We start from the raw sequence: 72,089 nt of genomic DNA, 5'->3' as shown, positions 1-72,089 counted from the left end.
TCTTCTATTCAGGCCTTCACCTGATTGGATGAGGCCCACCCACACACCCACATAAGGAGGGCAATCTGCTTTACTTCATCCACAAATGTAAATGTTAATCTCATCCAAAAAAAAAAAAAAAAAAAAAACCCTCCCAGAAAACACCCCAAATAACACTGGACCAAATATCTGAGCACTCCGTGGCCCAGTGAAGTTGACACATAGAATTAACCGTCACAGGGTTAATTCCAACTGAGCTGCCAATTAAATATTCTAGGTCCAATGCAAAGTGTTCTCTAATGCAAATTGGTTGACCTTTGATGAAACTTTGATTTTTGCATTGTAGCCAATCCGTGTTTATGAAGCCACTCACACCATTAAACAATCTTTCTGGATATTTAGAAAATGTCAATGCTTGAAAATGAGCTAGCCCACTTACATTCCATTAGGCAGCACAGAACACTATAAATAGAATAGATAGACATTTTCAGATTTTTTTTTCATCTTCTTTGTCAGTTTTCTTCTTAATCTTAGATAAAACAAAATTTGAATAATTCAGGGTTCCCCATACACTTTCTGGGCTCTCCTACCTGTATATTTTCATTCACTCTCTCCTCGAGGCTTTGAACACATTATCCTACCAGCTCTGGATAGATTATTCATTTATTCACTCATTCAGGTTCCCTTCAAATACTCACTTCTCCATTAATATCTATTTGAACTCTCTCACTCAAAAAATCTTTGACTCATTTGAGAGGTCATATATTGTATTCCCAACTTTTGAATTCCACTTGCTTCTTTCTTTCTTCCTTCCTTCCTTTCTTTCTTTCTTCCTTCCTTTCTTTTTCTTTCTTTCTTTTTCTTGTTTTCGGATGTAGTTTCAATGTTCAGATGAGTCTGTAAAGCTCCTTGAAAACACAGGTAGTACATGATTACCTTTTTCAAGGGCTAACATGAACCTAAGTACTCAGCGAATATTGAATGGATATGAATGAATGCACGTGTGAGTGAGAATACGTAGTGAAACAATGTTTCTTGCTGAGCAGCTATTTTAGTAACACACCACAGTCCCCCCTGACTTTCCTGCCGTCATCTGACTTGCATATGGTCTTGAATCCTGGCAAGTTCTGGAAGGCATGCAGCCTGCTACAGCCGGCAACTGCCTAATCTCACCTCCCCACCCCAGCCCCCCTTGCTTTCTCCAGCCTTGAAGTCACCATCAGAGAGGCCCGTTTTAGCATTTCCATATTTCTACATAAGAGATAGCAGATTTCACATTTGGTAAAATGAGCTCATATAAAATTCATCCGTGTCTCTTGGATTAGGTTATTTTGACCTTCAAGATGTTCAGGCAGGCCCATCTTCGGGAACTAGCTGGGTTCAGCGTAGAGGAATGTAAATTATGAAATTATAAGGGCGCACCTATTTTTCTTTTGAGGTTTCTGGATGCATGTTAAACTTTTAATTATCTGACATTTTATTTTAAGTCTTCCCTTACTGTTTTGAAAGCAAAGAGAAGATGCAAAAGACCTTAATTCTTACAGAAAACCAAGCCACCCCTTCCACTAAATTTTGTTGGGTATTCAAATTCTAACTTCACCAGGTAACTGAGTGAGATTCTTCTTGGAGTGAAATGATGAAAATCAGCTCACTCAGATCTCTGTAACCTTTGAGCCAAATGAGAGAACATGAGAGAACACATCTTCCAATCAGACACATATATTGGCTATAACTGCAATTTGGGAGAAATTTTTCCAAGAACATCACAGGTTCTAAGTAGAGAGTGATGTTCATTGCAGGGACTTTCACGCCATGCACCAAGGTAGCTCAAAACAGTGGGAAAAAAACATTAGCTTGACTCAGCAATCTCACATACATCTTTGTTTTAAAACACTCTGGAGCTTAACACAAAATGAATCAGTAGACCTAAATGTAAAACACAGAACTATACAACTTCCGGAAGAAAACAGGAGGAAAAAGAAATCTTTGAGACCTTAGGTTATGCAAAGATTTCTTAGATACAACACCAAAAGCATGATGTATAATTGAACAAATTGGTAAAGGGACGTCATTAAAAAATTTTTTAAGTCAGCTGTTTGAAAGACATTGCTAAGAAAACGAAAAGACAAGGCACAGACTGGGAGAAAATCTGTGCAACACATATAGGGTAATACTGATAAAATGAGGACATTGCTTCTCATCAGATACAAAGCTGGGCAGAAGATTCATGATACAGCAATTTTAAAGTGCTGGAGAATAAAAGAGTAGAAAACAAAACAAACAAAAAAAACCTCTGTCATCCTCACATAAACAAAACCTGTGAAAACTTCTCACCAGTCAACCTAACTACAAAAACACTTAGAGGAGTTTCTCCAGGCTCTAGGAGGAAGATACCTGTGGAAAATCGGGGGCTGGAAACAGTAAATATGTGGACAAATATTAAAAAGATATTTTATTTTTTTCTTCATTTCCTTCAAAGAAAATTGACTGTTATCAAGCAAAAATAGTAGCATACTACTGTGGGATTTATACCATAGTAAATAAAGTAAAATCATTAAGTAAATAAGTAAGTAAATTAAGAAAGTAAATAAGAGGTAAATTAATGATGACAGACAGTAGTTCAATGCACAGAAGTGAGGTAAATGGCAATATACAGGGAAGTGGTAATAATTCATAAGAGATCAGGATTAATTAATTTTGCACATTGAGGTTCTGACACCAAACATGAAAAATAAAGAAAGAAAGAAAGAGAGAGAGAGGGAGGGAGGGAGGAAGGAAGGGAGGAAGAGAGAGAAAAAAAGACAAAGAGAAAGAAAACAAGAAAGAAAAGGGAAAAGGAAAAGAAAAAAAAAAAGGAACTACAAAATTTTAAAGCAAATAAAGTACAGCTAACAATCCAACAGAGGAGATAAAATGGAAGAGCAGAAATAACGTGTTTAATCCAAACACAGACCACCAGCCCTTTCATTTATAACTATTCTTAGAATTAGAAATATTTCATGCAACTGAAATTTATACTCAGCTCATCAAAAAATATTGATTGATTGGCAATCTGTTAGCCATGACATCTTTAAAATCCTTTGAATATTCTGAGGTCCAAAAGACAATGTTTTACTATCTCTTTACGAAATCCAAGTTCTGAAAGATGCAAGCAGAACTCCAACTTTATCCTTCATGTCTTAGGAAATGAAAGTGACTAGATAAACAAGCAAACCTTCAAAAGACCTATTATTGATACATCTCAGTGAAATATATCTCATCAAGGTTTTACCCTCCTCCCATCTAGTTTTAGGGGGAAAAAGTAAGGTTTTGATTATTTCTCCTTAAGTTGCTCTTTGGGAAGTCACCAGCATCTTATTCCCAGAAAATGGATAAAATATATCCAGCTCTTGGTATTTTTTTCTAAATAAATTGAATTGTGGCTTATTTGATTTACAAAATTTTTAAAGGAAAAAAAAAAAAAAAAGACAAATATACTGTAGCTACAAAACTAGTTTTTAAAAGATTGGAGGCAAATAGCCTCAGAATAACCCTGAACACTCCTTTGATGATACACTCCCCAAGAAAATTTTTTTAAAGTAAATAATTGTATACGTATTTGGTTAGTGCAAAAGCTGATTGTCTTTTCAGACAACCTTCTTGATGTGGTTGGAAATTGTAACAAGTTTGGAAAGCAACTGGACATTTTATAGCTTAGATATTCCCTCCTTTGCTTTCTGCTTTCAGAAATGGAATACTTCGTGATAGACAGAACGGCCAGAGGCATGAAACTCAACCGGGAAGAAATATTATAAACTATAGATAGCCTGCCTGTACCCTTCTGAATGATATCCCTTCATATGTGTTGGGCATTTCTTTCCCTGGCTCTTCCTTCCACCCAATTTCCTTTGCAAGCCACAATAGAGTACAACCAAGAAAATGTTTCACAACATTTCTGAAGATGCCAGTGAGAAATATTGTATCTATTCACTACTGTACTTTGATATTTGACTGAACCTGGAAAATTACATTGGGTTGTTGGTGGTTTTTCTGTTTTGTTTTGGTACAAAATTACTTCTTTCCAAACGAGGTAGGAGGAGATGAAAGAAAAGGATATCCTATTAATGCAGTGGTATTACTGCCTTAAACGATCATCAGGGAGGAAGGTCTCAAGTGCTTGTGGGGAAGTGAAAACTGCACCCAGTGCTGCTGAGGGCTTTGCAGAAAGCTGCACTTACTTACCGTCCCCGTTAAGCACCAAACAAGAACCCATGGAAAATGTTCCACTTTGGCAAGAGGAGAATCAGTCTTGGTGACTGAATGGCCCAGGGCCTTGTCCAGTTTTTGGTACTACAGCCAAAATGTACTGTGGATGTGTCTTTTTCCGTCAGCAAGGCCTTTCTTTCCAGCATTAGAGCAGATGTAACTGAGCCATGAAGCTTCTCAGGATTTCTCTTTGTCTCAGTCACGTCAATTCCATCGCCGTTACCAAGAGTAACGGCGATGGAATTGGCATTCCCTCATCGCCTCAGCGTGCGGTCTGCCCTTCCATGGACCAACCAAATCCATCTCTTCCCATCTTCTCACACCTGCCCCTACCTGGGTATTTTAGGAAGAAAATAACAGAATTTGGTTATATCCCTCCCAAAGTACCCGGGGAATGAGAACATATCATTATTTTAAATTGTTCCATGGAGCTAAGTCTTCATCACATTGCATTTTTTAATTACTCGGATAACAGGGGGGAGGGTGGGAAACGCGGGGTTGCTCATCAACAGACGTAACGTTTCAATTATGCAAGATGAGTAAGTTCTAGAGGTCACCGGTGCAATGCTGCACCTAGAGCTAATAATGCTGTATTCTACACTTAAAGTTTTGACAAGTGGGTAGATCACATGTGTTCTTAACCACAATGAAACAAAATGAAAAAAAAAAAAAAAGCCTACTTGGAAAACACTAAAATAATAATATAGTAACAATAACTACCTTTTTGTGTACTGCTTTAATACCAGAAAGTGAACCAACTCTACATGTATTTGCTCTATTTCTCCAATACTCCTCCTAATTTAAAAAAGGGTTAAACAGAGTCTTAAAGAGCTTATTAAAGCAACTGACCCAACTCCGTACATAATTTGCAAAGCCTGGACTGGCCCCTCAGTCGGGGTGATTCCAAAGCCTGCGCTGAAGCTGAAATTTAATGCAGACACTCAAATCACCTTGATGTATCCTTACTCTTTTTAGAGACTAGCAGCCTGTTTAGATTAGGACAAAGTATCAAATGTCACAAGACAGAATTTCCATTTTATCCGTGAAAAATCAAAGGAGTTTTTAACTTAGGGTATTTCCCATCTTAATTGCATCTGATTCTGATTGCTCCTTCATTCTGTCTCCACTTTGTGTAAATATACCCATCCTGCACTGCAATGAAATCTTATTAATTCAGACCCGGCTTGTTTGGAATTTGTGATACTTTTGACCGAGACAGGCTGGGCTTACATTAACTTTTCTGTTATCTAAGAAGAAAGAATTTTTGAAGAAAGTGAATTCTATTAGAATGATTTCCTGGAGTTTAATCTGCCTAAGAAAATATAGCAATTCTCCAGAACCCAGCAGCGACAATTTGCATGTAAATGATTCGTTTTCAAATATCTCTTATGAAGTGATCGAAGACAGCCCACAAAACATGGCAGCACTCAAACATTATTTCAAGTTACCCTACATGGTTCAAAGAACTTACAGAAGTAAGGGACTTCCCTGGTGGCTCAGTGGGTAAGACCCTGTGCTCCCAATACAGGGGGCCTGAGACTAAGACCCAGCACAGCCAAAATAAATAATTTTTAAAAAAAGAACTTACAAAAGTAAAAATTTAAGAGACCACCTATCATAATACAAGCTGTCCATTCCCCCAGTTATTTTCAAATAACTTCACAAATGCACTTGTTTTATGTGCTGTTTTTTAAGTCACGTTTTGTGAATACCTTTGGGGTTGGTATGCCCGTAGCCTTTGAAGAAGCTGTACATTGCTCTACGAATTTTATTTGTTTTCATTTGTTCTAACCTGAGCTTTCGACTGAGAGACAAAGATACTAATCAGGGCTCTGCCTTTGATACAGTTGGAGTTTGGGCAAATCATTTTGTCTCTGAACCTACTTCCAGTAAAAAGAGATAAAGTATCCAACTTACATGTGATAGTGAAAAAGTAGATGATGTAAAGCAAAGGGAAACATCTAACATTGTGCCTGGCACCAGAGCAACAGTATAATAAGTGAGCATTTACTTCTCTCCATCCTTTCCTTACACGCCTGCCACCCACTCTGGGCATCTATGTGCAGTAAAGGTGGTTTTAAAAGTGACCAAGGAGGGACTTCCCTGGCGGTCCAGTGGTAAAGACTTCCCCTTCTAGTGTAGGGGGTGCGGGTTCGATCCCTGGTCGGGGAGCTAAGATCCCACATGCCTCCGGGCCACAAAACCAAAACATAAAACAGAAGCAATACTGTGACAAATTCAATAAAGACTTTAAAAAACGGTCTACATCCAAAAATCTTTAAAAAAAAAAAAAAAAAAAAGTGACCACAGAGATGAGTGCAAACGACGCTGCCCATCTGATTCCATGCCCACCTGCTTCCCCCTTCCTCTCTGAACACCCAGCCCTCACCCCTCTCCCCATCCCAAGCCAATTCTCTAGAAAAGACTTCAGAAGACTCAGAAGGGTCTTACAGAGTTTTAGACATATAGCATATAAGACCGACATATAACAACGGAAAAATAATAATAAAAGCATTGGCGCGTGCCCGGTAAAGCTGCCCCACTGCTCTAAACCTCAGGCTCCACGTACCACCGAGAAATGAAGAAGAGGAAGAGGGAAACGAAGCCGCTTCAGGAAGAGGACGACTTCCTCTGCTGCCTGGGACTTTGCGCTGCGACCAAACCGTGTCTTTCCTCTTGATCCTGGTCTGGTTATGATGTGGATTGCCGGCCAGGGGCTCTCTGAACCGACAGATCCAAGGGCCACTTGGGCGGCAGCTGTGTTAATAAGCAAATACTTTCAGAATCTGGCAAGGGTTCTCAGTGCCACTGTCATCAGGATGTGTTTCACAGTCACCAGAGTCATGATGAAGTTTGTGGATAAAGACGTAAACTTACAGTTGTATCTGTGCTTGGCCCTGGGGGATGCACAGATCGTTAACATCCATTGGGATGGAACGAGAAGCGCATTTTCTCATGTCAGTTTGCACAGAAATATGCAGCTGACGCGGACACTCTGCTCCTCCCCGGGGCAACTGCGGCCAGGAGGAAGGAGGGAAGGGGTAGCGCACTAGCAATCCAATGCCTGCAGGTTCCACTCACAGTAAACCTTGCGGTCACCATGGTAACACTGTGGTGAGAAGCATCATCCCCATCACAATTCCCCCTCCTCCTCATCATCATGTCATCCTTGATCTACAGACAGGATGCTGAGAAGTCGGAGGTGGTGAATGATTCACCTAGATCCCGGAAGCCACAGGCTCATTTCTACACACGGCGCTGTGCAAACACCCCCAGTTCAAAGAAGGCAGCTGTGGCATTTGAACCCACTTCTGCCGCTTATCGGCGTGTCTCTAACGACATCATTTTTTTTTTTTTTTTCTGAAAAATAAGAGGGTTGAGTGAGATAATACATGTACGAGGTATAGAGCTGCGTCTGCTCCAAAGTCGATACCCAGAGGAAGATCCTTTCCGCTTACACTCCCTCCCGCCAGCCGTCTTTTCTCTTCCAACTGACAGAAGAATCGGGAAACAGATAAGAATTGACAGCACGCCACAGTACTACTGCCAACTCTCGAAGTTTGGGGGAACCAGTCTTCCTCTTTAAAACACTTCAGGAAAAGAAAGAAAAGAGACTGTATAAGCAGCTCTGATTTTCCTGTCTATTGCTGCACTTCTGAACTTCACCACTAAAATAACGCCCGCCAGCCTGCGCAGTCTGAAACGGCTTTCTGATCTCTGATCCAGTACAAACACAGGAACTAAATTATACTTCCAACCAATCAATCCAGGTCCTCTGAAAAGGAAAAGCATTTTCCTGGACTGACAGATGAACTTGAATCAGAAGAGAATGCTTTACATTCACAGGTGGGCCAAGGGATTCACAAACCGCAAGACAGGGCGAAAGTCCCTACCCCCAGATTAACCCTGACTCTGTTCTCAAGGCAGGAAAGAGACGTAGAGTGCAAGGATTTTAGAGTAATCTGAAGGCACCTTTCATAAAGGCCTGAGCACCTACAGAAACCTCTAAATAGAATCATCAGGATCTCAAGAAACGTAATTCATCATAGCCATTTTTATTTGTAAAAAGCCCTTTCTGGAGGTCTGCCATAAAATCAGCATATTCACGTCACTTGGGAACTATTAATCTAACAAAATATCAGCAACACAGAATGACTTGGGAAAGGTACTGGGCAGAAAATATAAATATCTCCAGACTAACGTGTGGGGTTGGGGGGTTAAGGGGGAAGGAGGATTCTCGCAGAATCCTTATTAGCTCAAATATCTGGCACATATAGAATTTTCCAACTCGGCCATCTACAGAGGAACCAAATCAGTAGGACCATTAGAACAAAAAGGACATGCTGCTTAGCTCTTTTTTCATTTTGCAAACACCAAAATGTTACATAATGATCGCAGTAAAATCTGGAGGTATAAATATTAAAAATGAAAACAAAATAAAATAAACTGTAATTCCATTAATGCAGAGATGCCAACTCCTCACATCTTGGTGCATGTCTTTCCAGATAGTTTTATATGCACAAATATCTAGGTTTTGTTGTTTATTGCTAGAGGCCACTGTATTTGTTTTACAAAAATGGAATCATAAAACAGGAACTTTGTTTCTTACACCAGCGGCCCAAGACTATTGTAGAGAAGTTAGAAAATTTAAGTAAACAAAAAGGAAAATGTTTTAAATCATCTAGTTCTCCAATACTTGATATCTCTTTCCCCTGATATTTTCGATGCACTTTTATACACTGAATACAAATTTCTTTTATAAATGTTGCGGTTGTATCAAAGATATTCTGTTACCTGATTTCCTCACGAACCCTGAACATTTTTCATGTCAAAAAGATGCATCGTTACTGTTACTAGTCTCCTTGTCCACCCTTATTTCTGGAAAAGAAATTTCGGGTTCAGAAGGTATATAATTTATCCACTCCAAAGCACGGAAGGAGAGTAGCCATCTCCTCACAGCCTAGCCAATGCTGAACCTCATTGTTCGTTTCTTATCATCGTCGGTTTCATGGAAGAAAAATGCTATGCTTAGTGTTTATTAAATCGAATTCACCTTGAAAAATGCCTGTGTTCATATGTTTAACTTTCAGGACTTGACTGTGCACCAGGCACTATTATAAGTACTTAATAACTATTAATTTAATTCTCTCAACAACCTTATTAAATAGATGCTATTACTATCACTCCCATTTCATAGATGGGAAAACTGAGGCACGAAGAGACAAATTAACTTAGCTAGCAGCAAGAGAGCTGGCAGTGGATGCCAGAATTCAGACCAGGCAGCTGGGCTCTGGAATCCACTTCCATATCGTGGCACTTGGGTCCTCTCCACATCCTTTCGTACGAGCAAGGTCCCCACACAAATCTGCTTCTCTTACTGCCAGCGAAGCACTTTCTAAATACTCCCAGCAGATTTTCCCTTATATGATAACAATACCCCATGGCTGTAAGGCTGGCTGCAAGGGAGGCTTAGAAAATACACAGGGAGCAAAAAGGATTCAGATGACTCTGATTGGCTGACAAAACGATTTGACTCACCCCCTGGGGCTTGGCTCACCACCTGGGTGGCGGTAAAATACAGGGTGCTGTTTGCAAACAAGAAGCAGGGGTGGTAGCGACAGCTGCCGAGTGAGCAGCTCAAGGGGTCTGCCTCCCAGGACCACGTGCCCAGTGTCAGCAGCTGCGAGTGGAGGTCTGTGACCCAGACCACAGTGGCAGCAACTGTGGACCAAGATGCCACACGTAAATGGGAGTCTCTAATCGAAGTAACGGCTCAAGAGGAACAGACCAGAGCTCTGGTTCCAGTTTCAAGACTGATGAAAGTGAGATTTGCCTTTCAGTATAAGCCAGTTCCCTTCTGCGTGTGTAAATGTCTCCGAGTGAAGGAACGGGATTCTCACAGGGTGTGGAGAGCCTGGGAGAGGGCAGACCAAGAGGCGCATCACACAGGGCTACAGCAGCCCACAGGACAGGTATCACAGATGGGGCACTAAACCCACCGCTCAGGCAACCGGCCTTAAATGGTATGCAAGGCTCAAGAGGCAACCAAGAACCAGAACTTAGGGAGACAGCTCATGGATGACAGTCAAAAGCCTTAAGCTGAGAAATCTAAAAACTGGCCAGAGCGCATGAGACGCAGGCCAAAGTTCTGGATCCTTATTGGATAGGAGGAAAGTGAGGAAGACGATGCAGAGCCGGGACAGCATCTCAAGTTCAAATCCAGGTACAGCGACACAGTAATGTACACCTGCAGCCCTGTCCTCCTGCCCCAGCCGGCCGAGGCTGCCTGCGTGGGCTCCTTTGGAGAGCCAACAGGGGCTGTGAGAACAGCCTTCTCTCTGGTGACTCTTCACAGAGAGTGGCCATTGCACATATTTACTTGCTGAGGCTTCTGTGAGTTAAAAAGCTGGGTGATTTATCCAGATGACTCAGCTTTTCAAAGCTGTGAGCTGGAAATCACTCCCGCGCTCCTTCCATCTGCACGCTCGCCAGCTCCGTCCTATATAAAACCTAATCACACAGACTTACTTGGTTATGCGAGTTGCAATTCCACGTTCAAAGGCCCCCAGCATTTTCTGCGTTTTTAACTGGTATGAAATTGGAGCCAAATAGATAAATGAAGTGAGGCGCTCTTGCCCCAGGCGTAAGTTACTAAAGCTGTGAAGACACTAAAGAAATAAGGCACGTGGCAGGATCTCTGTCCCTGAGCCGGGACTCAGTGAAGACCTCAAAAAGGCCCTCACGTGCACACGTGCCCGCCCACCCAGACGCATATACACTTGCTAATTTAAGCCAGCAGAGAAGCTCCTCTTCTGAGTATCACCCGCCCTTTCATACTTTACCCCCAACCTTTAAAGGATCAGAATATGTTTCTTATTGGAAAATGTAAAATCAATCAATCAATCCATCAATCCATAGAAATGGCCCCCATGATTGAAAACAGAAGCTGGCCATTAAGACGTTCTCGTTGGGGGAAAAAAAAAAAAAAAAAAAAAACTAATGGAAAGTCAAATGAAATGGAACACCACCAGTGCATTTTATCAACTGCATGTCGAGAAACCACACCCAACACATTTTATCAAAGGAATGACAGACACGCTAGACTGTTAATTACCTACAGGTTTCTTTTCTAAATTTATATCCCTCGTGGGATGAAGGCTGAACAAGGAATACGCTGGCAATAGCATGCTGGGGAGGAAGGTGGGTTCGCAGGGACTCAGAAATCCATGGACCTCCGTTTCTCCATTTCTAAGTCACGGTTCAGCTGAGCCAGAAAACCACATGCCTGTGGGGCTGGTATCTTACTGGCAAGGTGACATTCCACCAATCAAAACACCTGATAGCATCTGCCCTGCACTTGGTTTTTTTTTTCTCCTTGCTTTGTCACCAGCTTTTTAAAAGGGTGGGGAGGAAAAGAAGTCATGAAATTCCAGGTTAATCTCATGGTATAGACACACAGCTTAATTGTTACTTTATTCTGTCTCTACTGCTGGAATACTAACCTTGATTTCAGAGAATCCGACAGGAAATATTCATAAAGTCATTGATTCATTTATCCTCCCTCTCTCCCTCTTTCTCTCTCCTAAATGCCCAGAGCTAAGCAGAATTTAAAACTCAAGACAGAACAGCAATGGAATTTTGAGGAAATTTCTTTTTCGTTGACAGTGATATGGGACTATTTCTCACTGTACTTTTGCCAGCAGGAGCTGGCTGTGAATTTGGGAAAGAGTATGGCTGAAAGCTGACAAAAGGGAAGAGTATTTGTGACTGTAGGTGAGCGTGTGTGTGTGTGTGTGTGTGTGTGTGTGTGTGTGTGTGGGGTGCAGGGCAGGGACAGGCAGGAAGTGATAGTAAATTGTTCTTGCTCCCTGGGGATCCATCCTTACCCGGTCACTGAAATAACAGAGTCCAACAGAAGGTATTTAGCCTAAGGGAGAGGGGGGTTCCGTTCTGCAAAGGTCCCTTTATTCAGGATGCTTCCTGGGATTCCTGATTCATGGTCTGGAGCTGGTTTGGAGGGAAGAAAATGTGAGCAAGTCTTTGAGACTATCTGGTAACGGCAGTCCCAAGAAAGTGTGAAACGTACGTTTTCATACAGAAGCGCAGCGCACTTCATGTTTTCTCCCTTCAGGGGGAGAGGAAAGATCCATCTAACTTTCCAGGTGCTTCAGTTCTGAGGCTGGGAGACCGTGTCCGATCTTTTCTCCTTTCGAGCAGACCCGTGGAAGCATCCCTCCGCTTCTCCTGTGCCTGCCCTTCCCCTTGGAGGGGGCGGCCCTGTGTGCCGTGCTCTGTAGGAGCCACTTTATCAGGCCTGGAGCCGGGCTTGGAGGGATGGGGCAGCGAGGGAGCAGCCAACAGCACAACGGAGCTTTGTGTCAACAGTGTCCCGCGCTGATGTGAATGAATTATAAATATCGCACAACGAGCCATTTAAACAAAAATTCTTCCAAATATTACGCTCCCACATGACGGGTGGCCGAGTGGAAGGAAAAACCTTCCATCTCATCCCAGCAGAAGTTCACAGCAGCCCAGGAGCTGCAACACCAACTGTAGAAACACTTCATGTTTAGATCCACTTAGCGGTTGGAAAAAACAACTTTTTTTTTTTTTTTTTTTTTTTTTTTTTTTTTTAATGTTTAAGAGCTGCTCTAGCAAGTGGAAACAGCAACTCCTTGTAAACAAACCTAACATGAAGATACGTCTTGGTGGTGGAAAACCTAACTTCATAAAGTCAGATTTCCGAGATTTTTTTTTTCAGCCCCTCGGAGACTTCAAAAGCAACCACATTCTGTCAGTTGACGCAGCAAATAAACAGACGCGGATGAGAGCGTTTCCATATCGTATGTCAACTGCATGTGTGTCTGATAAAGTGCATGCAAGCTCGGGGACCCGCTCACGGTGGAGAAAATCAGTTATGATGAAGAGCAAGCATGCTTTCAGCTCGGCAGCTGCTCCGTAAGGGACATCGGTGACAGTGTTCAATGTGATGTGAACACTTTGAGGCTGTTTCCAGACGCATCTCTCTCTTTCCAGCTACCATCGTGGTACTAATTACCTGTGTCCGTTCTGAAGCACGGGGTCTGACTCTCCACTGAAAATCCATCCCGTCAACCAGCTAGGTGGGGCAGTGCCACGGAGGCAGGCCAGAGCCCACATAGAAAACCATACCCCCAGGGCTTCCCTGGTGGCGCAGTGGTTGAGAATCTGCCTGCCAGTGCAGGGGACACGGGTTCGAGCCCTGGTCCGGGAAGATCCCACGTGCCGCGGAGCAACTAGGCCCGTGAGCCACAACTACTGAGCCTGCGCGTCTGCAGGCTGTGCTCCGCAACAAGAGAGGCCGCGACAGTGAGAGGCCCGCACACCGCGATGAAGAGTGGCCCCCGCTCGCGGCAACTAGAGAAAGCCCTCGCACAGAAACGAAGACCCAACACAGCCAAAAATAAATAAAAATAAATAAATAAATAAATAAATTTTAAAAAATTATTAAAAAAAGAAAACCATACCCCCTTCCTCAATGTCAGCCCTATTTCTCTGTAGAATAGAAACAATTCAGGTTTATTCATTGGATGGCGCTGTCAGCGCCTCACCAAAAATCTCATTGGAAATCTACAACTAGAAAGTAATACACTTCCACTGTGCTAAAGAACTACTCTTTAAGGGCAAATATCCATCTGCATCTTGTAGCAGGAACTTCTTCTTGTGTCCTAGCTCCACTTCTTTCCCTCAGAGTCAACGTGAGCAGGTCACTTCACCAGGCTGTGTTTCAGTTTCCCCACCTGTCAAATGCAACAATTATCCCCACTTCATGTAAATAATAAATGAGACGTACGAATCTGAAAAGCATCTGGCACTGTGGCTGACGGGTAGTAAGTGCTCAATAAAAGGAGGACGTTGGTTTCCTATGAGTTTACCTGAGCAGTGGTTTTTAGTAACTAAGCTCAACTCTCAAAGAATATGAGTACTTTGCTGGAAAAAGGTCACTGTTTAGGACAGAGCTGGGGAGAAGTCAGCCTTGAGTTCTCCAGACAAGTGGTTTCTGTACAGTGAATCCACCCGTGTGTTGGGGAAGTTGATCTTTAAGGGGTGTGGGAAAAAAAATGTTAGAACCGCTATTTTGTTATTGATCTCAGCTTGCGTTTCCATTCTGTGTGTGATTTATAATGTATTAAAAAATGTTCACATAGTATCACATGTATATAATATATAAATAAATAAAACAGATATTGGGTACTTTTTTTTTTTTTTGCTGGGAATGAAATGTGTGGAGACAAGGGGCATCCAAATCAGAGCCACATGTCTTTGGGATCTAGGAACATAAAGTAAAGGAGGTGGCATTGACATGTAAGTTGCTGGGAGATGGTCCTAGGGTCCGAAGAAAGAAGCAAGGTCAAAACAGACTCACTGGATATCCAAAGACACCGCCATGTCCTGACCCAGAAGCCAGGGAACCCAAGCTCCGGGTCTGAGAAGTGATGCCTCCAGGATCCCCCAATGGCAGAAGTGTCCCGAATCTCATCCCACGGGGGTTTTCCATGACCTCATTCTGCCTTTTTGTCCTGTAACTGTTTTATAAACCAATCCTAGCACGGCAGTGGCTCAAATTTGCTCTCACATCACAGTCATCTCATAGGCTTGTCTAATCATTGTTGGGTCCTTCCCCAGGATTTCTGACTCAGCCCACTTGGGCTGGGGACCAAGAATTCGACTTTCTAAGGAGCCCCAGGGATGCCGTGATGCTGAGGCTGTGACCCGGAGGACCCACCGCCATAATCACTGGCTTCCAGTCGGGAGCTAACTTCCCATCGATGGCCACAGATCGTCGAAATCTAAATAACCCTGCTTTAATCGTACCAGACTAAATACAATTGTGGGAATAAGGGAAGTTTATTTCTGACGAGAAAGGGGGAAGAAAGAAGAAAAGGAACTCACAAGTACTGCATTTGTACTGTGGGTAGAGGACTTCATGCTAGAGAGGCAACTGTGACCAATAAACGACGCAAGTAAGTCCATTATATAAGATGCGGTGACGATAAATCCGAGGCAGAAAGACAAGGAAGGAAGAAGAGCAGTGGAGGGCGGGCTGTCGTTTGGGTTCCGTGCTCAGGGACGGCCTCCCCTGAGAAGATGCAGCAGGACATGAAGGAAGGAGGGAGTCACCTGCGTTCCAGGCAGAAGAAACACGTGCCAAGGTCCTGGGGCAGGAGCTCACCCCATGTGCTTGAGGAAGGGGTGGGGGGCGGCTGTGGCCAAAGGAAGGTCAACAGGCCAGGGTACAGGGTGGAGTCACAGGGCTACGGGAGAAGGTGGCAGGGAGACCACGGGCAGCTCGAGCGTCGCTGTGAGAACTCTGGCTTCTACTCTAAGACGAGAAACCACGGAGAATGTCATGATCTGACTTATGTATTAACAGCCTCTCTCGAGTCTCTGGGTTGAGACGGGACTCTAAGGCCCCAAGAGAGCGGTCAGGAGGCTACTGGCATAGCACGGGGAAGCAAGGGCGGCGGCTTGGACGAGGTGTCCTGATACAGGTGGCAGGTCAGCAGCTCCTGAATGGCTACTGACTTACAGAGCCAGCAGGGTGCGTCTGCACGGGGGTAAGACAGACGGGACTGAGCCCAGGCAAGCACGCAGCTGCCGTGCCCTGGGGTAGGCCGAGACTCACACAGGGCCTGGCACGTGCCACGCAGCAATAACACGTGAAATAAATAAATCCCAGGGTTGGCTGGTTGGTTGGGTTTTGGCTGCACCGCGTGGCATGCGGGACCTCAGCTCCCCGACCAGGGATCGAACCCGCGCCCGCCCCCTGCGTTGGAAGCGCGGAGTCTTAACCGTTGGACCACCAGGGAAGTCCCTCCCCATTTTAAAGAAAAAAGATCTGAAGCTCACAGACGTCAATGTGCTGACAGAGTCAGGATGGAAAAGCAGGCCCACCTGGCCTACAGGCCCATAATTCTCCGTAGAGCCGTCTGGGATGTTCCCAAGGAAGTGAACCAGAGCAGAGGGAGAGACAAACAGCCTCTCTGGTTTCCGTTCTGAGCGTATCATGATTCTTCTTGCCCAACCTGACGGAGGCTCTGTCCAAAGGTCACAAACCAGGGACCCGCTGGCCTAATAAGGCTCGCTGCCATGTTTTGCTTGGCCCTCGAAGCTTTAGAAAAACAAGTCATGTCTGAGTGCCTTGAGGCCGGGTTGGTCCTCTCCAGCTCGGCCACACACACACCACTCCCTCTTCCTGAAATCTGCGCCCTTCAGATCCTACCTGCTCGGCCCCGGAAGATGCTTGACTTTTCTACCAGCGATTCAAACCGACACGCCGATGGGAAGTTAGCCACGGGGCAGCGCAGGGCGCTAGAAAGGAGTCCACGGAACCAGACAGATGTGGGTTCACACCCGGCCCTGTTGTTTATGATCCGTGTGGGCCCAGCCACTTCACCTCTCTCCCCCCATCCGTCAAGCGGGGAGAACGGTGACCACTCTGAACTACTGCCGCCGAGACCTCCACGTGACCTACACAAGCACGGCGGGCGCTGCACACGCGGTCGCGACCACAGGGCGGGTGTTGGCGTGCTCTCCCTGTAAAGAGCCAGGCAGGTTAGTATTTCAGGCTTTGCAGGCCACACAGTCTCTGTCTCAAATACTCAGCTCCGGCACGGTAGCATGAGAGCAGCCTTAGAGAATGCGTAAATGAACACACGGCATAAATAAAGTCTCAATACAACTGTATTTATAAACACAGGTGGAGGCCAGATCGGCCATCGGGCTGTCTTACTTCAGCACCTCCCCTCCCCATTCTGCTCTATCTCGTCCCCTCTCTGCCATCCAAATAAAAAGTCTCTAGTTCTGGGGCAAAGACTACTTCATATTCTTTTAATCCAACCTGTAAGGTGACATCCGCAGTGATAACTAGTGGCTGCTCTATTGCCCCATCAGAAACGCAGAAGCAGCTTCTTCCGTGGCCTGATTTCAATGAGCGTCGGGCAGGGCCGGTGGGAGTGACTTTCCCCGGGAGCGAGGCGTCCCCAGCACAGGCCGGGCTCTCCTTGGTTGGACGTCTCGCATGTGTTGGTTGGACCGTGCTCGTTGCTGGACTTATGGAATCCCGGCCTTACGGAGGCCGGCCGCCGCTGCTCCCCGGCAAGTTCAAGGACACGGAGAGAGGGCTGAGGTGCCTGGAGTGAAGTTGGCCTCGTGTTCCATCCCAACCCCAGGGGGAGCAGGAAGGCTTCCACGCCCTTGGCATTGGAGTGCCCCGAGCAGCTCTGCAGCCATGTTTCCCAGCCTTGGACCTAATCGGGGCTTTGATTTGCAGGCCTTGAGGGAGGAGCGGCTGGCCTGTTCCCACTGGGTTATTTTGGGAGCCGGCATGAGAGGGGAAGGCATTGAGTTCACCATCCGCACCACTGGGCCGTGTGGACCGGGCTTCTGCGTCAGCCCTGGAGCACCCTGGGGTCATTTCCTCTCCCAAATCCCCAGCTCAGGCAGCCCAGAAGCTCGGGGGCGGGGGGCCAGAGGCAGATACGGAGGAAGCTGATGTCTTCATTTTCCTCCAGAAATTATCTTTTTCCCTCACTTTACCCACATTCATCTCAAAGGATCGGAAATGAAATTTCAAAAAAAAAAAAAACTTGCACGTTTTAGGGAAGGATAACAATGAAGCCAAATTCATAGACGGAATGGAGGAATCAAAACTACCGACACGCTCATTGAGTTTCTCTACCTCTTTCATTTTCTTTTTTTTGTTTTTAGCCAGCCGTTAGCAGAGCTTGCTTCTAGTTATGAAGCACAGGCTCCACTCAGCAAACCTCCCCCAGTCTATGGATTACTGTCACCCTGATTATGTGGCATTGGGCGCAGGGGATGAAAACGCATGAGATCTCCTGTGACAGCTCTCAGAACAGTCACAGGAGCTGCCACCAGACGCTCCCGTCCAGGGCTGGCTTCCGCAGCACGTGAGCTGGCTCACTGTACCAGGTCCCCTGCTGGGCAGGGCCCCGTCCCTGGTTTAGTGCTCCATGGCCACTATCTCGAAACTCTTCATACTCTTTGAACAGGGGCCCCACGTTTCGGTCTCGCGCTGGGCCCAGCAAATCACGAAGCCAGCCTGTTCTTCTCCTCCTAAAACGGTGTTTCTTAGCCTTTTTTACCTTCTTCGTTTTTGCCCTCCCAAAGAGCCTTTTCAGACATTTTTTTACCCCTTTTCTGTAAAAGAAGTTAAGTAATCTCCAATATCTCTTTCATCTGGAATACTATTATGACTTCCCAAAAACACAGGCAGAAGCAACACAAATATAAATAAAAGAGTTATGCTGAAATAACTTTAGCGAAAGTTTACTGTGGGACCGCTAACCATCAGTGGTCACAGGGTGAAGCAGGTAGCACGGGTGAGTAAAGAAAACAGACAGGGGGCTTCCCTGGTGGCGCAGTGGTTGAGAATCTGCCTGCCAATGCAGGAGACACGGGTTCGAGCCCTGGTCTGGGAAGATCCCATGTGCCGCGGAGCAACTAGGCCCGTGAGCCACAACTACTGAGCCTGCGTGTCTGGAGCCTGTGCTCCGCAACAAGAGAGGCCACGACAGTGAGAGGCCCGCACACCGCGATGAAGAGTGGCCCCCGCTCGCCACAACTAGAGAAAGCCCTCGCACAGAAACAAAGACCCAACACAGCCAAAAATAAATAAATAAATTAATTAATTAAAAAAAAAAAAAAAAGAAAACAGACAGGGGTAGAAAACGGAACAAGAGAAGCTCAGGCAAGCATGTCTGAGTGAAAGCGGCTGTGAACTGTCCACTCCTGCTGGCTGTTGCCAGGTGGGAGTGTGGCTCCAGTGTTACTAGATAATTTGATTTTTTTTTTTTTCAAAAGAAACCAAAAATCTAGATTCTTATGTCCACTTCTGCCAACGTGTAGATGTGGGCAGCTGACCCCGCTGGTAAACCTCCACAATTCCCGCTGCCTTGTGTTCACGGCTTTGTGTGATTCCCCTCCGTGCCTGTGGATGGGACCCGTGACTCCCTTCTACCCAGTAGGGTAGAACAAAGGTGATGCTATTTTTCAGATGTAATCCAAGTCCCAAACCAGTTGATTTTGAGTTAACTGAAAAGTGGATGATGAGGGTGGGCCTGGTCTAATCGGGTGAAGAGCCCTGGAACGTGGACTGCTCTCTCTCTGAGATGAGACGCTCCTTGTGGGCTTAACGAGGGAGCCCACTGGAGCCATGCTGGAGACGCCCAAGGAGCCAGGAGCTCAGGAACCTGGGCTCTAGGTCGTACAGAAAGGAACTCTGCCAGCAGCCTGAATGAGCTTGGAAATGGTTTCTTCCCCACTGAAGCCTCTGGATGACTGGCCGACTCCGTGACTGCAGCCTGACGAGACTGTAGGCAGAGGACACCGCTAAGCCACACCTGGACCCCTGACCCCTGGAAACTGTGAGATGACACATCTGCATTGCCTTAAGCTTCTACGTGTACAGTAATTTGTCAGACGGTGATAGAAAATGAACACAATGGCTTACTCAAAGTTTCTGAAACACTTTGCAGGCCACACCAACCTGAGGGGTACAGGTGGCTTACAGGCAGTCACTGTGTGACATGTGACTATGGAGGGCCCATAACATGCATCAAATCCCCTCAGGTGTTAGGCATTAACAGATAAAAGGCGCATACCTAGAGCAAGGTAAATATCACAATTCAGCACATTGTGGTAACTGCCGAACCTTACACAACGAAAGGATGGACCTCCTGGTGTAGCAGATTTCAGAACCTAGCTGCAACCCGTGTAAACTCAGGAGCTGCCATTTGCCTGTCTGATCTGCATGCCTTTTGGAAGAAAAACTGTTTCATCCCCATTCTTTGTTTCCTCTGGGTGGCTCCATCCACACTTTGTTTTAAAATCTTCTCATCCATGACTCACAGTTTTCTTAAAAATAGATGACAGCGTTACTTTGGAGCCTGAATGATATGAGACCTGGGTTTATTCTCTTAAGCACCATGGTATTTACATGCCCTTTCAATTTTGTGACCAATCAGCCAATGTTAAAATTTTCCCAGTTCAAAGGGACAACTGTGAGAGGACAGAAGAAGTAAGGCTTGGGGAAGTAGCAGGTCTTCTGCGAGAATGCACCACAATTCACTAAACTTACACGCAGCCAACACTGACCAAGGCGTCGAGACCCGTGGAAACCGGGACCGAGCTTGTACAGTATGAATTGGAACCCGCCATGCAAGCTTTCTGGGCCCCAATAACCTCACCGAATCACCTCTTACCTGATCTCAAAAAATATATAATAAAACAAAAAAACCCAACTGGCCTCCATGTCTCTACTTATGCCTCCCACATGTCAGCCAGAGTGATATTCTTCAAACATAATTCAGATCCTAATTATCCAGTGGCTTCCTATCATGCACAAATTCAAATCCCAACTCTTAACCATGACTTACATGAGCTGACCTCCTACCTACTTTCCTTCTTCTCCCAAGGAGCTGTTAGTTATCAGAGTTTGTAATTTAAAACATAATGTTTCTGTAACGGTGTTCCCCCAAATAAGTATCAATCCCTTTGCCGAAGTCTGAGGTCTCCTGCCAGCATTCAGTAGATGTTCTGTGAGAATTACGCCACATGTAGATGTAGTTTTGATGTATTTGTGGGAGGAGGTGAGCTTCGTGTCCTACTGTTCCGCCATCTTGATCACTCAGTATCAACCCCAATAACCCAACAGTATGCGCTGGTAGGAGCACATGAATAACTGAAACGTGTAAACGCTTCCATACCAGTTGGCAAATTAGCTGCTGCCCTGAACCCCACCTGCTACTTTCTGTTCTTTGGGGCCTTGACCTTACCATGACCCCACAGTGGGCCCTTAGTTTTCTGCTCAAGGAACATGGCCAATGTCCATTCCAATGGGTGAGTACCTAAGCCACACCAGGTGTTAAATATCTAGACTGGGAGACGACCCGATGGCAGGTGTGCTATTGGAACAAGATGGTCCATCGGGAGTTACCTAGTCAGTCACCAAAGGACCAGAAAAAAGATCAGACAGGAACAAAAGGAAAGGCATAAAGAAGGTTCCTGAAGCCAAGTGCAGCTATCTTTCAATGCAGTGGAACAAACCTCGCCCCGTCATGTGGCTTGGGGAACAATAAATGGGCAAATCTGGAAAATAAATACAAAGCACACACTTGCTCTCTGCACTACCAACACCACATGAAGAGCAGAGTAATTATGTATTCGAGTATCACTGCTGGGAAAAACTCAGTGTGACCCAAAGTTCAATACTCAAACACACTGGTTCCAGGCAAGACTGCCTCTCATGGTGGTATACGCTTTCTCTTCGAAAGCCTTGCTTCCAAAGGAAATTAGATACTGCTCTATTTACCAGAATGGGATCTAATAAGGGCGTCCTCTTGATTACAGAGCTACAAGGATCAGCCCTTTCTCTCATGCTCATAAGAAACCACATAAAATGAAACAATAGAAACCCGTAAGTACGTCTCCAGCTGACTGCCCTGGCCTGGCAACACACGCACTACTGGAGGCAAGTTACGAAAGGAAGGAGAGTGACCGGAGTGAAGGGATGTGATGTCAGTGTCATCTTCATCTTCCTTCATGTCACCAGCCCAAGCCTGGAGGGATCCGGATGGGCTCACACGCCACCTTACCAACTCGGCCAGAGGCACCCACTCTTCTCCAGGGAGGTGAGCGAGGGGATCAAAGTAAATCCAGTTCTCAGGCCCCGAATCGGATGGCCAGCTAGACTCCTATGTTTTCCAAGTCCCCAGTCCCTACCCTGAGTTTCCTTTATCAATCACATATCTACCCCGTGTGCCAAAGGGATAATAAGCTGGGTCTCTCTGAAAGTTCTTCCAACTCACAAAATTCCCTGCCCCTTTCCTAGTTCATGCCATGGTGCTGAGCTTCTGCCTTGGGCCTGTACTAATTGAATCAAACACTCCCATTTGCCTTTTGTGACTGAGGGTCCCAGCCCAAACCTTGAATCTTACAGCGGGGCCTCCTGCATGACCTGGATTTGTCAGTTCCCTGACATGAGATAAAAGTCTCCACATACGGTCCCGTTTCCCACAGCAACACCTGCCACCTACCCAGACAGCCCCCTGCTGTGCTCCACCATCCAGAGTGGACTTTCTGGTGTCACTTGCTGGGTTATAACCCAGGCGCTCTGTCCATCCTTTGAAGCTCAGACCTTGGGCTGCCGTGGCCGGGATCAGCCTATCCAGCAATTCCTTCTCACTGGCTCATCTGCCCTTTCTCAGTTAATAGGTCCTAACCTGGTCCTTACAGCTCAGCCTCCACCCAGCCCCCTGCCTCTAAAATCCCAGTGTATACAGCCCCCCAGCCCCTTTCTACTGGACCCTTAGGTATTCAGTCTAGTTGGGCTGACAAAATACACCTTGAGGACTTTTACCAATTGGGAGAGCCCAAAATTGCTCGTGATTTTATGACTCACAACCTCATACCTGAAAACCTAAATGGAAGATATGCCCTTCCTACGGAGTGTAATTGCGCAGACCAAGCAGAACTGTTTACCTCTTGGTGGCTCAGATTTAAGTCTTTATTTGCTTCATCTTGTTACAATAAAATGTGACTTTTGAACGCTGTGCTTTCAGATATATTTATCTAAGAGGATTTTTCTCCATTATGTAAAATAAAACAAAAAGGATCATTTGGGGGGAAAACGTAACGTAAGTCCATCATTTAGTAAGCTTTTCCAATTATATCTATTTGATTCTGACTTTCTGCCCAGATGCGAATGGAAAGTTTTTTTTTTCCACTTAAAAAGTAAATATCTTTCATTGAAAATAGCGCAAACCAAGAAGCGTGCTTCTTTTCTTTTTGTCTAGCCATATTTGCTGTCTTTATGTTGTAATGACCTTTCCCCAACATATTTTTCTGTTCCTCTTTAGTGCCAAGTTTCTAAAAATAAAGTGGCTAGTGAATCTTTGGATGTAGGGATAATATTTTGATTTCACTGGTACATACAATCAGGAAACATATTTCTGTTTATACTCTTAAAATCAGTTGAGAGTTGTAGATGAAGCCACGTTCTGTCAGCACATTTTTTTTTTCAAACCTGGAAAATGTAACAAAATCCAAAGCAGCTGTAGGAAGTAGAATGTACACTCCATTTGTACTCAGCAGGAGGAGAGCTAACAGGAGGTAATGGGATAGTTTCCACATGAAAAAGTTACAAAGAATTTAACCTGTAATGAAAACTCTGATAATCCCCAGGAATGAAAGATGCTTGGATGATGGGTTTGGGGTTTTTCTTGAGTTCAAAGGATCTGGTTTTCCCTATAAATGCCACGCAGGAATCAGAGACGTCCATGTGGTCATTGTTATGTCTGATAGCCAACAAAAGTTCAGCCCTCATCTTTAAGCCATTAAACAGTGACTGTGTGTGCATTTTGAGACCATGGATTAGGCCGCTCAGGCCTTTCTCTGAAGAACGTAGAAAGCAGAATCTCATTACCTTGTCACTGTCTGCTCCGACGTAAGCATGCTCACGTGTGATGATCAGTTTAAAGTTGGTTTCTGTTTAGATTCGATGTGTGAAGATCCTGCAGGCGAGAACTCTTCCAACTCTGAGATGCACACAAGGAAACTCTGGACCCTGTGAAATGCAGACTCGAATTCAGTAGGTCTGGGTGGGATGGGACCTGAGAGTCTACATTTCTATCAAGCCCTCAAGAGGTCAGATGGTGCTAGTCGATGGACCGCTGGTGAGACAGCGGGAGTGCAGAGGGTTCCTTCCTCGGCCGTCTCATCCTGTCTGTGGTCGAAGGCCCCCCATGAGCTCTCCTCCTAGGATTTGGGTCCTTGAGTAATTCCCTTCCCCTGAGGCTGGGCTGGACCTACTGACTCATATCTAACAACTGAATATGGCAAAAAATTGGTGGCACATCTTTTCTGAGGCCAGGTAACAAAACGAATGTAGCCTCGGTCTAGCTGTCTCTCTCCCTCTCATCCTCTTTCTGGTGGAAACCTCACGACTCTGGGAGAAGCTAGCAGCCAGGCGGACAGCCGCCCCCGTGGCAAGGGATGGACATCTCTGGCTGAGAGCTGGAGAGGACCTGAGCATCCCAACAGCCACGGAAGCGAGTCTGAAAGTAGATCAGCCCCAAGTCAAGCCAGAAGAAGACCGCAGCCCCTGCCGACACCATTTTCATGAGAAACTCTGAGCCAGACGCACCAAACAAGGCCACGCCCGGATTTCTGATAGACAGAAATGTGAAAGAATAAATATTCGTTGTTTGAAGCAGCTAAATATTGGGATAATTTGTGACACAACAGATAGATAATTAACACAGTGTCTTTCACAAAATATAAGTTTGTAAAAGTTGTCTAAAAAATCTAACCCTGGTGAAAATCTTATTGGCTATTTACTATGGTCCGAACATTGTGGATGCTCAAAACTCACTCTCCTATTGTCACCCTATTATCGGGGAGGTAGTCAGGTACCACTGGGGCTGGACTCATCCTTCCTGGTCACTTTGCAATTGGGATTGGGATTTTACGATCTTCTTAGTTTGGGATTCAAGCCAATCTGGGTAGCACTGACTTAGAGGGCAGTTAGTTCCCTATTATAACGTGAAATTCCGGTCTTTTGAGGATGGCTTAAAGGTGGAATCCACTGAGGCTGGCTTCCTGAGATCCGGCCCTCTAGTCTAACAGCTTCAGTTTCTGCTTATATTCTAGAACTTTCTAAAGCAGGAGCGAAGCAATTCTCCTTTAACAAAGACAATGCATATTTACAAAAGAGGCAGGGCAGAAGAGTTAAAAATGAAACTGAGGTGGCTGGTCATTGCCTCCTAGGTTTGTTTTTCATTTCTGCTCTTGGACACATAGGTTCCCACCTATTTGTCTTCACCTGCCCTTGAGCTGACCTGGTTCCTAGTGAGGACGAAGCGTCTGTGAACTGAAATCCTCTTGATCCTGATTTCAACCTGTGGCATCTGCACTCACTTTTTTCCACATTCACCTTATTCTAATGCACTTACATTTTTTAAAGGAGGAAAGATCAAGGAAGAAAAAAAAAGAAGAGGTATTTGGAAACTTAAGGCAAAAGTGTGTTAGGTTCTGATGGCCTGATAGGACATAACATATGTGTATTTGAATTTCAAAATATATTCACATCCCTCTCTGCCTGCTCATCTGCCACTAGTTCCCGTTAACTATCACCTCCTCCAGCTTCTGCTACAGTCACTGGCCTCCGGTCCCTTCATTTCCTGGAGTGCAGCACCACTCTCTGCACCCCAGATGTGGACAGTGCCACGCCGCCCACAGGACTAAGCCCACCACGCACAGCTCTCTAGAGCCCAGCGCCAGCCTAGCCTGCCTTTCCAACATTATCCTCCGTTCCTCACTTCCTTGAAACATTCGATTCTGCAAATGCATTGTTCATGCCATTCACCCTTCATGGATTCCCTCTCTCCTCTCTTCCCACATAAAAAATATACCCCCATCGAATCTAAAAGAGCCTACAAATGAACTTACCTACAAAACCAAAACGGAGCTATACATGTAGAAAATAAACTTACGGTTACTGGGGGATAAGGGGGGGAGGGATAAATTGGGAGATTGCGATTGACATATACACACTACTATATATAAAACAGATAACTAATAGGGACCTACAGTACAGCACAGGGAACTCTACTCAATACTCTGTAATGGCCTGTATGGGAAAAGAAGCTAAAAAAGAGTGGATACATGTATTTGTAAACATAACAGATTCACTTTGCTGTACACCTGAAACTAACACAACATTGTAAATCAATTATACCCCAGTAAAAATTTTTAAAAAATAACCCCCAAGCTGTCTAGATCTAGATCAGACGCTACCCCTCCCAGGTCATTCTGGTTCACGATGAAATCTCCCTTCTCTGAAGACGGTGTTTTTGGTTTGTATGGCACCTGCTTATAACCCTCCTTTGTCCCTTTCCTCTGCTCTTATAGCCAACTGTCACTTCCCTCTTGCATTATTTTGTACTTCAAGTATTCATGTATTATTAGCACGTATTATTATTCAAATATTCATATATTCCTACCTCAAAGAAATTGTTACTAGATGAAAGGGACCCTGTATTTATATTATTCACTTATTTCTTAAGCATTTAATTTCTCACACTTTAGATATTAATTTAATTGGTGCTAAGTAAATATTTGTGAGTCTAATAATTTGAAATGATACATGCACCCCTGTGTTCACAGCAGCACTATTTACAACAGCCAAGACATGGAAACAACCTCAATGTCCATGGACAGATGAATGGATAAAGAAGATGTGGTATATATATACAATGGCATACTACTCAGCCATAAAAAAAGAATGAAATCATGCCATTTGCAGCAACATGGATGCAACTAGAGATTATCATACTAAGTGAAGTCAGAGAAAGACAAATATCATATGATATCACTTACATGTGGAATCTAAAATATGACACAAATGAACTTATCCATGAAACAGAAACAGACTCACAGACATAGAGAACAGACTTGCGGTTGCCAAGGGGGAGGGGAGATGGGGGAGGGACGGAGTGGGAGTTTGGGATTAGCAGATGCAAACTAGTATATACAGGATGGATAAACAGCAAGGTCCTACTGTAGACCACAGGGAACCATATTCAATATCCTGAGATAAACCATAATGGAAAAGAATAAGAAAAAGAATGTATGTATGCATAACCGAATTAGTTTGCTGTACAGCACAAACTAACACTATATTGTAAATTAATTATCAATAAAATAAATTTTAAGAAAATATTTGTGAGTCTAACCCGTAGGACGTACGTTTCCCAGCGTCCTGAGCCTCGTGACACACTTCTGGGAGCGTGAGAAACAAAATTAAAATTATGAAATTAATGGCTAAACAAGACTGAGAAGTGGCTGAATTATGTATATTTACAAAAAGCTAACCACACTCAACGTGCCTGTTTCTAGCTGCGTGCTTGATTAGCTCATCTCAGCGGACTCTGCATTTGCTCGTGTGTGGGCATATACCTCCGCCTCATAGATGTCAACCTGCCTCACACACAGATGTACACAGCAAAGCTGATGGCGAACCAAACACCCCACACTCTGGACATGTTGCGTGAGAACTTCGACTCGCAAGTTGGTAAAACTAGAATTGATCGTCAGGGCATAGTTTCCCATCCTCTGATTTTGCTGAGGATTATAATCACTGTAAGACTTGCAAATATGAACACAGATGTGCAAAGCAGGGCAGAACCCTTGATTCGAAGCCCAGAGCTCACTCTCTCTTTGCTACTCCACGTTCCTCCCAACTCCAAGAAACACCATTTGCATTTTTATTAAGCTTGCATGTGGTCAGAATATACTGGGGGCAGCTGAGAACCTGATGTTAAAGGTAAATTCTGGGAGGACCTGTTCGTTGGCATCAAAGGTAAAGTAAGTCTTTGGAAAGCAGAAGCAAAAGCCTTGAAGGTCAACCAGGACGAAAGGACACCCACCATGGAAGTGAATTACTAATTGTCTCCTTTACCTTAATCTCCAGATTCCTATTCACAACACATGACTTCTTACACAGACACACACACACACAGACATGCACAAACACACACACACAAGCTTGGATTTTGGAAAGGTGCGGCCTTGATTAGAAATCAATTTTATTTGGTAAAGGAAAATCTGTCATCCTAAACTTTGATCTTCTCAGTACTAAAGAAAGAAGACGTGATCATTTGACAGTGAAGATTCTGTCCAACTCACTGACACACACACACACACAACTGATTCAGGACATGCTGTATGAGACAGCCGGTCCAGAGAAGAAAAAAGCCAGATATTCCAGGAAAAGCCGATGGACAGGCAGTCAGGAGACATGATGGAGGTCACAGAAATCTGAAAGCCTCTGGCCCCCATGGAGAAGAAAGTCCTGTGTTCTTGCTTGCTAATTTCAGGGGGAAAGAAGTCAGGCACGATACCTGTACCGTGGAGAGTGTGCTTTAAAAATCCATGTCGCAGAGGAATTGCTGGGATCAGTCTGTCCCTAGCTGCATGCTTAATGTCTGATGTGAAGCTAATTTAATACTTTTGGTAAATTATGTGACTTAACCTATCTGTATGACAGACTCACCCACAATTTAAGGGGTTCAAGGAGGGTTAGAACACACACACACACACACACATACACATCTCCAAACTGGTACCACATCATCTAAATAATTCACGAGTAAAATGTGCGTAAAAGTTCATCAGTCCAAGTGTGGCAAGAACATCAGTACTGCCCTTAAACGCTATCACCTCGATTATGCTCAAATGTAGCTGATTTCAGGGTGTGTCCCTGTTGATTGTTGAAACTGTACTAGTTAATATTCTTCTTTTTCTCTTTTGCTAAGCGTTGGGGGAGGGGAGAAAGAAGAAAGTCTTCCTCCTCTACCCGAAGCTCTCAGAAGATAAAACTGGGGGATTTTCCTTAGCCACCTGGGACCCTTGGGCCTGCCTTCAGAGGCAGCAAGTTCTACCACCGTCTGCCACCAACAAGCAGGCAGGCACACGTCACAGTGTCAAGGAACCTGCGGGTGTAGGTGCCTGTGAGTGTGGGTGTGTGCATGTGAATGCACATGGGTGTACACAGGAGTGTGCCCATGTGTGTGAGAATGAGTGTGTGTGCCCATTAAAAAAAAATCTTTCTAAGAAGGAAATGGAAAATCACTGGCCTAGATGGAGCCTAAAAATAAAAACTGAGCTGGAAGGATATTTTCTACAAACAGAAACATCTCACTATATGTTACTTTGTTCCAAGAGTTGATGCCGCAACGGTGGCCTCAGTTGCTTTGAAGATTATTGTTTGTCCCCAGCGCTCCGGGAGTTTGAACTGTGGTAAAAAGAGATCTCAATCCTGTCTGTCTTGACCCCTGAGTCCTTGGGCATCTGATGAGAACAGTAAACTATCTCATGTACCTTCACAACGGAAAATACACCCAAAACGTGCCCATCTGAGGGTTCCCATCTCCACTGCTCCTCTGAGGTAAGAATCATTATGCTTATCTTATAACAATGGCAACAAAGGTACCAAGAGACTTGCCTAGCAAAACGCAACTATTTTAGTTGCAAGACATAATATTTAAGAGAAAAGGCTCTGGGTTCAAATCTTGTCTTCATTACTTACTAGCTATGTGATCTAGGGCAAGATGGTTAACTTGTGCATGCCTCAGTTTCCTCTTTTCAAAACAGGAATTGGCAGTTAAAGAGTACCTACTCTACAACGATATTATGAGTACAAAATGAGTTAATATATGTAAAATGATTGGAACAGAGCCTGGTACAGAGTATCTCCCCAGTAAATGTTTATTATTATTGTTGTTGTTGTTACTGCTGCTGTTGTTATTAGAGTTAAATATCACTAATTTAGGATCAGCACTAGACTTTTTATTCCTACTCCTGTATCTTTCCCATTGGCAAACACGATACACATTGGCTCAATTAACACTAAAACCTGCAAATGTAGTTGTTTTCAGAAAACTTAGGTCTTGCCATGGCTTGCTGAGTGTTGGAGATGCGAAAAGTGAACAAGGTAGGCATGGACCCTGCCCTCTTTGAGCTATAGCTCCAATAGCCTATTAGAAGTTTATTTATTGATTCTCTTCGGAGAGCAATGGGTACCTTGGGATTTTTATAACATCTTTATTCAATGTTAACATCAAGGAGGTGGTTTAGGGATATTCAGGTATAGTCAACGTCCTCTTTGTAAATCTCTGAAGTACTTACAGAAAGTGCAAGGTGATAACAAGACTTTTAAGGCAGCAAATATTTACTGGAATTATCAGTCTTCCAAAGCCCTTTTTTCTACCTTCAAAGAAAGGCACCCAGCCAACCAAAACTTTTCAGTGGGAAAATGTGGTGCCCACAAGACACATACGATGGTTTTTCTGGAGGCTTGCTGCCGATGGCTCTAAAGATAGGGGAAGAAAGAGGGCAGGAAAATAACCCCAAATTCCCTTTGGATCACGGTGAAATAATCTAGCAATATGAACCAGAGGGAGGCATCTAAGGGGAACAGGAATAAGCAACTCTTCATTGTTTTGGAACAAGTGCGCCTTCTTTGCTTGCTAACAATCTATCGTGGAGTGCCACGGTGCTGTTTCATATCAAGATTTCAAAAACTATTACAGCCTGCATAGGTATTGGAGGCTCAACCAGATGTGATGGAGTTTCCATTGTTTTACTTAGTGCATGGAAAATATTACTAATGGATGGCGTCAGGGGAGGCTTAACTGATCCCAATTGGATAAACTCATCTGGGCACTATTCTTTAAGTCAGACCCTTTAACTGAGTGCTCTTGTTATTTCACAATCCCCTCCCCCACTTTATGAGATATTTGACTATATATAGCTCATTTTAGGCAAAGGAGAAATTCCATGACTGCATGAACAGGTGGGCTGGGGTCTTGGGGGAGGGGTGGGGTATCTTTCCTTGAGACTGAATTTTATTTACAGCCAATTCTTGATTGTCTTTGACATGCAGGACAAAACCGAGAACAACAAAGAAACTGAAGTCCTCAAAATCCCATTCAGCCTCTCTCCCTGCCACTATTCTCCAAGGACGACTCAAAAGTTACAACATTTAGACATCTAATTGAGCAAAATTTTATCTCCTTTTATTATTCCTATCGCTCTCTCCAATGCACGAGCTGAGATACAAAAAAAAAAAAAAAAAATGGCCCACTAGAAGAGAGAAAGGGTCTTAGAATCACTCCTACACATATTAAGCTAGAGCTGACATCCATTTTTTGTTTTTAATATATGATTTGTGCTTTAAATGTTCTGGGAGATACTGGCAATTACAAATATCAGAGAAACACGTGACCTCCACTTTCTTAGTATACCATGGTTACCAAAAACATGAAGTTCTTGCTATAGTCACAGACCTGATCATTTCTTTTCTTTTTACTTTAGAAAGCCTCAGAATGCATCGTGGTTTTCTCCGTGTTCATTCATTAGAAGTGTCCTTCATTCCCTCTTGTGAACTTGACAGTGACTCCAGAAACAAGCTCATTAAGATCCAGAGTTCAGTATCAATTCAGAGGAATATGAAAACATGTAAATGCTTTTCTAAACCTCATGGTGACTTTATCTGAACCTTGTGTCTTTCTTTGAACCTCTTTTGTCAGCAACTCTGGAGTGGACATCCCCTAAGAATAAGCCTCCTTGTAAGAAGGTTTCTGGGACTTAAAATTTAACCTTGAAATTGTAAGTTAGAAAAATGTCAAGACGATAAAATGTGACCATGATTTCAGAAATGAACAATGGTTTAGTGAGCTCCATATATTAAATTTTGTTTTCAATGTGCTGCTCATTAAACAGGATTTTAATGAAGTGGCACTGAATTTTGCAAACTTACAGCTATGATATAAATGCATGATGGTCATTCCTTTACTTAAAACATCAAAACTCAGACATACCTGCTTCCTGGTTTAAAAATATGATAAGGGTATCATTAATGAGAAACAAAATCCTCATAGGTTTTATAGCCCTGTGTCAAATTAAAATTCAAAAGAGCCTATTACTGTGTACGAAAAGTACCCACGTTTGCTGTGCAGCTGATATATTTTCATTGGCATCTTAGTTGTTTCTGTTTAATAGTGTGGGTCCCTACAAATGATCTCTTGCTGTCAGTTGGAGGTTTGCCTCACTGTTATAGAAACTGATAGAACCGAACAAGGAGAAGAAAACAGAGTGTCCGCCCAAAGAGAACCAGCATCAAGGCCGAAACCATGTAACGTCATCATGAGCGGTTGGCCTGAATTCCGCTGCATCCTCCAGTCTTGTTTTGAAACGATCCTGAAAAACCGAGGTCTCAGAGCCGGCATAAACACTTAGTGCCTGGAATGAATTTAAAACTTAAAGGAACAAATGAAAGTTGAATGAAGGAAAGCCTTATTCTAGAAGGACCATGAGCAATTCCCAGGGCATGCTGCTGTCGGAATGCACTGCAGAAATGTAACGGAATTTCTAATTTGCTTTAATTAGAAAAAAGTAAACACTGCCCTCAACATGTCATCATGTTTATATAGGAGCCCAACCAGGTTTCTGCTGGCATGGCCCTGGAACCACTCAATTAAATCTCAGGGCACAACTTCTTTTTATGAATGAAGTACCATTACTATGAAGCCAGATACTTTTTTTTTTCATCTGCTTCATTGGCTGTGACCCTACAAGGACAAGTGACCAAACACAGTACCTTCCAATTTTCAATTAACCAATGATAATTTCCAAGACTAGATCACTTTATAGAGTTCCTCTTTTTGAGGTGTCAACATCACTATTTTAAAACTTTCCACTTTGCAAGACTAAAAGAATAAAAATACTTTATTCCTAGCCTGCAATACTAGCAATAGAATAATTAATCTGAAAAAAGAGAGAAAGGGGAGTTTACTTCTTAACAGGCTTCAGGTAATCTTATAAGGTGAAACCCTAGTGAAGGGTCAGCGTAAGACTTAGAATTTTGATAGAATTTTTCCAGAGCTGGAAGGAATGTGGAAAGTATCTTTGTGTTAGAGATTATACAACAGATACTCATCTTCCATAAATTGTTAAAGATATGGACATTTTAGTACAGCACTGAGTCAATTATCCTGTACTCTTTTAGATCAGTGAAATTTGAATCACAGTGTAACAAATTAGGAAAATTTTCTTTGAGAAGCTTAGAAGTAAGGAATCGTATGTGATTTTTTTTTTCTTTTTCATAAAAAGGGGACGGCAAAGATTCCTAGTACTCTAAAGGAGACTGACATTGTTATTAAATACAGTGGAAAGTTAGTTTTCCTGCTATTAATGTGAAAGGAGGCAACACTAATTCTCCCGAACAGCTGCATACTTTAAGCAAAGCAGCAGAAGACAGATCTGATTCTGGAAAGCAGGGGAATTCTTCTCCAACTCATCAGCTCTGTATTGGTTTCACATACAAGGTAAGCGCAGTTGTATTTTGTACATTCCAGTGCAGGGGAATAAACCCTCACAATTCCCAAGTTTAGCCATTCAGGTTTGTTAAATACATGTTAACAAGATCCACACTTGGGCTTCAGAAAGGCTCTCAGTCATCACCTCTGGCATCAAGACCGTGTCTCAAATGTAAGACCCAGGATAGCTACCCCTTCTGAGTGTCCTTTGCCCAGTTAATATTGAGACTTCAAGTTGCAATCTTCCATATCCCACTTTTTTCATTTTTTAAAACATGAGCAATGGTAACATTTGATCTACATATAAAATTGTTGCAACTCCAAGGAACACAAATGGGTATGCACTTTCATATTTGTGTAGATCCTTTCAAGTTCCTAATGATCCATCAATGCAGAGATCAGGGCTAAAGGAAGCTGAGTCAACCAACATCAAAAAGAGGAATGAAAAACAAAACAAAACAGAATATCTCTCACAGGAAGGCACATTTGCTCTTCTTGGTGTATTTCACATAATCCTCCAAGTATATCACCTGTATGTGTGTAACTGAGTTGGGTCCACCTTTCATTTAAAAAATGCAAGATGGACTTTAATTAAAAGATTTAGGAGCCAAGTTTACCTAGACTAAGTGAGAAAAATAGATAGTGATGTAGCTTTGGGGGCCAACCTGTATATAAGTTGTGAACTTCCACTCCTATCCAATACTCCCTCTCTCTCTCTTTCACACACACACACACGCACACGCACACGCACACACACACACACACAGAGGCATCTATTTTTTAGCCCACATTATTCAAATTTTATTTTGCCTCCTATATTGAACCTTTAATCGCTTCTCTAAAAACCAGAAATCTTTATAGGTTTTATTGCAGAGTTGAGTTTAATCAAGGCAAAATACACCTTCCACTGGCATCAGATCCTATCATTTTGGGTCATCAAGCACCCTGTCCCTTAATTTATCAAGACTGTCAGATCCCCAAAGGGCAGCTTTTAAAACTTTTTTTCAACCCCCCATCACACCAGGCATCTTCAAACAGCTCACCTGGAATAGCAGGTTCTTAAGGCATTTCTCCCGATGAATCAGCATGAAAATACAGAATTCGACTACATTTCTAACCTCTGAGCCAAACGATCAAATTGCTGACCATGTGAGAATATAATAAGTATCTGACATTTCCGGAGTCATTAATATGCTAGAAAGACTTGGGCCACGGCTAGTGCTCTGTAGTCCACAGTGTTCCTTCACGCCAGCTGAGCACCTCGGATGATGCGGAAAATGTGAAGAAGTGGCTGGCATAAATCTTTTTTTTTTTTTTAATGTAAATGTTCTATATGTTAATTTTTTTAATTAGTTTTTTCTTCTTTGGCCACACCGCTTGGCTTGCAGGATCTTAGTTCCCCGACCAAGGATTAAACCTGGGCCCTTGGCAGTGAAAGCCCCGAGTCCTAACCACTGGACCACCAGGGAATTCCCTGGCATAAATCTTGATGCCTTCTGAGTGCCTAACGGCTACCTTCCACTCACGTCCTTATCTAAAACTATCACCTTCCTTCTAAGGCTCCTCCAACATTCCTCATCTCAATAAATGTCTCCAATATCCATTCGGTTTTTCAAGCCGGATGCCTGCTAGACCTCAACTTCTCTCTCTCTCCCCTTTCACATTCAGTCACCACCTTTTCATGTTCTTTGTTCAAAATAACTCTTATGTTTATCTAACTCCCTCTCTCTCTCTCTATGGACTGCCTCATCTGGGTCCAAACCATCATTTTTTCTCCTAACTCAGCTTCACGTACCACTCTCATTCCATTGTAGTCTTCTGTCAATGGGGTAATAACCATACATCCTAGTTTGTCCAGAAGAGCCAAAGTTTACACCTGTAGTCCCAGCATAAAGTTTCCTGATTTGGATAATAAATTATCTGACCACTACACATATAAGTAGAATTTCCTTTCAAAACTACAAATCCAATTATACCACGTCCTGCCTAAAACCCTTTAATGGTTTCCACCAGCCCTTGGAATAGTCTCACTAACTTGACCTGGTTTAAAAAAATCCAGCATAAGCTGGGTTCTGCCTTACTTGCTAGCCTTGTCTTGGCTAAGCCTCCCATTTGCCTTACTTTCTAGGGTATTCCCCCTATGATCCATCTCATCTCTTACCAATTTACTGTAACAGTAAACTGGTTAATTGTTTACCCCATAGAGTTTAAAATCTGAATGCAAAGATGATGTCTAATTATTCAAGACATAGTACACTGGACATATTAGTTCCTCAAATATTGTAGTCATAGTAGAAATAAATACTTATTTGCAAACATGCACTGACAGTTAAGTGAGAGACAGAAGTGCATGCAATATGATCCTATTTTGTCAAAATGGGGTTATAGGGATAGACACATAGATAGATAGATAGGTACAAACCAGATGAAATAACAGAATAACCACATGAAATGTAAACAAGTTCCACCTTGACGTGAAAATGGAAGTCATCATTATTTAATTTTCCCTTTAATTATCGTGTACCTTCAGCGTTAAGTCACCAGCAGATAGAAATTAAGTGCAGTCATCTTTCCGTTATCTCCATGTAACATCCACTCAGCAGAATAATATCGCAAATATCCTACCAGTCTTCCAACATTGGAAGGTGTGGCCTCATGCTATGTAACTGTGAGAAAACACAATTCACAAGGAATATTTGCTGCTTAAATTGTTACACATGCAAATGCATTTTAAGGCCAAATATAAATTTTCCTTTTTTCTTCTCTTTTTCATTAAAAGCACAACAGCATTTTTTAAAAAATAGCCCAGTAGCATTTAAAATGCTATTTCAGATTACATGTGCCATGGGCAATTCTCCTCCCACCCATCTTTTACTATCATGGATAATTTTTACATAGTTGTACTTGGAAAACACCAATCCAAAAAGGTCGTTGTCTCTGATGAGGTCATACTTACACCATTCTTTTCTCAGAATTGTAAACCTTCACCTTTGCTGCCTGAGAGCTTCCTACTCTGCCAGTAAGTTGATAGGAAAACGGTCTATTCTCAGTAACTCATCATTCATCATGATCCTGAACTAAGAGAGCGCTACACATCGATCTATAGATTTCCGGTTCCAAAAGTAAATATTGCTGGTGAGGTAACAAAAGCAAGGCAAAAGGCTCTCTGTATGTTTTCCTTCCTAAACATCAGCCAGCCCTTTCATGGCACAACAAGGGTGAACCTGGAAAGAACCCCATGCACAGACCATGGCAGCACATTTCTCTAACACCTCTTCTCTATAAGGAAGCACCGCTCCTACTCAATTCTCCACCTTCATGCTTAAGCACTGAGAAAGCCCAGAAGAAAGACAATGAACAATGAGTAGGACTAATTCTCAAATCAAACACATCATTTTTCCTTTCCCATTTCTCCCATGGGAATTGAGACACTCACAAAAGAATTCGGTAATTGTGAAACCAGTTATAATTTTAGACATCATTCACATCCATAAAATTCACCTTTTTAAGTATACGGTTTAGTGGTTTTTAGTATATTCACTAAATTGTGCAACCATCACCAATATCTAATTCCAGAACATTTTCATTGCTCGCAAAAGAAACACTGTACCCACAAGCAGTAAATTATCATTCCCTGCCGTCCCTAGCGCTTTGCAAACACTAATCTACTTTCTGTCTCAATATAATCCAATATTCTGGACATTTTATATTAGTGGAAGCATACAATGTGTAGCTTTTTGTGTCTAGTCTCTTTCACTTTGCATATTATTTTCAAGGACCATTATGCCGTAGCAGGTAGCTGTAGCGCTTTGTTTATTCATTCATCCATTGATGGACATTTGGGTTGTTTCCATTTTTTTGGTTATTACGGATAAGGCTGCTATAACCATTCACGTACCAGTTTTTGTGTAGACATGTGTTGTCCATCTCTTGGGTATATACCTAGGAGTGACACTGCTGGGTCATAGGGTAACTCCATGTTTAAGTTTTTGAGGAACTACCAACGTGTTTTCCACATCAGCTGTATCATTTTACATTCCAACCAGCAATATACATGTGTTCCAATTTCTCCACATACTTATTGTTATTCTCTAGTTTTTTAAAATTATTGTTATTATAGTCATCCTAGTGGGTTTGAAGTGGTATCTCATTTTCGTTTTGATTTGCATTTCCTTAGTGACTAATAATGTTGAGCATTTTTTCCATATACTTACTATTCATATAGCTTTTTTGTAGAAATGTCTATCCAAATCCTTTGTCCATTTGTCCATTTTTTTAATTCAGTTTTTTGTTCTTTTACTGTTAAATTGTTAGGATTCATTTTGTATTCTGGATACATACCCCTTATCAGATATATGATTTGCAAGTATTTTTCTCCTGTCCTGTGGGTTGCCTTTTTAAAACTTTTTTTGATGGTATATTTTAAAATATAACAATTTTAATTTAATGAAGTTCAATTTATTTATTTATTTTTGCCTGTTTTTTTGTATCATATCTAAGGAATGATTGCTTGATCCAAAGTCAAAATGATTTATGGTTTTATTTTTTGTAAGAGTTTTATAGTTTTAGTCCTTATAATTAGTCCTTTAATTCACTTTGAGTTAATTTTTGTAGATGGCATGAGGTCGGAATCCAACTTCATGCTTTCTCATGGGGTATTCTATTGCTCTAGCACCATTTTAAAATACTATTCTTCTCCCATTGAATTGCCTTGGCACTCTTGTCAAAAATCAACTGATCATGAATGCAAGATATTATTTATGATTCCTAAGTTCTATTTCACTGATCTATATGTCCATCCAATGTTAGTATTATACTGTCTTGAGTGTAGTTTTTAATAAGTTTTTAAATTGGAAAGTTTGAGTCCTAAAACACTATACTTCTTTTTCAAGATTCTTTGGCTATTCTGGGTCCCTCCCTTCCATTTCATGTGGAAATTACAAAACACTGTTGAAAGAAATTAAATCACACCTAAATAAATGGAAAGGCAGACTTAATATTTTTAAGAGGACAATACTCCCCAAATTAATCTACAGATGAAGCACAATCCCTATGAAAGTCTCAGCCACCATGTTCTGTAGAAATTTAACCTTAAAATTCATGTGTGTGGCAAGACTAAGTTTGCTTAAGAACACATTCATCAAAGCCACTAGATATAAACTGACCTCTTCTGAGATAAAATACATGTCAACAGCTGTCGTTTGTCAAGTGTTGGTTCAACGAATGACTGCAATTAAATTCAGTAAGCATTGGTTGAGTACTTGCTTTTTGCCACCAAGATCTTAGGTATTGGGGGTTTCCCTGGTGGCGCGGTGGTTGAGAGTCTGCCTGCCAACGCAGAGGACATGGGTTCGAGCCCTGGTCTGGGAGGATCCCACATGCCACGGAGCAACTAGGCCCGTGAGCCACAATTACGGAGCCTGCGCGTCTGGAGCCTGTGCTCCGCAACAAGAGAGGTCGCGACGGTGAGAGGCCCGCGCACCGCGATGAAGAGTGGCCCCCGCTTGCCACAACTGGAGAAGGCCCTCGCCCAGAGGCGAAGACCCAACTCAGCCATAAATAATTAATTAATTAATTAATTAATTAATTAAAAAAAAAAAGAAAATATGCCTCAGATTAATGGAACTGTAGATAACTCTAAATTGAGTTTAAAAAAAAAAAAAATCCTAGGTATTGGGATAGAGGGATACATCTAGATTTCCAGTGGTGAAAGGAAACATTAAGTGCACAAAAGGCATAAATGAGTAATCTGCAGAAAGTGTTAATTCCTGCAAAAGAGTATAAAAAAGAGAAATGGAGCAGAGAGTTACTGAAGGGGAAAGGGAGAGCTACCTTAGCCGGGAGAGTCCGAGCCAACCTCCGGGAGGAGAGGACGGATGAGCCAGACTCATGATCGTCTTGGGCAAGATTATTCCAGGCAGAAGGAGAAACAATTGCAAAGGCTCAGAACTGAACCTGTTTTATTCCGTCACACTCAACATGGAATTTCTTCCCAGAAATAGAGGAGAGGATATACCCTTAGATTATGTATCTCTTTATTTCGATTTAAATTTTCTGCTGCTGGAAAAGACGGTCTAAGAGAACAGGATATTTTTCTAAGAAATGAAAATAGCTTTGTTTCTAGAGAATTATCTTGATTGTCCCAGTGACATGTACTGGGGAAAAAATATATTCAGTTGAGGTTCACTTTGGGGCCATAAAATAAAAGCCGCCATTTACCTATGAGATCAAATTTAATGACTGTCAGAGATTCATTTGGTTGTTCTATTTTATTTCATTTTAAGGTTAGTTTAGCTGAGGTAGTTCTTATTTAATCAGAACTATTTATCCATTTTCATTAATTATATATGTTCTTGCTATAAGGTATTTTTTGCCTTTTTTTTCTCCCAAGTATATTCTGACTAAGGTTTAGCCAACTTTATGAAATTTTAATGAAAAATATGGGAGCTATTCCTTGAGCTGGCATTCTTCTGAAAGAGTGGAATAGCGCATGCTTATAACTAATTCCAATTATTCAGAATTCTGACCCAGATCAGACCTTTGGGGGTTCAAGCTCATTTACATTTCATAAAATGCAACTTCCTATTTCTAGAGAATAAAAGGCTTTGAAAGTCACAAGGAAATGGCTCAAAAGGCATCCAGGACATCAAATAGCTTTAACAAGTCCTGCTTGATGAGTTAAGTGTAAAGGAATCGGAAACATATGGCTCACATTTCCCTTAAAATACACATAGGTTTGACAGTGAAGAAGAAAAAAAGTGGCTGGCCCAGTGTGGTTTGGGTTTTTTCGAACCTAAAACATTTGGAAAATAGTTCAAGATGGTTAATGAACCCCAAAGCGAGCCTGGGAATTGTTCTGGATTTCACAAGCAGTGCCTCCTAGGGAGAAAGAAAGAAGAGAAAGGAAGGAAAGAAAGGGAGGGAGGGAAGAAGGAAGGAAGGAAGGAAGGAAGGAAGGAAGGAAGGAAGGAAGGAAGGAAGAAAAGGCCTAAAGAACGGGCAGGCTTGGACTTGTCTGCGAAACACAGAACCCTTTGCGTCCCACTCTCAAGGAAATTCCTGTTTCTTGGTCCGAATTCCTGATTCAGTCATTTTAAGTCACAGCTATGGAAAGGTTCCTCCTCCACTTCCTTCCCATGACCACCGCCATCATACGTGCCTCACAATTAAAACAAAAAACAAAAAACAAAAAAAAACGAAAGAAGCAACATTTCTAAAACTCTGTCCTTTAAGGGATTGTTGTAATTTGATCTCATTTAGGAAATTGAGGAGGTTGGATACATTGCATTCCCAGGCTTAAATTACTGTGTCATTCTTGTTGATACAATGAACCATTTCACCGCGCATTGTGTCCTAGGAAATTACGAGTCCTGCATCCAAGGACCTGCTGGAGAACCAGCAGGAGCCCAGGCTCTGAGCATCAGTCAGAAGAGCTCGGCGCGCTCGACTCAGGCCGCCTCTTGCTGCTGCAGGAAGCAACGCTGACCCCCTCCCCGGCCTCCTCAGGCCCACGGGGTGGGGGTGGGGGGGCTGCCACGCGCTGCCACGAGACGTCCACACGTGACTGCGACGGGGGCTCCGGGCACCCGCTGGGCCACGGGGCTCCTGAAACTCTAGGTGAGCTGCTCTAAGCCTCAGGCAGAGCGCCAGCGCTCCTCTGCTGCTCACCTGGAAAGAAGTGTGCCCCAGGCCGTGCTTCCAAAGCGCCTCCTTTCAATGTCATTATCTACTTTCCGCTTCCACGGCCACAACCATAATTCAGGGATCCTCATTCCTACCCGGCATGTATGCTGGCAAAGGCAACTTCGGGCATGCAGTCTTTGGACCACCACTCAGCTGCATAAGAAGGAGCTCTGGGCCTGGACCACTTCCTTAACCAAGAGATAAAGACCCACAAAGCTGGTGCTGAGCTTCTCACCTTGGGTGGAACATCTTCCCCTGATTCAGGCGCAGTGTGTGTCCTTTGTTAAGTATGTACGTTACATGGCACCTGGCCAACCCCCCTACTGTAACTACCCGCTATGGGGCAGGCATGGGGTCCTTCTGCTGCAGGACTGGAGGGGGCCATGCCAGCCAACTGCCCGGCATCCGGAGTTCTCCTAAATCCGTTTGCTTGTCAGCCTCAGGTAAGACCTCTTTTCCCTGTGAAGTTTCTCCTCGACCCGACGCAGAGGGTCTCCCCAGTCAACCTCGCAGTCTCCCCTCCATCCATCAAGGACAGTGACACAGGGCTTTTGCAGCCTTCCTCTGCAAGCAGCCCTGCCATCACTTCGGGAGACCTCAGTAGGCACACGGATGCCGCCTCCAGTACCTCGTCCTCTGAATTCCTCAGAGCCCTCAACTTGGGTCTCCTTTCCCTGCTGCTCGCTCCATGGTCACATGTATCCCTCGTGACACTACATGAAAACATCTTACCTTCTCTCACTCCAGCTTCCTAAACTCTCAGCGCTCTCACCTCTATACCTGAACTTCTCTCCAGAAGATCCAACCTTTACTGTCTCCATCACTAAGCCCCTCCCTCTTCAGTTTCTGCCTTATGCACTTGGGAGGAAATCACACTGTCCTGCAGGTGGACGCCTCAAACACACACGGCCCCTGACCTCAGGCGGCCTGGAGAGCCGTCCTCCCAGGCAGTTTTCTCCAAGATACAGTTGAGGGTCTCTAAAGGCAGGCCTTATTCCTCCCCATACACACTTCCACGCACTCCAGAGTATATCAAAGGTTAGTGACTAATGCCTTTTACCTAAAAAGTTTTAAGCTTTATGAATTCCCTATTAAACATGGTAAGCAAATGTAAAATAGATAGCTAGTGGGAAACAGCCGCACAGCACAGGGAGATCAGCTCGGTGCTTTGTGACCACCTAGAGGGGTGGGATAGGGAGGGAGGGAGGGAGGGAGATGCAAGAGGGAAGAGATATGGGAACACATGTATATGTATAACTGATTCACTTTGTTATAAAGCGGAAACCAACACACCACTGTAAAGCAATTATACTCCAATAAAGATGTTTAAAAAAAAAAACAACAAAAAAACAAAAAACAATACATTGGCTTCTCAGAACTGTAAACACGGTCTTGTGGATCTTAATGTAATTGTTTAGGATGAGTGTATTGGCAAAAAAAAAAAAAAAAAAAACATGGTAAGCAATACCAGTGTAATATTTACTTAAGAGTAGATCCAAACAATAATGCTCACAAACATTAAAGAACACTTATGATATGCTAGGTGCTCTTTTCATATACAGATATAGATACATATAGAAAGAGTTATAATATAGAGAGATATAATACATATTGATATATCAATATATGTGGATATACGTAAGTATATATGTGTGTGTGTGTATGTATATACACACACACACACACACACACACACACACACACATCTCCATTTTATAGGAAAAGATACTAACTACTAAGGCATAAAAAGACTAACAAACTTGCCCAGAGTCATATGGCTAGTACATTGTGATGCTGGGATTTAAACCTAGGCATTATAGTCACTCTAATGTGATGCCTTTCTTTTTTTAGAACTGTCCATTTTTCTTGAATATTTAACCAACTATAGTATCTTTTACGTTTTATCCTCCTAGGAGGTTCTATCAAATATAGAGACAAGTCAAACTAGCAGAAACCCACTTGTGGGTACCAGCTAGCCTTGTTTCCGTCCTCGGTTTTCATTTATTGTGCTTATTTGTTTATTTATTGTGGTGGTAATTGTATGTACACATGTTATGGATGGAGGTGGACTTTCTGTGAAGCTAAAAGAGCTTATATTTCAGGGCCCCTCACGTACACGGGCCTTTTCTGTGGTCCTGGGAAAATTTTTAGCAATACGGTCACTTGGTCATATACTTTCCTAAAATTTGTGAGATTCAGATGTCTTAACTGTAAACAGGTTTGCCTTTCCACTCTGACCTCTCACGTCAGTTGCCATTGGAATGTCTGTAGGCATTTTGGTAATCCAAGTGAGGAGAAGTTGAAATCAAAATATAATTAACGTGGGCTACTGGGTATATGTAGGAGACTCACAGGGTTGTCATGGATGGTTAAATTACTGCACGGCATCCTGGTATAGGAATGGCTTCCACAGCAATTCCTACAGTCCAACTTGCTGACCGCACAATGTTATCACACGAAGATAAATGGCAGAGGTCTAAGAGGAATAGAGCCAGAAGATAGTCTGTAGAAATTCCTTCCAAATCATAGAGCTCATATAGGAAAGAAATTTGATAGAGTTTGTCTCAGTATAACAAGTCTGAAAAGGTGTGGGCTTTACCAGTAATTAGAAAACTGGAGGAAGCTTTTCTAAATAATCCATCATAATAATATCAATAATAATAATGAAATTTTGACTTCCAGATAAGATGTTGTATATAGTGGCAGGTCTTTGTTCCTGGTGTGACAACTAGGGAAGAAAAGGATACATTACAAAATTATACTTTCAGACTCCTCGAAAAACTGTGAATGCAAAGAGGACTGGATCAACTAAAATGCCAAAGGGAGAAGAGCACTTCCTGAGAGAGCTGCCAACCAAGCAATGGTCGTTTCCTCCCTGAGGGCACCAGCCACCCGGGAAACTCTGAGGGTCAGACTTGGCAGTCCTGGGATGCCACTGCAGAAAACCGGCACTAACGGTGCTCCCGAGAGCCACACAGGCTGGCACGACAGACGGGGATCTGAAGGAGCCCAAAAACATGACCCCACAGGAGGGCTGCTGAGTGCCCAGGCCGTGCAGGTGGCGGGGTTCACCTGTTGGTAGCGCCAATAAGACAAAATCCTTCAGTAAACACAAAATACCCGCTATATTTTGAACCTGTTGGGGTGGAAGGTTAGAGTGTAACTTAAAGCCTCTGGGAGGTATAAATTTCATTCCTGAGGAGGTAGGGACTCATTAGACTTTTCATGAAACCCGTGGAGGACCACAGCCAAAAGGGAGGGATAGGGGCTGGATGGTACTTCAATTTCATGGTTCTTAGGGTAAAAGGTCCTGCATCAAAAAGCATGGCCCATGTCCTCCTCAATACATGTGCCAGATGTTGAAGCTGTCTGGGGCTGGAGCTTACACCTCAGATGGAGTGAGTTGGTATAAGGACTAAAGAGACAGAAATCCACCAAGATCTCAGTGAGAAGATTAAGTGATGCAGCAGTGATAAGGGCTGAATCTAACTAAGAGCACAGCCAAGCCCTTACTACATAAGTGCAATTACTGTTAGACTTAGATGATCTTTCCCTCACCTACCTAGCAGAGAAAGGGCAACACTTCTTCGGGGGAAAATAACATTATATTCAATATCTATAATTCTTTTCTGACAAAAAGACTGGCATAAAGTTAAAATTTAAAAAGCAAAGAAACAGATGATTTATCTGACAATCAAGAAAAAAATTAAGCAACAGAAGTAGACTCTCAGATTATCCAGATACTGGACTTTGTACATAAGAACATTAAGATAACTATTGTAAGTATATTATATAAAATAGAGGAAAAAGATCGAGAAAATAAATGAATGGATAAAAAGATGGAGAATGTAATAAATAACTTGCATCTGCTAAAAGAATTAAATATACCTTCTAGAAATGAAAAATACTATAACTGGAATTACTCATTAGAGCAATCTAGACAATGCAAAAAAAAAAAAAAAAATAGTAAACTCAAAGACTAACCAATAGAAAAATATCCAAACTGAAGAAGAGGGAAAAAAAAAGGAAGCAACAAAAAGGAAAAGAAAATACATATAGAAACATTCAAACTGTAACATACTGTATTTAAACTTCCACGATGTGAGTAGAGACAGAATGGGGACCAATTGGAAAAAATAATGCCAAAAAACCCTGAAACTGATGAAAGGGATTAAACGATACATTTGAAAGATCTGAAAACCCCAAGCAAGGTAAGCAATCTCCCTCTTTCTCTCTCTCCACTCCCCGCAACACACACACACACACCAGTAAGGAAAACTTTGGTTAAAGATCAAAAACAAAAAGAAGTTAAAAAAAAATCCAGAGAAATAAGAAACATTAACTAAAAAGGAGCAAAAACTATTTTCAACAAAATATTGATATAAAAGCCAGAGGATAATGTAAGACATTTATAAATTGTTGAAAGAAAAGATAAGCAAAACCAAAAATGCCAGCCTAGAATTTTATACAAAGTGAAAATACAAAATACAATTTCAGAAAAACAACAGCTGAACTAATGCATTAAAAACAACTCACAGGGGCTTCCCTGGTGGCGCAGTGGTTGAGAATCTGCCTGCCAATGCAGGGGACGCGGGTTCGAGCCCTGGTCTGGGAAGATCCCACGTGCCGTGGAGCAGCTGGGCCCGTGAGCCACAATTACTGAGCCTGCGCGTCTGGAGTCTGTGCTCCGCAACAAGAGAGGCCGCGATGGTGAGAGGCCCGCGCACCGCGATGAAGAGTGGTCCCCGCTTGCCACAACTAGAGAAAGCCCTCGCACAGAAACGAAGACCCAACACAGCCATAAATAAATAAATAAACAAATACTTAAAAAAAACAAAAAAAAAAACCTCACAGTATGAGACATTCTAAAAGAAGTTCTTCAAACCAAGGAAAATGATCCAAGAGGAGAGCACAGAAGAGCAAGAAGGAATGAAGAGCACAAGAAAGCATGACTGTGCAGGTTAAGTGTAAAAGAACACTGACCACTTGAAACAAAAATAGTATCTTGTGAGGTGCACAACATACGCAGAAGTAAAATATGACAAAACAGCTCAAAAGACAAAAGAGCCAAGGGGGGAAAACTGCGGTGAGGTGGGGATGGTGGTGTGCTGAATTGGGCGATTGGGATTGACATGTATACACTGATGTGTATAAAATTGATGCCTAATAAGAACCTGCAGTATAAAAAAACAAACAAACAAAACAACTAATACTAAACTTTCATTGGGTTATTTGTATGGAAATATGTTAATATAAATGTTTCAGACATTACATGAAATTTCTAAAAATCTTATATTTGTATGGAAATATGTATGGAAATATGTTAATATAAATGTTTCAGACATTACATGAAATTTCTAAAAATCTTAAAAAAAAAAAAAAAAAAGACAAAAGAGAACAGGATAAATGGAGCTCTTACACCGTTTGGGAAGTGGTAAAAGCATTAAATTAAGAAAGAATGTCATTTAAGGCAAGGATGCACATTTTAACCTCTAGAATAATCACTAAAAATTAACCAATTTAACTTAATTGATGTATAAAACACTGCATTTAGCAACTGCAGAGTTTCAAGTTCTTTTTCAAGTGCATATAGAATACTTAACAAGATAAAAAGCAGTGAAGCAAGTCTTAACAAATTTCAAAAAATTAACAATTAAGCAGAATATTTCAAAACAATGAAATTAAGATAGGAATTAATAACAGAGACATGTTTTGAAATGTTTGAAAATCTCCCAAGCATTTGGAAAATAAGCAGCAAAATTCTAAACAACTCATGGATCAAAGAACAAGTAACAATGGAAATCAGAAAATATTTTAACCAAATTATAATGAAAATATGACGTATCAAAACTTATGAGGTGCAGCAAAAGCAGTCCTAACAGAGAAATTTGTGGCTTCAAATAAATATACTAGAAAAGAAAAAAAGGGAAATCAGTGCTCTAAGACACCATGAAGCTACTAGGAAAAGAATAGCCTAATAAATACAAAGAAAGTGGAAGGAAGGAAATAACAAAAATAAAAGCAGAAATTGATTAAATAGAGAACAATCATACAATAGAGAAAATCAACAAAGCCCACAGTTTTTCCTTCGAAAAGGTTAATAAAATTGATAAAACAGTTACAAGATTGATCAAAGGGGATAAAATAGAAACACAAGCTACCAATATCAGGAATGAAAAAGGGGACATCACTACAGATCTTACAGATACTAAAAATAATAATAATAATAATAATAGGATAATTGTGAACAACTTTATGCCAATGAAATTAGCAATAAAGTAAAAATTTAAAAATTCTTAAAAATCACAACCTACCAAAACTATAAAAAGAAGAAACAGAAAATCTGAATTAAATGTGCAATTATAAAACCTTCCCACAAGAAGGATCCAGGCCCAGAGCATTTCACTAGTTAATTCATCCAAACGTTTATAGGTAAAATAATACCAACCTTACATAAACTCTTGTAGAGACTAGACAAAAAAGGAAATACTTCCTCTTTTTTTGGTGGGGGGGTGGTGGTGGTGGGGGGGGGGTGGAGGAAGCAGCAAAATTTTGATTCCCTAACCTGACAAGAAAATTACAAAAAAAGGAAAATTATGGGCTAATCTCTCTCATGAACTTATATGTCAAAATTCTTATGGAAATACTAGCAAATTGAATCCAGTAATACAGAAAATGAATAATACACTAAATCCAAGTGAGGTTTATTCCAGATAGGCAACAGTACATTAATATTCAAAACTTAATGTAATTCACTACATTAAGAGTAGAAAAATCATGTAATCATATCAATAGATGCAGAAAAAAAATTTTACAAAATTTAACACAAATATTTATGATTTTAAAAACTCACAGAAAACTAGCAAAAGTAGAAAGCTTGTTTAAACTGATAAAATACCCACAAAACAAACATTATGTTTAATGGTAAATATGGAGAATTTTCCCCAATAGCAAAAATGAGACAATAACTACACTATTTATATTGAACATTGAAAGAGTGGTCTTGTCCATTTCAAGAAAGCTGTAAAAGAAAAGAAAGATCTGAAAGATCTATTATAAAGCCATAGTAATTAACACAATACAGTGTTGGTATAAAAACGGACCAAATGACTAAATAGTACAGAGTGGTACTGATACAGACCCACACATATATGCTCCCTGATTAACAACAAAGGCAAAACCACAGTGCAGAGGGAGAAGAATAGCCTATCACCAAAAAGTGCTGGGTCAGTTGCATAGCCATATGGACAAAATGAGTCGCCCAGAAGTTGGAAAGCTTGGGGCTGCTATGACCTGCCTTGTTATTATTACACCAGTCAAGTCTATTGCAGTCTCAGCCACCCAGTATCCGCAGCTTAGATGGTCCAAGGTGGTTAAACACTCTTTTTTTTTTTTTTTTTTTTTTTTTGGTATCAGGATGAACATATGGTGGTCTTTTCCATACTCGTAATCTCGAATTCCAAATCTGACCACATAGAAGCACATCAACCACAAAATTCTACTCGGAATGATCCAAGAAATTGCCTGAGTACCTGCAGTACTCTATTACGAATCTGGCAGGAAAGAACAGAAGGAAGGGAATGGCATCAAACAGACACACACAAAGTGAGTAATACTTGTCTCACCAACAGACTTCACAGTGAAAGTAGAAAAAGAGGGGGTGGGGGGGGGAAGGAATCTGTTGAAATTCCGTGAGTTTGGATTCAATCTGAACCATATGTAGCTCCAGATTAGGTCATATTCTCATGATAAAAGTACTAATTTCGTCTTCAATTCTGTTTGCTATTCAGTATTTCCATGATCTCTTATTAGCTGATCTCACGCATTATTTATTTGGTCTGTATTACTCAAAAGATAAGGGACTTCAACTAAAGCCCTGGAGTTTCAGCAAGAGGTGTGGTATTCAGCTACCTGGATGTCAGGGGAAAGGTAAGAGAGTAAGGTACAATGAAGCACAGACTCTGGAACAGGACCACCTGGATGTAAAGTCTCCTTACTTCAAAGCAGTGTGATCTTGGGCAACTTACTTCGTTTCCCTGTGCCTCTGTTTTTTTACCTATAAAATGAGTTTAATAATAGTACCTATTTCATTGGGTTGTTGTGGGGATTAAGAGTTAAAGAGTAAGGTGTTTAATATCGTGCCTGATAGGTGATTAGTGCCGTAAAAATATTAGTTACCATTTCTCATATGTAAAAACTATACAGAAAATTCTTACCTTCTAAACTGAATTGGTTTTGGCTTATTGTTAATCGCACATTAACCTGAGCTTTCCATAAACTGCGATTTGAAACAAATCACCTGTTTTCCCATTGATAAAAAGCAAGGGGCGCTTGCTGATTTCCTGCCAGAAACCCAAAAGGAAGAAGAGGCAGAAGGGGCAGAGTGATAAAGATCTGGGGCTTTGAGGTTGGTGACCTTGCTTTAAAACTTCCTCCCCTGCCTGTTTTCCAGCTGTGCAACACTGCAATGAGTGATTTAATTCTTCTTCTCATCTTTAAAATGGGGACCTGATAGCATCAATATCCTAAGATAAGCAGGAGTGTTCAACAAGATAATGCATCCAAATTATTTACTGAGTATTTTAAGTACTTACAAAGTAATAGGCACTATACCATTGTTATATTACTGTTCTTAAATGGGTCCCAACATAGAAGTGCTTTGAAACACCTAGTAAAAATGCATTTTAACAATTCAAAATCACATCATTATTATTTCATCTTCACAGACTTTGCTTCTTTCAGTTTGGGGTTGAGTTTACCCCAGACCCTCGAGTCTTCATCCAATTAAAATGCTCACTGAAAAAATTTTGAGGCTCTTCATTAATAACACCAGTAACGTATCAACTTTAAATATCAGACGTGACCCACAAAATGTGTGTGTATAAACCAAACTCTCTTTAAAATGCAGTATGTCATTCATTTGCCCCGAGATTTATGAACTATACTTAGACAGGATCAAAGCTGATGTTTTGTGTAAATCATGGAAATCAATCTCATTACTTAGTGACTTTAGACTTTGTGAAAATGGTGTCTCTCGATCACTATTACTTTCCCATGACTCTGCTGACGCTAATGCATATCCAGTCAATGAAAAAAATAATAAAAACATTTAAAAAATAAAAACAAAACCTCACAGAGCTGAGTTCCATGGGCTGATTATGCTGTGGATGACCAAGAATGAGAGAGAAGGGAAAAAAAGTTTTCGCAATTCCAAATGGAGTTAATTAGTAATGAGAGTTGCAATGGAATGGAATGGAAAAGTCAACTGGACTTATTACCAAGGCCTACTCTAAGCGTGTCTAAACATCACTGAATGTCTCTCCAACTGGTCTCTAGATGGCTGTTTGTTAGCACCCAGTTCCCTGGTAAGGCAGATTAGTGGGTCATCAGTAAGACCAGAAGTTCTACAGACAGCTATAAATTATGAAAGGGGAGATTTACTTGAAAGAGTAAGCCAGAATGGCCTCCAGGAATTTTTGAAACATCCCACTGGAGCAAGCAGTGAAATCCAGCTGTTGTTAGCTGCACACAGAGGGCCTGAAGCAAAGTAATCAGGGGAAAAAATTATAAGGTAGTGGGTGTATTGGCTCAGACCCAGTAACATAAGACATTCATTACACTGAGACACTGCAATTCTCTGAATACCCCTTAAATCTCTCAGCTGTTTAATATGAGAGTGAATGTTCAGGTCAATAAAATTATCAGTTATGCCCATATCCAAAAAACAGAAAAGGTTCACCAATGGAAAAACGTGGAGTTTAACTGTGAACTTTCTTTAATAAACAATTTGGCCTCATGTTACTCCACGTACAAGCCTTCCGTTACCAGCAAATACTGACCCTCTGAAAGAGCCACTGAATCTCTGGGTTTCCAGCAGAGCAGTGGATTTCTCACAGGTTCAAGTGTCAGCCATCACCTGCGGAAAGGGTACTTGAAGGATGAGTGTTGTGTAACCACAGGCTGAGGTGCAAAAGCCAATTCCAGTTGAGGCTGGTAATAGTTTTTGACATTTAGAGACATTTTATCCTTCAAAACTCTTGGAGAGCTGAACTGCTCGCCTGAATTTGCTGTTCCTACGGAGACCAGAGGAGATTTTTAAAGTGTTAATCTTAGTTGACCTCTTTCATGTTTTAAAATTCTGACTCTTCCCTAAAAATTCAGTCCAGAGTTCAGTGATCATTTGTTCTCTAATCTCACTTAAATTTTCATCCTGCAGTACTGCAGTGGTCTCCCCAGCGGGCTACTTACAGTCCAGAAGGTGTCCAAGATAATTCACTGTGAGTATGGAAAGAAAATATTAGAAGCTGTATTTATATTTACTTTCAACCTAAGAAGAAGAAGGAAACAAGTTTTAGTAATACTCACAATACAGAATAGACTTTGGTATTCTCTGTGATGCCTTATATCCAAAAAGTGCTGAGCTCAGGGACTCCGCTGGTGGCGCAGTGGTTAAGAAACCGCCTGCCAGTGCAGGGAACACGGGTTCGAGCCCTGGTCCGGGAAGATCCCACATGCTGAGGGGCAACTTAGCCCATGAGCCACAACTACTGAGCCTGAGCGCCACAACTACTGAAGCCCTTGCGCCTAGAGCCCGTGCTCCGCAGCAAGAGAAGCCACCGCGATGAGAAGCCCGCGCACCGCAGCGAAGAGTAGCCCCCGCTTGACGCAACTAGAGGAAGCCCGCGCGCAGCAACAAAGACCCAACTCAGCCAAAAATCAATCAATCAATCAATCAATAATTAAAGGGAAAAAAAAAAAGTGCTGATCTCAGCTAGGAAACGCAAGGATTCCCAGAGAAAGAGGAGGCTTTCTACAGCGACAGAGGGAGGGGGATGGGTACCCTCATCTTCCCGTGCTTTCATCTCACTGCAGTTTATTACTGTTTACTTGCACACCGTGCACTGGAATTATGGATTCTATTACCTAGTTTAAACTAACTTTCCCAAAATGGACAGATGGGTTAGCTAATCCATCATGGTTTGGAAACCAAGTTGCATTAGCAACTTGTATTGCTAATGCAAACACAAGAACAGAACGACGACCAATGGCAGTGGTGGAACAGGATAGCACAGGGTAAGAATGGCGTTCTGAAGCCAGACTCCCTGAGCTCAGACTCCTGACACTACCACGTACTAAGTAGGTGACTTTGGGGAAGTTACTTAATCTCACTGTGTATCAGGTCTCTCCCTGTCACATACGATGTAATAAGAAACTCTCGTTTCCTATATATGTGTGTGTATATATATGTATGTATGAGAAAAAGGGAGAGAGACAGAAACACTAAGCATTTGGGATAAGAAGGTAAACCTGCATTTTTTCAGTGTTTGTAAAGTCATACAATGCACAATCCAAACGCTACAAAAATCTCATTAAACTTGATGATGAATATTCAGAGGCCCCATTTGGGCCTTTTCATTTGATGGCAAATAATAAAAGACTCATATTCTATGGGAATACAAGTGTTGTTTCTAACAGGGTACAAACAGTTAAAATGATACATGGGAAGCATTTTCATCAGAAAATTCTTTCGACATACACAGAAAAACTTTGCTAAAGATTAGAAGAAATTACTATTAGATTATTGTTAGAGAAATTTACTACAGGTTGAATGGAAAAAAAAAACCCCACTACTAACAGATATTAGTTAGACATGTACTTGATAAATTATACTTCAATAATAAAATATACTTTTTGAACCAATAAAGGCAAGATGTAACTGAGAAAGTATATCCTCAACAATAAATGACTACTCAAATTTTAAAAATAGCTTATGAGAATACTGCATAAGGAAACACTGAGGGAGAGGATGCTTTGAATGGAATGAAAGATCCCAGAGTAAATTTACAAAGACATCATGACACCTAAAATAGATTCACAGCAAAGAAATTGGAGTCAAAATGTATAAAGTGCTACCAGATGTCATCAATGTGCTTATTTTTACAGAAAATACTTCTAAAATATAATACTGCTAAAATATTATATCACACAGAGTCTTTCTCACTGTTTTGAGCCTTATTTAAAATAACTGTCAAATTTAAATTTAAGGCATGGGATTTTTCCTCTTTTATTGTTTATATTTTTCTTTTATTATTTACATTTTATTATTTTTGATTATCTGCACTTTCCTGAGGTGGCAAATAGCTAGCAGCATTATGCTTTCTGCAATAGGGCCCCGTACTCAAACGTGGGTGTGCTGAATCAAAATTGTTAGAGACCATTGTTTAGAGGGCAATAGAAAGTCTACATTTTAATAGATTTTAAAGAGATATCATCTTTTCCAAGGACAAGAGTCTATAACTTTTCTCCTAAACTTGTTTCAGTATTTAGCATTTCCTGGAGGAGAGACATCTCTCATATCAAGATTAAATCTCTCCTGCTGCATTTTAAAATCACTTTCTACAGCGTAGATTTGTTTTTTAAGTTGTACACTATCCTTATCAGAAAAACATTTCACATACCTGGGGGGGGACCCTCCTCCACTGAGACGAGTTTTTTGGACTTCACTAAAAAAAGATCTTATATTGAGTTTTAATTACAAAGACAGAAAGAAAATATAAAAGTCTAGGTATTGATAGTGGTTCATATTTGGGGGAGTTACGGAGTTGGGATCCTTTGAAGAAGCTGCTCAAGCTAAAAGATGGAGAGCCATGTGGGTTTGGAGATGTAGCTGAGTATTTGCTCCAACATTCTGGTGGTCAACTGTGTGAGTTTACTTATGTTGGTGCAGCATAACAAGGTTGGAGACCATTCAGTGGCTCTGGCTGCTACATTCACACTTACAACTTTTTTTTTTTTTTTAAGTATACTTGATTTACGATGTTGTGTTACCTAGAACTTTGAAGGCAAGTGGTTTTTGCTTTCTCTGGAGAAAATGGAAATAGGTGGGGGAAAAGAGAAAAAACAGTACTGTTTGAATTTCTGGATTTTGAAAAGTGAACCAGAAGAAGATAAAACAAATGGTCAACGAACACAAGAAAAGATGCTCAACCTCACTAATCATTAAGGAAATGCAAATCAAAATCACAGTGAGGTATCACCTCAGATCCATTAGAATGGATATCGCTTCAAAAAAAAGAAAAAAGAAAAAAAAGAAAACAACAAGGGACACTAAGAATAAGATATCAGAACTCTTGCAGACTGCTGGTGGGAATGTAAAATGGTGCAGCCACTATGGAAACCAGTATGGTGGTTCCTCGATAAACTGCCGTTATGATCCAGCAATTTTACTTCTGGGTACATATCTACAAGAATTGAAAGCAGGGTCTTGAAGAGATATTTGTGCACCCATGTTCACAGAAGCATTATTCACAATAGCCAAAAGGTAGAAACAACCCAAATGTCTATTGGCGGATGGATGGTGGATGAATAGATAAACCAAACGTGGTATATTCATACAATGGCATAATATTCAGCCTTAAAAAGGAAGGAAATTTTGACGTGCTACAACATGGATGAACCTTGCAGCTATTACACTAAGTGAAATAAGACAGTCTCATAAAGACAATTACTATATGATTCCACACACAGGAGATACTTAGATTGATCAAAGTTGCAAAGACAGAAAAGGATGGTGGTTTCCAGGGGAATGAGCAGCTATTGTTTAATGAGAGCAGAATTTCAGTTTTGCAAGATGAAAAACGTTCTGGAGATAGTGGTGGTAATGACTGCACAACAATGTGAGTATATTTATTGCCAGTGAAGTGTACATTTAAAGATGGGTAAAATGATTAAGAGGTACAAACTACTATGTATAAAATAAATAAGCTATAAGGATATATTGTACAGCACAGGAAACAGGGTCAATATTTTATAATAACTATAAATGGAGCATAACCTTTAAAAATTGGGAATCACTAGGTTGAAAACCTGAAACATATAATATTATAAATCAACTATACCTCAGCTTTTTTAAAAAAGGGAAAAAAAGACCAAAAAAATGGGTAAAATGGTAAATTTCATGTTATGGGTATTTTACCACGATTAAAAATAAATAGATAATTTTTTTCAAAAGAGGGAACCAGGTTCTAAGTGGCACAGGTTTGCCCTTAGCCAGTTTTCCCAATACCTAGTGTCACCCTTTCGAGATCACTGTCAGTCATTTTACGTGGTTTCATTGGGTCATTCATTCAAACGCGAGCATTCAATGAACCCTTTATTAAAGGACCAGAAACAGAGCTAGAATGCAAACAAGGAATATAATTTTGATTAAGACAGAACCTCCAATCACAAGAGAAAATGAAAAGGAAATGAAGAAAGTTATTAATAGGGACAGAGTCACGCTCACTGCTGGCCACCTGACATACACAGCTGCATTTGGTACCCAGAGCAATCTTGCAGAGGGGTGGATGTTACCCACACCCTTTGGGTTATGAAACCGAAGGTCAGGAAGTCAAGTCATTGATCCAGGTCACAGAACTGGCAAAAACCTGAGCCAGGATTCAAAAGTTGGTCCAACTCCTGAGGCTTTGCTCCTCTGCTATTCCACACCACTCTTAGGTCCAGCCTTGATCCCACCCTTCCTGAGCAAGTCACTCTGTACACATGCCTTAAATTCACTAAATCTCTTTGCACAATGCCTTCTTCTTATATGGGATTTACTTCGAAAAATAAGCTGCAAAGATTTCACTTAGGCTTAAGGGCCTCTGGACTTCTTCCATCTCATTTTTAAAATCAAGGCTAAAGGAGCAGACTCCTGATTTAAGAGTCATAAATGTTACTCCATATTGGCTGTCATCCAAATTCTTCTTTAGACAGACCCAGGATCATGCGTGCATTCATTCATTCATTCACAAGGATTATTATCTTTCCTAATTTCTCCAAACATCAGACAGAGTCTGAAGTCTAGTGTTTATTCAAATCTACTAGGTATAGGCCCCGCTCTAACGAGTAAAATACTTGGCTTCCTTAGTTACACAGTACCTTGTTTACTGGATAATTAAAAGGTTATTATGACTTTTACAAGTTATATGGTAATTATCCAGATTCTTACATAATCATTCAAAATGCACACTTGGCTGACATGTTTTTGAAAAGATCTCTCCATATATATACTTAATTATCACACTCAATTATCTTAACAAAGCTAACTGGAATACACCAATGAATTCTGCATTCGTAATTCCTAAGATGGCTTGTCTCTTTTTCAGTCCTCCAGGCTCTGTGTCATCCTTCAATTCAGAACCTTGACTGCCTAAGTCATGCCTTCTCCTTGAATCAAGGGCACCAGCTACACTATTTCTTAAATTCCTGACTTACAGGAAACCCCAACTCAGGCCCTCAGGCCCAAGCAAGCATACTTCAGAAAGCCAGAGTGTCATGTTCCAACAACTACTGCTGAGTTTACTTCACAGATCTACTTGGGGGACTGGAAAAAAAGAAAAAAGGAAAGGAAATGTAGCATGTTATTAACCTCAATAACCTACCAGTCCTACCAGCAAGAAAAATTTAATACATGAACCTGGGAAGGAACAGTAGAAAAATATTCTGGTAGAATAGCTAAGGAGAAAGAAGAAAGTAAATTTTCTTTATTCTTAGGTCCCCTGGCTTTGTGGGAAAATGTTGCCCCCCAGTGAATTATAGTAAATACTTGAGATAAGCTCATTATTAAGTATTATTATTACTAGGTGTTGTGAAGGTCTTTCAGAGATGACGCCGGGGTCCACTGTGAATGTGACAGCTGCTAGGGAACAGGATTCTGGAGCCAATCTCACTTTTTTTAGGAACTGCTGCAGAAATAGCGAGCCAGAGACACGGTCAGCTTCAAGGCCTTTCTGGACTAATGAAGTGGCTCTGGAACTTGTTTCCCTGGGCGTGGCAAAGGAAGCAAGTGAGACCCAGAATTAGGTGAGGTCACTGTTGGTGGGCCTCTGAGCCTGCAGCTGGCTAACAGAAGGCAGCCTGTGCAGTGTCTGAGCTATGGATTCCTCAGCACAGCGACACTAGCTGTGCGAACCCCGGCAAAATACTTGACATTTTTGACCCTCAGTTTTCTCATCTTTAAAATGGGGATAATCATATAGAGTTTCTAGCGCATATGATTGATGAGAAAATTAAATGAGGAAAGAATATATGTAAAGCCCATAGACCGTAGAGCACAGGGAACTCTGCTCAGTATTCTGTAACAACCTAATTGGGAAAAGAATTTGAAAGAGAATAGATACGTGTATATGTAGAACTGAATCACTGTGTTGTACACCTGAAACTAACACAACATGGCTAATCAACTATACTCCGTTATAAAATAAAAAGTTTAAAAAAATAAAATAAAGCCCATAGGAAGTACCTAGTAAATGGGCATAATAATACTTGACTTACCCATATAACGGAGTTGGTATAAGGCTCAAATGAGTTTTGGCATTCATAAATGAGGAAATAACAAATAATTTTCTATCCCATAGTGTGAGATAATAGAAACTGTATGTACTGGTCTCTGACCTCTGTCCCTGACACACAGCTCCTGAAAATGGTGTAACAGGAGTGTTTTTTGTTCTAATGGGGTGATGGCGGGTAGATGGCGGGACGGCTCCAGGATGAGAACCAGTCACCGGAAAGACCAAGCCATGATCGGCAGACTGGAATAGTCCACCCCGCGCCCCCATTCTCCCAAGGCAGGAGAAGGACTGAAGATGGAGCTAATGGTTGATCATGCCTATGTGGTGAAGCCCTCACAAAAATCTCAGAAGCACGAGATTCAAAGAGCTTCTAGGCTGGCGAGACTACATCCACACCAGGAGGGTGACACACCCCGACTCCTAGGGGGACAGAGACTCCTGCACTCAAGACCCTCCCAAACCTGGCCCTATGTATCTCTTCATCTGGCTGTCCATCGGTATCCTTTATCATATCCTTTAATCAACGGGCAGACCTAAGTGTCTCCCTGAGCTCTGCGACCCGCTCTAGCAAATTAATCAAACCCAAGGAGGGGGTCGTGGAAACCTTCCATCTCTAGCCAGTTGGTCAGAAGCACAGGTGACAACATGGGCGTGTGACTGGCGTCTGAAGCACGGGGGTGGGGATGCCCTCCTGCAGGACTGAGCCCTTCACCTGTGGGATCTGATGCTGTCTCCAGGTAGACAGTGTTAGGACTGAGTTAAATTGTAGGACACCCAGCTGGTGCTGCAGAGAATTGCTTGATGTGGGGAAAAACCTCCACACATTTGGAGACCAGAAGTGTCAGAAGTAGAATGTTTTGTGTGAGTAGTAAAAAGAAACACACAGAAAACAGACCGAACTGAGGTTTTTGCCCTTCAACAGGAGGGAAAGACTGACTTTATTTATTTTTTTTTTGCAGAGGATTTCCACAGCTGTGAAAATAAACATGTTAACATATGTAAAGCGTTCAGAACAGGGCCAAGAGCATGGGAGGCACTCAGTAAATGGGGTAATACAGGATTCGTACAAGAGAAACACAAGGTAACACATATCTTTGTATTACCTTGAAAATTAAGAGCAACATACGAAGACCATCTAACTGAAATGTTCACTTTGAGGCTCTTGCCAGAAGCCTTATACCCCCATTACTTTTGAAAGTCTTTCTTGACAACTCAATCTCTTTTAAACCGTAGCGTTATCGGTGAGGATTTACAGATAACGGATGCTTTTCCTGCACACAGAGGAGCCGCCTCAGGAGCTGCCCAGGAGGAGAATACAGTGAGGTCTGTCAGTTATCCACATTCACAGTAACGATGCACGACAGGTACGCACACTTAGCGGCATCCGACAATAAGCACTGGCATCTGTGATGAACTGGAGGTTGGCTGATCTCACCTGGGCTCAGCTAGGTGGCTCCACGGGATCTTGAGCAGAGTCACTCATGCTTCTGGGGGCTACCTAGGGAGCAGATGTTCTGAGCTGGGCTTATCTGGGGCAGTTTGGCTGGGTGGCACTGCTCCACTTAGTTTCTTTTTTTAAATTTATTTTATTGAAGTACAGTTGATTTAAAATGTTGTGTTCATTTCTGCTATACAGCAAAGTGATTCAGTTGTACATATGCATACATTCTTTTCCATATTCCTTTCCATTATGATTTATTATAGGATACTGAATACAGTTCCCTGTGCTTATACAGTAGGACCGTGTTGTTTATCCCTTCTATATATAGTAATAGTTTGCACCTGCTCACCCCAAACTCCCAATCCATCCCTCCCCCTTGGCAACCACAGGTCTCTTCTCTACGTCTGTGAATCTGTTTCTGTTTCAAAGGTAAGTTCATTTGTGTCGTATTTTCGATTCCACGTATAAGTGACATCATATGGTGCTTGTCTTTCTCTGTCTGACTTACTTCACTTAGTATGGTCATCTCTAGGTCCATCCATGTTGCTGCAAATGGCATTATTTCATTCTTTTTATGGCTGAGTAGTATTCCATCGTATACACGTACCACGTCTTCTTTATCCATTCCTCTGTCGACGGACATTTAGGTCGTTTCCATGTCTCAGCTGTTGTAAATAGCACTGCTCCATTTGTGTCTCACACGTTTCTCCTGGGCAAGCCTAGGCATGTTCTTCTCGTGAGGCTGGATGACACGTAAGGGAGCAAAAGCCCGGTTCTTTCAGAGCTTTTTAAACCTTTGGTTATTTCATGTCCACTGATCCTTCCTTGATCAAAGCAGTCACGTGGACAAACTCAAAGTCAAGTTTATAGGGAGACACACTCTACCTCCTAAAGTAGGAGAAACTTCAAAGTAACATGGCAAAGGACAGGGAGTCAAAGAAAAGAGAACTGAGGTCATAAATGCAATTTATCATAGTAGGAGAACATGGTGACTGGCCAGATCTTTGGAAACCCTCACCCCTGCTGTAACCATTTACATGTTTTATTGGTTTGCACATATTGGTAAGATTTAAATTGACTAAAGGGTACCGCAGCTAAAAAAAGATTTGGATTTAGTTCAGAGCAATTTGTATAATTAAGTTAACATGTACTATTTGGACAGTGTGGAATTGATACTGAGAAGGATAAGCTTTGATAATAGGGCCTTGGCCACGTCAGTGGGATGGGATGCCTGGTGGGGAAAGTGTAAAAGTCCAAGGCCCTGGTCGTCAGGTAGATGAGGGCATCGAAGGAGGATGAAGAAATGCCAAAAATTAGAAGTGAATGGACAATAAAGAAAAAGTTCACCTACAGCTATTGGGTTGGCCAAAAAGCTCGTTCAGGTTTTTTAACAGAAAAACCTGAACGAACTTTTTGGCCAACCCAATAAATTTGGCCCAAAGACAGCCCTACAGGTGATCTTCTGTCAAACCTATCTGACCATCTAATGTCATTAAAATGGAAGCACCAGTGACATTCTCAGAGGAAAAAAACTTCCTTCTGAGATAAATATGTAGCTAACTCTGCAACAGCTGAATTGCATTAAGGAAGTGTCTAAAATTGATGCTTACCTTTAAAGTCAGCTTGCTCATATTTACTTATTGTTTGTTTTGGGCACCTGAACACATTAAAGGCCAAGAGAGTAAAAATAAATGATAAAATGAGGAATGGGCAAAGGACCTTTTGTTCATTCAGATTCATGAAAATCTCTCGAGCTGGTTTCTAAATACTTGATTCAGAAAAACCTAAACCCTGTTTGTCAACTGCATTCTTTTTCTCATTTAAAAAAAAAAAAAAAAAAGGCCTCCCACGTGTACAATGGGGGAAATTCAATCCGCATGTTTTCTGATTCATCTACATTGAGCTCATCAAAATATTTTTAAGAGCTGAACTTTTTGGTGGCCAAAGATGCTTTGTGGTCCTTTTCCTCTGAAACAGAAAAATTGCAGTTTATCATCAGCTTGCACAAATGAAGGTTGAAGAACACTCCTAAATTTATTATCTTCTAAGGTTGGAGTGAATTATGAGCTCGGAAAGCCTGTCTTCCTAAACTGGCTTCCTCTCTCTTGTAATTTATCACAATACTCCAGTCCTACCCGTATGGTGCTGATCTCATTTTCACCATTCACATTAGTATCACTGCTCTCACTGATAGGAACAAACCAAACAGAAAAGGATCAAAGTCTCAGAAATGGTCCAGGAAAGTACAGAGTAGGCTTTGGGCAAAAAGTTCCAAGAAATGTTGGAGGAATATGAATGTTTTGGAGTGTAGTGTGATTCTGTAGCCAGATTTCAAGGGTAAAGAGTACAGTCTTCTATTCATCAAAAGTCGAGAGAAATAGCTGGGCTTCTCATTACACTTCAGGGCCCAGACAGAATGCCAAAACCGAATCCACATTTATCAGAAGAATAAAAGCAGCTTTCCCTTTGTTTTATGTAACTGATCTGCAGTCCTGATCTGCGAGGGGGACAGCTTCTACTCACAAAACGTCAAGGACAGATTTTAGGGAAATACAAAGTCAGAAAAGAAATCACTCTATAGATGATAGAAATATTAAAGAAAGTAATGGAACAGTGGCCCAACCAGGCAGCAAACGCAGGTCATGAAATGCTGAATATCTGACCTTCCTGTATATGGCTACCGAAAATTAAATCAAAATACTTATTATGAATTCATCCATATTATCGGTTTATCTGAGGATCCATCACTAAAAGTGAGAAAAGCTTGATGACGGGTGGGCATAATCAGTGACGGTAAACCGCTTGACTCTTCTCTTTCTATGTTTCCCTTTCAAAGGCAGGCAAATGCTCTTAGCTCTACATTTTCAGATCTCACATAGTCTCTAGGTCTTAAGTTGCTACCTTTTGCGATGTGTAGGTCTTCTGTTTCATACACGTTCCTGTCCTACATGTTCAGGAAACTCTCAGTTAACATGGGATAAAAGGGTTCCTTTGCTTTTGGCAAAAGCAGTCTTTTTCAAAGCTGGTCAAGTGACTTTCTTTGCTGTTTTTCCCACAAACGAATTTTGTTCACTCCAGGTTAAAAAAAAAAACAACAAAACTAAACCCAAAGTTTCGTGCCGAGAAAAAGATGGGGACAGAAGTTTTTTTAAAGAGCTATAGTAGAGCTGATCTAATCTCATCTCAGGTATCGCTTTCCAATTTGGCGAGGAGGGTTGAGTTGGGCAGGTCTATGATCCTTTTGGGGTTTTTTCCTTTTTTCTTTAATTTTCATTGGAGTAGAGTTGATTTACAATGTTGTGTTAGTTTCAGGTGTACAGCAAAGTGAATCACCCATACACAGACATATATCCACTCCTTTTTAGATCCTTTTCCCACACAGCCCATTCTGTGATCCTTTTTGAAACGCCATCCACGTGGAAACCAGGACTCCAGGCGCATGAATCCACCAGCACACAAGCACTGTCTCGTTCAATAGGATACGTACCGTGTCACTGGGAGACAGTGCCTCGCTCCTAGTAAACACTCAATAACTATTTGTCACACAAACGAATTAATCCTAAGAGAAATCCCAAAGAGATCAAAAGGTCAGTCCCCACACGAGCTTCCAGATTAAACACCTTCCTTCACTGTAACCTCTACCTCCGAGCATTTGGCCATGAGTGTGCTGAAGCCGACCAGCCTCACAGCCCTCTTTGTCCTCCTTGGGTGGGAAGTAACAATGAGACCATTACCGCCCCATAGGCCACACGCCAGTGACCATGCTCCAGGGCGACTCCTGGATCCTGTCACCATCTGTACTTCTTGCACTTTCAAAATCCTCACTCATAAGCTCCTTGCCTTCCAGCTGGCTTTTCCAGCTGCTTCCACGATGACAGCTTTTCAACTTTTTGGGGACCTTGAGTACTCTGGACCTTCTACTTTTTTCCATATCCATCCATCCCTTTCTTCAGTTCTTTCTGCCTCCAACTTAAACTTCTACTCACTGTTTTCTTCTTGCCTTTTACTCCCAAGCAAACAAAAGCAAGGCTAGGAACAAAAGCCACACAACGGGGTAAATGTATTCCATTATAAATATACGAGCATTCATTTTTATTTTTTTGTTTTTTAAATTAATTTTTATTGGAGTATAGTTGATTAACAATGTTGTGTTAGTTTCTGCTACACGGCACAGTGAATCAGTATATGTGTGTATACATATATCTCCACTCTTTTTTAGATTATCTTCCCATATAGGCCATTACAGATTATTGAGTAGAGTTCCCTGTGCTATAAGCAGGTTCTTATTAGCTATCTATTTTATATATAGTAGTGTGTATATGTCAATCCCCATCTCCCAATTTATCCCTCGCCCTCTTTCCCCCTTGGTAACCATAAGTTTGTTTTCTACATCTGTGAATTTATTTCTGTTTTGTAAATAGGTTCATTTGTACCACTTTTTTAGACTCCCCCTATAAGCAGTACATGATCATTCAGTTTTAAAGAGCCCACAGCATCGTCCAGCCGGTCTACTACAACCTCGGTGCTCAAAGTGCTGTCTAGACACCCACAGCGCCAGCATCGCCCAGGAGCTCAGAGAAACGAAGAATCTTGGGTCCCACCTCAGACCTACTGAATTAGAACTAAAATTTTAAGTAAGGTCCTCAGCTGATTCATATGCACATGAAAGTCTGAAAGCACTACACTGTATCATCTGTGATTCTTCACTCCTATGTAGTCAAAATCTCTATCTCGAGTGGATTCTTTCCATAGACAGCCAATCATGCTCAATCTCTCTCAATAAACCAGCAAAACACCAACATGCCTGCAACTACACATTTCCCTTCAACTATGGCCCTCACTCTTCTCTCGTTTATGGACAACTTACTCAACGTTTATTCCCCTAACACTCCTCTGAAGCAAACTCCTGTCTGGCTCCAATTCTTACTACTTCATGGAAACAACTCTGATAAGTTTACTGGTGACCTCCATGTCACAAAATCCAGTGGATGCTTTTTTCGTCCTTGTCTTCCTTGTATCTGACCAGCACTTCTTTCCTTTGATAACTCTCTTCGCTTGACTTCTATGACAAATCACTCTGTTGACTTTCTTCCTACCAACCGAGTCATATACCCTTTCTCTGTTTCTTTTGCAGGCTCGCTGGTGTTGCCATTGGTGATGGAGTTCCTCAAGCCTCAGCCCAGATGCTCCTGTCTACGTATTCTATCAAACCTAGAGCTGCGCTCACAGCTTATATGCCGGCGACTATCAGATGAACACCTCTAATTCCCCTGAGTTCCATGCCTGTATACACAGTCGCCTACTGGACACCTCCACCTGGTGTCTCAAAGGTACCTTAAAGTCGACATGCCCAAAGCCAAGCTCATATCTGGTTCTCTTTCCATGGGCCCTATTTCAATAAATCATGCCACTATCTGTTTATCTAGTTAATCCTGAAACCTTTGACACCACCCTCTTGCTTACCTCCCAGAATAATTCCACCGTAAGTCAAATATCTTTCAAATCCACTTACTTCTGTCTATATTGATATGGTTACCATCACCATACCCCAAGCTACCATCATCAGGCATTTGGACTATTGCAAAATCCGACCCACACTTAGATTTTCAATTCTTTGACTCTTCCATACCAACGTATTTCAGGTGCGTTTCTTCACCTAGAAAACTTCCCACCACACCCACCTCCCCCAAATCTCTTCACCCAATTAATGCCTATCTTCCTAGAGCTCAGCTTTCTCATAAAAGCATTTCCTGAAGTCAAGGCTAGGTCATATCCCCCTAATTTTAGTATTCAAGAGTATGTGTACTGCTCTTCTGTTGGATTTATCATAGTTATACTTTTACATGCATTTGTGTGATTCTTGCGTTAATGTTTATTTATCCCCAACTACCCATTCCAAACACTAAATTATAATTTCCATGACAGCAGGGACCTCTTTCTATTTTCGCTCAACAAGTCATTCTCATGCCTAGAAGAATGCCTGGCACAAAACAGTCACTCAATAAACAAGTGTTGAATGAATGAATCAATCAGTCAATCAATGAAACAAATGTGATCTGGATTGAAGGGCTGTCTATGGTGCCCCAGAGGCCAACCTTCCATCTGTTGCACTCCTGCACATGTCTCTACTACTCGATTTGAGACACAGCCTTCTACTGTTGGGTTCTCATAATAAATCTGCTATATTTATCGCCTTCCTAATTAGGCATTAAACTCCTTAAGGGTAGGGCTGTGAGCATTATGAATCCTCGTTATTTACTTCTTTAAATAAATAATCCTTCATTGTCGTTAATGATGCCCTGTTCATCAGCGGCATTGATGGTACATTCAAAGAAGGGAGAGACTAAAAATATAAGAAAACTGATTCACTTAACCTATCTAGAAAATTGTTTGAAAAATGAGAGTCATTTTGGCCTGTGTTTTTGAAGGATTCCTACCAGGCTAGCTTACAGATTTCAGACCCATAGACATTGCAATTGAAATAGATTCTAGCAATCATGTACCCACCCCTTCACTTCCAGACTAGACACGGAAAGCCCAGAGACACGATGTGATTTGGGGCATAGAGCACATTCTATAAGGTAAACTGTATGTAACGAAACACGGTATGAGTTTACACGTTATCAAAAGCTTATCTCCAAAAACAAAGACGAAACTTTCTCCCTGTGAGAAATAACTCATTCAAAAGTTGAGGAAAATAAAACCAGCCAAGCAACCACAGTCAACACACAGACTGAACTGGACTTTCTAAAACCACACTGGTTTCCCTGAAAACTCCGGGTTTTATACAGAAACAGGTTTAATTTGGTTTGTAAGTGGTAGACATGCCCAAATACACATGCCGACTGCTTCAAAGTCTTGTCTTCCCAAACCCCTAATAATTAATAAAATTTACTGCTGACATAATTTGTATAATTCTGCATCACTGTGAATCAGTGTATGCCCCTGTCCTGAGCCACCTGAGAAGAAAGACTGAATCGTTTGAAAGGCAGTAAAGGCGTCACTAAAAATGCTTTGGTGAGATATTTTCATTTGGTCTCCTTTTCTGAAGGAAAGGATCCAGTATTCAGTGTGATTTCCATCCATTTTGAAGTTCACGTTGAAGGAGGAGAGCATCTTACTCGTCCGCTCTGTGACAGCCTCACTGCTCAGAAGGTGGCCTCCGAAACCAGCAACATCCGCCTTACCTGGGCGTTCGTCAGGAGGTGGAGCCTAGAAACCTGCTTTTGAGAAACTCTTCAAGGCGATTCCTACACGCAGACAAGTTTCAGACAAAACACTGTGGGATAAACGTTTCTAGAACGTCAACTAGTTCATACACAGGGACGTTTTGCTGCTTTATATGCATTTTCTTCTTCTAGGCAGTCGGGAAAAAACAGTGATATTGGAATCATAAACTTTAGCAGAAAGGGGAAAAATCCCTCTGCTAGTGTGTAGAAGAAGCTAAAACACCTTCAACTCTATGTTTAGAAAATTACAAAGGCACCCTGCACCCGGGGCTTCCTTCCAAAGAAGTGCAGGCGATGGCCTTGCAGCGCTTTCCGCTCCTGGCAGATGCCCTTCCTCCTGTTCTCACCTTTAAGAAGTCCTCTGATCAGAGCTCCTCTCTATTTGCGTCACCTCGGTACCCATCACTCAGCATCTTCACTCTACTTATTTTGTTCTGCGTGTTTAATGTCCTCTGACGCAGCTCTAAGCAGATTGAGCGGCGTCCAGCCCAATTTCCCTCCAAAGCCTTATTACCTTTAGGGCACAATTTTGCCAAAGAAGTTTTTTTTTTTTCCATTTTTCAGGAATACATTGACCCCATAATAGCAGAAATTCCTCTACTTTTGGGATGTGTGTAGAATTTTGTCTATAACAATAAACGACTTTGATTTTAAAAAAAAATCCAAAGATCTTATTTTTCTATGAGTCTATTTTTCTAGAAAGTTCACAGCTGCCACAAATGACTCACCATTACTTCAACTAAATTTAACAGTCTAACTGTATACGTGTATATACACCACTTACCTGATAATAGCTTGGAGATTTGTTACAAAAGCTGTAACTTTCAAATGAAAGGTTTAAAAATCACCTTGATATTTTATATTTACAGACACCTACAAATACCTACCTATTTTTTTTTTTTTTCATCTAGATGTTTGCAAACATGCAAACATCACTGAAAAGACATTTAGTACAAAAACTGATGCAATGAGGTTAGTGACGCCTGTTACCATGAGCGTGAAGAATTTACGAACCGAGCACTTCAGGTTAAAAAAAAAAATCTATAATTTAAATCAAAACGAAGATGAAAAATTATATTCAATATTATATTTGAATCATTCAAACTCATTCAGAAAAAACCACTAGTCACTTGGGTCTTACCCATCAGAAAATAAAAGCTAAGTTTCTTCCAAAAACTACTTGTTTCTGGCAGGAATCTACCATCTATCTTCTCAATGTAAACAAACAAACTACATTTTCTGTCCTGGATCTGTCTATAAAATCGTCAAATAGATATTTTTCAGTTATCCCTATAGATTTTTTAAAAGGCTGGTCAAGTGCATAAAGTATTCATCATAATACTTTACTTAAAAAGTGAAAAAACCAAAACCTTAATAAATGTAACTGAATGCAGGAGAAAGAATTTAACAGGTTCATGGAATTAAGAAATCTTAGTGCAGGAGACTCTCTAGTTCAAATTCTCTGAGGATTCTCTTTAAAATCACTTCCGACACATGGTCACCCAGCCTCCTCTCCGATACATACATACACGGTGGCTATTTTGTGAGGAAATCTATTTAGGGGCAGCTTCATTTCTTAACAAGTTCTTCCTTTCATTCAGCCAAAATATGACTCCACGTAACTTCCAATTGTTAGTCCTCACTTTAGTGGTCTGTAATGTTACAGAGACTAAATCTAATTCTTCTTCCGTAGATAGTTTTAAGATTTTTGAGACAATTAACATTAGATCCCTCAGCCTTCAAAATATTCAACTAACCATCGTCAACTTCTTCGTTTGTTTTCATTAAAAATAGTGTCCAGCCATCACGACTTGCTAGCCTTGATAGCTTTCTCCGAATGTACCCCAATCTAGAAATCAATGTACTTCTAAAAAGGCGGTCCCTAGAAATAAACACAAAACTAAAGGTGCAACCTTTCTGATAGCGGGTACAAAGATTTATCACCTCTCTTCTTATAGACAGTAACCTTCCACCTACGATGCTTAGTTCTGTATTAGCTATTTTTTGATTGACCATATTTTCATACTGTTCACATGTTGCTGTGGGTATCTAAAACCTCCCACATTATTACTAAATTATTATAAATTTTTATTAAGCTACTAACTTTCTGTGTAAGTTCACAGTTTGTAATGCTATTCAGGATTTTGACTGCTTCCACAGCCCTCCCCCAAAGAGCTGGAAGTAATTCACTAGGCAACCTTATTTTGGCATGATTCTCTTGATATCATGAGGGTTTTTACCAAAAAATTGTGTAAATAAAGTACTTTAAGTTAAAGCATTTGCTCAGTCCATGAGTATAGTATTCCTTGAAAGAAAGGTGAAAGGGAAGGAAGGGAGGGAGAGAAAACGGGAGGGAGGAAAAGGAAAAGAGGAAAGAAAATGTAAGTTTGAAAAAAAAATCGTAGTGAACACATGATAAGCCCTTAAAGTTCCTGCTTTCTTTTTCTAAGTGCTCATTAATCAGATTTTTTTTTAAAGAAAACAAACAAAAAGTTTGAATTTTTTACATGGCATTAAGTTTTCAGATCCATACCCTTTGTCAAGGATAGCCCTTCCGACAAAAGAAAGACAAAAATCACAGACAGGCATGTAAATGTCCTAGATCACCACTTAAAAGAGAAAGCCACGCCCTCGTGCCAACATTTCTTTGACCACCGTTTCTGGCCATGGAGTTGAATCAAAGAAATGACTAAATTCACATCAGTCAGAAATAGATCAGAATGAAGAACACATTTGCACATTACATGCAGCCCATTAAGTTGTACTCTGAAAAGCACTTCTGGAAAGAGAACCAGTCACAGTACCCATTCTTTCAGTAGACGCCTTCCGTTTGTCATTCTTTGTCTCGGGACAATCTGAACTAATCTTCAACCCAGGCAATGACGTTAGACAATGTTTGGAGCTTTCTTTCTCATGTCAAATTTCAAAGATTTAATATAATCCATGTTGTAATTTAAGAATATTAAAGGGACACAGGACAGAACATTTAGGTCTGACACCACACGGATATGTCCTATAGTTGATTCTTAAGCAGCCTAGTTTTGCTACCAATAGGAGGAAAGTATTTCATTACTTAGATGAGCAAATTTAACTTTGAGCCTTCTCAAGGCAAAATCAAATTGAGGGTTATGTAGTCATGAGCAATTGGCTGATGGTCAAGAAGGCTTTCAAAACTTTACTATTCTATAGAGAGTGCATTATGTGAATTCAGAATAGCAGGGCACAGATTATAAATAAAGTATGATGGTTAAGAACTTACACTATACAGAGAAAGACAAATATCATATTTGTCTTTACAAAACAGAAATATTTAGAAAACAGAAATAGAGTCACAGGTGTAGAAAAAACAAACTTATGGTTACCAGGGGGAAAGTAGGGGGAGGGATAAATTGGGAGATTGGAATTGACATATACACACTACTATATATAAAATAAATAACTAATAAGGACCTACTGTATAGCACAGGGAACTCTACTCAATACCCTGTAATGACCTATTATGGGAAAAGAATCTAAAAAAAGGTGGTTATATGTACAGTATATGTATAACTGATTCACAGTGCTGTACAGCAGAAACTAACACAACATTGTAAATCAACTACACTCCAATAAAAATTTTTTTTAAAAAAAGAACTTATGCTATAAAGTCAGACCATCTCAATTTAAGTGACAGCTCCACTACTTACTCTGTGACATTGGACAGGTTATTTAAAATCTCGGTGCCTCTGTATCCTCATCTACAAAACGGGATAATAATGCTACCCACTTCATGATATTGCTTCAGGGATTAAAATGAATTACTGCACAGCAAGTACTTAAACAGTGCTTTGTATATCGTAAGTGTTCAATAAGCGAAAGCCATATTTATGTTCATTTTAACCCTCTACCTTATGCTTAGAAAAGAAAGACTAGAAGAAAAGACGCCTAAACCTGTTTATAATGTTCTGCAGTGTCTGCAATGATTGTCTACAATGGTTTATACAATGAGCCACAATTGTTTATTTAATAGCTTTCCACAACTGTTTATACAACGAGCCCATGTTACTTTAATAATTGGGGTGAGGTGGATGGGTGGGTACTTAGGAAAAATATTCCAATTATCCTTCTTTACTCCAGAGTTTTTGTCTTCTTGGTTATACATATCCTGAGAAGATATTTAATAATCAGCTTTGCCAGTGGTAATCAGGCGCAAAGAAAAATAATCCAGCTTATGCAACTCAAACTCACATGAGACTGATTTGTGTCAAAGAACCAACAGAATAATTTATGAGGCTCTGACTGCCAAGCAGACTGATATTCATGTTGGCTGTTCAACACATTCTCTTTGTAGGAGAGAAGTTTGCTCAGGAAATCAAATGAAGATCAAGCTGCCTGGTGAGTAAGAGCTGGGAGAGTCTGCAGAAATAGCCCTATTCACGCAACCAGCGTTTCTACCGTTAAAAATCAGTCTCTTTCCTGAAGAGCTGTGGCGCGTACACGCCCCCAGTCCTTTCCAAGTTCTCTTTTCAGTTCTTGAATAATATTACATTAATGTTTCCTGTTTGTTTCAGAGAAAAGGCCTCTGATAAGCATTCATCTTCAATTGCACTTGAACGCCAATCAAGCAGGCTGTGACCCTTAACTCCTAACACTCATGTAACCCTTTATTCTCCGTGACTCCAAAAGAGCAAAGATCATGTCTCAGAAGAGACTAATTAATGCCTCTGACTATTTGCTATCCTATGCCGTAACATATGTCAATAAATTTATTTCATCCAATCACAAACAAATAATTGGAGAAATCCCTAAGGAAGGTATACAAACGCACTATATGTAAAGGATGATAAAGGAATGAAAATTCAACCGTGGTCCTCAGCATGTCTGAGTCGCTTCATTATTTTCAGAAGCTCTACTAATCTTAAATTCTGCGGACGCTTCATGTTTATCCAGAAGTTGTTGAGTTCACCCACACAAACATCCTACATTTACTCCATTACGATCGTGCATTTGGCAACCCATCCTTTTAAGAGACGAGAATCTGGAAGTCTCTTCACTTGATAGGAGAGGGAACAAATGATACGTGTGGGAAAAAAAAAAAAGGTTCACAGACAAACTAATCAAAATCGGGTGAGAGGAAAGAGAGGTAAACACTGACCCAATGAGGTTTCAGCATTAGACCACGTATGGAAATATTACAAATATGGTCCATGCTGAATCCTAAGAAAAAAAGAAAAGATATCTGGGTAATTATTTTCAATGCTCCTTGTTTAAAAAAAAAATACAGATGGGGATAGGCACAGAAAATTCTGGAGAAACGACAAAATATTTTGCATGTTTGTAAATATGTCCCTGAATATTATCAGTCACTAGGATGTGTCATCTCATTTTTGATTCAGTCAAATACGCCAGCCACATTTCGACCGAAGATGTTTGCTTAATACACAAATAAATCTTAATACACTATACACTCTTGCATTTGAGAAAATCTCCAAATGCCAGACAGAGCTAACTGTTAAATAATAAACCATAATATGTGTTAAACATTTTTTTTAATTGAGCTGCTGTTTCCCACCCCCCCATCTCAATGATTTCTCTGTGTCATTGTTTTGCATATGTTTGAGGAACACATTGTGTAATGGCTGAAAAATGTGGATGAAGGTTTTGAAGTCCTTTATTTCTAAAAATAGTGCCACCACTTGAGAAATAAACATGATGTCTAGGAATGGGCTGATTTTTTACAAATATGCAGAATTTTCAAGTGATTCAAAAATCTCCACTTACATAACACCAACCGCTTTTAAAATAGTTTAGGAAATCCAACACATCTCGCTCAGGACAATTCATAACAAGGGCCAAAAGCCAGATCCCCTCAAACCAAATATGATACACGCGAGGACTCTGTTTTCCATAAAGCATAATACAACACAGCTGATGGAACTCAAAGAGAAACCAGAGGTTCTAATACTTTAACGTGCAACGCACCAGCTGCTTATCCTGTGCCTGACGGAAGGGCAGCTTCCCCCAGGGATCTTTATGTGATCCCCCAAACTGAATGAATACTTGCTCTATCAGGTGCCCACAGCAATTTATGCACCCAATGGTAAAAATATTTTTTGCATGTCTACTTGGGTAGGTTGAATACTTTTTGATGGCTGAAACCCTGCCCAGTTCACCTCTAATAAGGCCGAGGAAAGGTTATTCACCAGGTAAAGATGTTCTGCAGATCACCTAGACCCTCTCTCCGTCTCTCCAGGATCACCCC

The sequence above is a fragment of the Eschrichtius robustus genome, chromosome 20 (assembly GCF_028021215.1).
Source record: "Eschrichtius robustus isolate mEscRob2 chromosome 20, mEscRob2.pri, whole genome shotgun sequence".
In the NCBI taxonomy this organism is placed as follows: domain Eukaryota; kingdom Metazoa; phylum Chordata; class Mammalia; order Artiodactyla; family Eschrichtiidae; genus Eschrichtius; species Eschrichtius robustus.
The sequence above is the reverse complement of the archived record's forward strand: the minus strand, read 5'-3'. Positions refer to the sequence as shown.